The sequence below is a fragment of the Sminthopsis crassicaudata genome, chromosome 4, assembly GCF_048593235.1.
Source record: "Sminthopsis crassicaudata isolate SCR6 chromosome 4, ASM4859323v1, whole genome shotgun sequence".
In the NCBI taxonomy this organism is placed as follows: Eukaryota; Metazoa; Chordata; class Mammalia; order Dasyuromorphia; family Dasyuridae; genus Sminthopsis; species Sminthopsis crassicaudata.
This window is the reverse complement of record NC_133620.1, coordinates 381,792,048-381,854,292: the sequence shown is the minus strand read 5'-3', so window position 1 is coordinate 381,854,292 and position 62,245 is coordinate 381,792,048. Positions and strand designations below refer to the sequence as shown.

General features: G+C 34.3%; 1 protein-coding gene across 3 annotated transcripts; it reads right to left on the bottom strand.

Annotated features, from left to right (window-relative positions):
* Window positions 1–23,024: 23,024 nt before the first annotated feature.
* Window positions 23,025–52,901, bottom strand: TSNAX (translin associated factor X). Of its 3 annotated transcripts, none has more exons than XM_074262393.1 (6): window positions 52,676–52,901; window positions 52,106–52,210; window positions 45,240–45,354; window positions 43,336–43,466; window positions 31,114–31,241; window positions 23,025–25,055 (listed from the first exon to the last, which is right to left on the bottom strand). In XM_074262393.1, exons 1-6 carry the CDS (start codon window positions 52,689–52,691, stop codon window positions 24,672–24,674), a joined length of 879 nt encoding a protein of 292 aa, XP_074118494.1. In that variant the 5' UTR covers window positions 52,692–52,901; the 3' UTR covers window positions 23,025–24,671. The 3 variants fall into 3 exon arrangements, with proteins under 3 accessions (XP_074118494.1, XP_074118497.1, XP_074118496.1); XM_074262396.1 differs by having other exon boundaries at window positions 52,658–52,881; XM_074262395.1 differs by lacking the exon at window positions 52,676–52,901 and adding an exon at window positions 52,300–52,429.
* Window positions 52,902–62,245: the final 9,344 nt, after the last annotated feature.

Sequence of the window (62,245 nt, the reverse complement as noted above, 5' to 3'; positions counted from 1 at the left end):
CTGGGTAGAAGTGGGTACCCAAACTTAGTATATAGCCTCGTGGGTTTTATAGGATTCTTACTTATACCAAGCACAGTGAGACACTGAGGAGAGAATAAGGCGTTTGGACTTGGGGGCTGATGTTGATTCAAGCTTGAGGCATCCAAGGGAGGGCTAAATAGATTAAGAATTGGAAATATTTGTTTAGATTCAGCTTCAACCCAGCTGTGTGATCCTGTTACCTAATCACTGTTTGCCTCAGTTTCCTGAATATAATAATAGCATCCATTTCCCAGGGTTGTTGTGAGGATTAAATGAGATAATATTTGTAAAATACTTTACAATATTAAAGTCCTAAATAAATGTGAGCAATGATGATGATGTGTGATGATGATGATGATGATGGGAGTGAGAATTATCATCTACATGATGTTAACTCACCATTAATAGAAAGAGGCTTTTAACCCCTTCCGATGATCTTATTTTGACCTCCCTCAGATTTCTATTCTTTACCAACTCAAAAAGAGCTACAACTATTTTTGCACATTTTTAGTTAGAATTTATTTTGTTTAGGACTAATCCCTCCTTTAAGCTAATCTCTCTCCCTAAAGTTGCCATTTCTTCCTTCTTCCCCCCTTTCTCTTGTTTTCTGGTTGTGTGAAATGCATTTCTGAACTCAGGTATATCTATAATTTCCCTTCTTTAATCAGTTAAGGTGAGTGAGATTCTAGCATCAGCTGCTTCCCCACACCTTCCTTTATTATATAGGCCTCTTCTTTCACAACTCTTATTATATGAGAATTTTCCCTAAGGTTCCTTTCCCTCACCACCTCCCATGTGTTTCTCTTTCTTCTTCTTACGTTCTTCTTAAAATATCACTCATCAAGACATAAAAAATATTTTAAAGCTATTCCCAGACCTCCCAGGGAATGAACTTTCACTTCCTCTATGAACCCTGAGTCAACAGAGTTCAGAAGGGGACATATATCCTCTCCCAATATTAGAATGTAAGCAGTTTATCATTATTTAGTTCCTTGGGAGTGTTCATTCATGTTTACCTTATTTTCTCTTGACTGCTGTATTTGAATTTTAAAGTTTCTTCGCAGCTTTTTTTTCATTAGGAATGTTTGGAAGTCCTCTATTTCTTTAAAAGTCTGTTCTTCCTTTTCTTCCTCCACTCCCCATATATTTTACTTGAGTCTGATTCAGATTATTTGTAGTTATAAATTAAAATCATTTACCTTTTAAAATATTCTATCCCAAGCTCTTCACTTCTTTAAAATTATGGCTTATATATATAGTATGATACTATGGTTCTTCAGTACTTGACTTCTTCTTTTCTGATTGCTTCTGATTGCTGATTTTTTGACCTGGATGCTCTTGATTTTGGTTAAAATTTTTTCTGGGAATTTTTATTTTGAGATTTCAGGAAGTAACTATTTCCACTTTGCCCATTAATTCTAAAAGATCTAGACAGTTTTATTTGATGGCTTCTTGGTGTTTAGATAATTCAATGATTCTTGATTTTTTTTCTTCAATCTGTTTTTTAGGCCAGTTATTTCTTTTAGTAAATTCCTTACATTTTCTTCTACTTTTTTGATCTTTTTGCTTTATTTTAATAATTATTTGTCTCTTGGAATCATTGACTTCTACTCTCATTTTCAAGGAATTTTTCCTTAGTCAAGATTCTGTATGTCTTGTGCCAATCTGTTAATTCCATTTCAAATTCTTTCTTCCATAATTCTAATGTCTTTTTCAATTTTTCTTCCAGTATCCTCTCTCCATATTATACATATATACACAAAAATATATATGTATGTATATATACATGAATTGTATGTAAATATTTTTTCTGTTTTTGAATTCTTTCCTTATTTCTTTGAATTTGTGCTTAAACTGAGTTTTTCTTTAAGATCTTGCTTATAAATGTTATGAAGTCATTCTCTTCTGAGTTTGAGTCTTAATTATCTTCATTATCATAATAGCTTTTTTTTTTTTTTAGTGTGATTTTTCTTTTGTTTGCTCATTCTTCCTGAATACTTCTTGATATTAGTTAATATTAGGGTTGGCTTCTGCATACTTCTAGAAAAAATGTCTGGGCTGGTTCTGATGCCACTTTCTTGGAATACTGAGTGTTATTGGATTGTAGGGACAGCTCAGGCTAGAGATTGCAAAATGGGATTTGCTTTGTACCTTTTTTTAAAGGTGTGTTTGGAGAAACCGGGTAGAAGGGATGCTCGTCTCTATTTCTTGCTACTCTGCCATCTTGTCTCCACTCTCAATATTTTCTCATTGCCAAAGAAAAGCCTATAGTTATGCCCCTTCTAGCTTTTTTCATCACCCTACATTATCATTTCAGCCTTCAGCATCACTTAGAAAATATGTAACATCAGGACTTTGCATAGTATCCTTTATATCCTACCCTTCCCCTACCTTGCCTTTTCCATACCTATCCCCAATTGATAAAATTTCAGAGAACACTTTATTAACAGGATTTAAATATGGTTATGTTCACCACCTATTTGGGGCTATTAGCAGAAGTTGGATGCATCAAGATACCATCCTGGTAATAAATGTTCCCATGATGACAGCCTGAGATCTTCAGAAGAATCTCAGCACTTTTCTCACTTGAAACTCTAGCACCTATGTAATGTCCGGGCTAGCTTTCTGGAGGTTCTCCGGGCAGGCCTTGGTCTCAGCAGGATAGTCATCATGAGGATTGTCAGGAACAGAGTCTAAAGTCTTTATTGTCTCCTTCATAGTCTGTTCACTCTGACTCCGTTCCCAGTTCTCTCAGCCCTTAAATACCCTATTACAATTACATCATTCCAGCATGCAGAGTATGTGTGAACTAGAGAACCATTACATCACCATGCAAGTACTAAGTATATGTAACCTGGAGAACCATCATCTCATCAGTCACAATGAGTTAACACCTTGTTGTAAGTATCCTTCTTTCAAGTATAATTCTCCAGAGTTCTGGCCCTCTACACACCTAGGGGTGGAAAATAAATATACTTAAGGATAGCCAGAATGAACTCTGCCTGAAAGATACCCTTTATTTTACATAAACCCTTTATTATCTCAACTGCATGTCCTTACCTTTTCTTGTCATTTAGTAGTTTTCAGTTGTGTCTGAGTCTTTGTGACTTCATTTGGGGTTGTCCTGGCAAAGATACAGGTTTGCCATTTCCTTCTGCATCTCATTTTACAGATGAGAAAGTGAGACAAACATAGTTAAGTGACTCACGCAAAATTGCACAGCTAATAAATGTCTGAAGCTGCATTTGAATTCACATCTTCCGGACTCCAGACATAGACTTTATCTACTGTGCCACCTAGCTGTCCATTTTCCTACTTATATTACTGGGTTTTTTTTTTCTTTTATTTATTTTGTATATATTTATATTTATCAGAATGTAAGTTCTTTGTGATTAGAACTTGTTCTATTCTTTGTATTTGTATTCCTATTGCCTAGTACAATGTCTGACACAGGGTAGGTGATTAATAATTGCTTGTCAGTCGATTAGTTAGTTAGCTGTAGTAATTCCTTTTATTTTATATAATATTCTTGAAACTACGACCTCTCTTGAATGTAATAAGAAAAATTGTCTCCCTCTCCCAAAAGCATTTGTATCAAAAATAGTCTCCTCCTTTCAATATTTCCAATAAGGCTGACCCTTCTAAAATCTTTCTCCTAGAAAATCATACCAAAAAAAAAAAAAAAAAAAAAAAAAAGCAATACCGGATATTAGATCCTATAAGATCTTATTTCTTCATTTAAAACCAAAACAGTATCATCTTCTTTGAACCTTCGCTAGGTTTGTCTTTGAAAGTCTTGAATTGTAATCAACTAGTAGACATTTGACAAATAAGAACATGAAGAACTGGGGATGGGAGACTAAAAAGGTAAGAAAAATGTAAGTAAGGACAATTCTAATTGGCTCAGGGTGGAGAGAACAAAGATAAGTGGACAAGAGGAGGAGGAGGTAACCACAGGAGTTTGGGTGACACTGGGACAGAGAGGAAGGGTGGAAACACTGACCCGACCCTGTTTGGGACACAGCATATCAGCTTCATTTCCTTTCCAGCAAACTGACAGGTATGTGTTGGGAAGCAGTGCCCAGCAAAATTCCCGCCTTATCAGCTGCTTTTTTCCTGGGCCTCGGAAACCAGGCAGAGGCATCACTTGGTGGAAGGGAGGATCTCTGACGCACACACTGGCAATTATTTTCCACTACAGACTGAGAGCCAAACCCAGCCTGCTCAGGTTGCTGCCCCTGTCCTGCATAGAAATGATGCTGACTGAAAAAGCCTACGTGATGTGCTGACGTCGCTCAGGGCCCAGGTCAATCCACTGTTTGTAGTGCCTGGCTCTAACCCTGGTTTCATCTAAGGTACTGTGAGGTGAGTGGCTCTGCCCTCAATTACTTGATTTTCCCTATCTTCTAAAAAAAAATTGGATTATGAAACCCTAAAACATACACACACACACACACACACACACACACAAACCAAGAGTGTAGAATATGCTTTTGCACTTAAAAACTAACTTTCAAACATCTCTAATATAGAAAGTCTGTAAATCTAATCAATTAAAATTCAGATTATCCTCAATCTAATTTTAGTTATTAATTTTAATCTCTTCCTCCTCCAAACTTTTAAACAAGCTGCCAGTAGTTATTAAAATAGAACACACCTAGATTTCATTACCCCAACTTCTGCTGGATCACCTCAGATTGAAATATTAAACAAAACATCACCAACCAGAAGATCCAAGCAAGAAGGAAGAGAACACAGCGACTCAGATAATCTATCAACAATACCAGATGGTGAGTAATCAAAATGTATTTAGTAGCTGCCTCCTAAAGTGATCAGATACTCAACAGTAGTATTGAATGGAAATATCTTGTAATAATAATAATTTACTTCAATCCCTAAGGCTTAATTAAGTTCATATAACTAAGAACCTCAGATGGGGATTTCACATAAACCCAGAATATTGGTAGATGCTCCAGATGATTGAGACTCTCCCCCAAACTTCAACCAACTAAGTGCATGAAAACCCTAAAGGGGACACTAAAGAATTGCGAAGGTGGCAATGTTACAGTAGGAAGACCTCAGGAATAATATACTCTAATACAGATCCCCAAAGAATCTAATCTATAACATTACTAATCAGCAATAATCCAACTTCTGCTTGAAAAATCTTCAGTGAGGGAGAACTGACAGTCAAGCAAGCAAGCGCTTATTAAGTGATTGTTATATATCACTATATATTTAGGCACTAAGCATACAAGAACAAAAATAAAATAGCCCTAGCCTTGAATAGCTTCCATTCTATTGGGAGAAAATTATACATACATATATATATATATATGCATTTACAGCATAAGTACAAAATAATGAGGGAAGAAGAGGAGCATTTGAAGTTGAGGAAATCAATAAAGATCTTCCTAAGTCTTTAAAACTTTAAAAAAATATTTTGTAAAAAATATTGTAAAATTTTGTAAAATAATGATGATGTGAAAAATGCAATAGCAGTTACTTTCAAAATTGTCTAACTTTGAAATAAACACCTAATTTGGTTTTATTTTGGAATTTTGCTTAGAGGGCAATAGAGCAGAGTTTTGGAGGAAACAAGGGGTTTAAGAAGGTTAGTTGAGACATATAGGATACCTAATGCAAAGCCAGGGAGAGAGGAAAGGATACATCATGTATGAGGAGTAACAAAGAATACTGTCCAATTGGATTCCAGAGTTCAGGAAATGAGACTGGAAAAATATGTTGGGGCTGTGATGAATGTCTTTAAAAGCCAAATAGGGAGTCACCAGAGTTAACTGAGTAGAAGAATAACTCAATCAGATCTGTGCTGGAGCTATGAAAGACAGTTTGAGGTGAGAAAAGACTTGAAGAAGGGAGACCCCTCTCTTTTTTCAATAAACCAGTCTTAATAGTCTCTTTTTCCAACTAATATTCATTGTTCCAGGTTACACCCTCTGGTGCTGAGCAGAATAGTCTCATTTCTCTTCTACATGATAATAATGCAAATACTGTTTGTGGAGGAAGATTATTGGGGTTAAGTGGCTTTCCTAGGCTCACATAGCTATTAAGTGTCTGAGCCCCATATGACTTTGGTCCTCCTAACCTCAGCTGTTAGCTAGTTGCCCCAGTCCTACAAATACTTAAAAATAACTTTCATGAGTCCCCAAATCTTGTCCTCTAGTTATTCTCTAGCTCAAGGCTTCCTAATTTTTTTTTATTTGCAAATCCTTTTTGTCTGAGAAATTTTTACATGATATAAGTATAAAAGTCAAGCATTTATTGATCATAAATCACAATTTCACAATCCCCACATTCAGTTATGAGACCCCAGTATGGGGTCACAAACCAAAGTTTAAGAAGCAGCAGCTTATTGTTATCCTCTTTAAAACATGCTGGCTAGCACTGAACATAATAATCTAAATATGGGTTGGGCAGGACAGTGTAAAATAGGATTACCACATCTTTAATCCTGGAAATTATGCTAAGCCAGCCAAAAACTATTGATTCATATTGAGTTTGCAGTTCACTAAAGCCGCTATACCTCTTTTAGACCAATTGCTAACTATGCCTCTGCCATATTGGTTCACTATTATAAGTACTCTTTTGAAATTTCTATCCATTAATTAATTAGGGACCTTTTTTTCTGCCAAGAGCCATTTGGATTTTTATATTTCATTCATAGGCCATACAAAATTATCAGCTGATAGAACATGAGCAGTGGGAGGTTGTTGTACCTAGCCTTCGGCACGTTATTTCCTGCAGTTGCTTTAGCAAATTATTTCACAGGCCTTATATGGCCTGCCTCGAACTTTCCCTACCCCTGTCTAGGCTATCAGGTCTTTTTTTGGATTCTGATTCTATCAGTCAGTCAACATTTAAGTGCCAAGCATTGTCCTAAGTGCTTAAGGATATATATACAAAAAAAGGAAGACATGCTTTGCCTTCAAGGAGCTTACAATCTACTGGGGAAAGAAAACACATAAAAGGAAGGAGGAAAAGAGAGAAATTAGGCGGCATGAAGCACCATGAAGTCCAATTCAAAGTAATACAGCTGATAGGAACTGAAGAAATGGTTGGCTTGGAAGACTTCTTTAAATGGGGACTTTAGGGAAAGCCCCTTGCTCTGCCATCCAACCTTCCAGTTAGAGGAGCAGAGGATACCAGGGAACTGATGGAGTCTTGAGTATCAGTGCTGATATAATTTGGCAAAATGACAAGTTTGTAAATGACAAAATCCAGAAAACTTATTGCTATTCTTCCCTCCCAAAATTGTGCTATCTAGGAAGGAGGCTTAAAAAGAAAAGAATTCCATATATATATATGCTTTTATTCAAGTTACTGATAAAAATGTTAAATACTACAGGATCAAACGCAGGCCCTTGGGGCATACCATTGGAGATCTTCTTTTAAGTTAACATTAAATTATTATGACTTTTTAGTATAGCCATTCAACCAATTCTAAATCCCTCTAACTATAAAATTATTTTGCCTACATCTTTCCATATTTTCCATGTGACTAGCATGAACTATTTTATTGAATTCTTTACTAAACTCGAGGTAAACTATTCTCGGATTTATTAATTTAGTTACTAGTATGATCTATTTTTAATGAAGCAATGCTGGCTCTTTGTAATCACAATTTCCTTTTCTCATTGTTCATTAATCATCACTTTATTAATACTTTCTGGAATTTTGCCAGGAATCAAAGTTGAGCTTACTGGCCTATAGTTCACAGGCTCTACTCTCTTCTCTTTTTGAAAAAAAAAAAACTGGAACATTTTCTCTACTCAAGCCCTGTAGCATTATTCCTGTTCTTCACATTCTTTCCAATATTACTGAAGTTAGCTTGGCAATTATTATATCTGACAATTATTTCAATTAAATCAACCATTCAATAAGTCTCTAAAAACCTGTTTAGGCCCGGAGGATGCATAGATAAAAACAAAATAATTCTTGCTCTCGAGGAACTTATATTCTACTGAGGAAAGAACACACACACGTAAGTAAATATGAAATATATAAAACATGCATGCAAGGTGGTTTAGGTTTTTTGTAAGGGAGGGAGAAGTGGCCTCACACCCAGAAAGAACTCACAAAAGAACTCAATAAATAGTTTGAAAAAATATAAAAAAGGTAAAAGAAAATTTGGAAAAAGAAATGAGAATAGTGTAAGAGAATTATGAAAAAAAATCCAGCAGCTTGGAAAACTATTTAAAAAGTAGAATTAGTCAAATGAAAAAGAGATACAAAAATTCACTGAAGAAAACAACAAATAGAAAAGAAAGTACAAAAGCTAATTGAGGAAAACAACACCTTAAAAGTAAGAAATGAGCAGGTGGAAGCCAATGGTTCCATGAGACAACAAGAATCAAAAAAACAAATTCCAAAAAAAAATTTTAAATGGAAGAAAATATAAAATATCCTGGAGTGGGGGGGAACAACTGGCCTGAAAAAAATAGATACAGGAGAGACAATATCAGAATCATTCGTCTACCTGAAAGCCATAATCAAAAGGAGGACCTGGACAGCATCTTCCAAGAAATTATCAAAGAAAACTGCCCAGATATAGTGGAACTAGAAGGCAAAATAGGCACTGAAAAAAATCCACTAAACAAAATAAAAGGGATTCAATAGAGCTAAACTGTGTACATCCCTGTATGGGAAGATAAAACTTATAACTGTATCACTTAATAGAAAATCTAGAAGAAATAAAAATAGACAGAGGTCATGGGTATATGGTGAATTTGAGAGGATGACATTAAAAAGTTAGGGGATGAGAAAGAAGAGTACACTTGGGTGAAGAAGGAAGAGGATACAGGTAGAACAGGTAAACTATTTCACATAAAGAAGCACAAAAAATCTATTAATGTAGAGGGGTAACAAGGAGCATTTTTACTTTACTCTCATTAGCATTAGTTCAAAGAAGAAATAATGTATACAATCAATTGAATATAGAAATCTTTCTTTCCTGACAGGGAAATAGGAGGGGAAGAGACTAAGTAAAAGAGGGAATGGAAGGGCAAATCAGGGGAGGTGATAAACAGAAGCAAAACACTGATGAGGAGGAAAAGGGTAAAAGGAGAGAGGACAGTCAGGAGGAAGAATAGGATGTGGAAAAATACACATGTAGTAATCATAACAGTGAATGTACAAATTAGAAAAGCAAGAAATAGTTTACCTCAGATCTAGGGGGAAGGGGGAAATTCATGATCAAACAAGAGATAGCATTACAAAATGCAAAATAGATAATTTTGATTATATTAAATTTTAAAGGTTTTGCACAAACAAAACTAACGCAGCCAAAATTAGAAGGAAAGAAGAGAGGTGGGAAACAACTTTTACAGCAAATTCTTTAAAGGCTTCATTTCTCAAATAATTAGAAAACTGAGTCAAATTTACAAGAATATAAACTATTGTATGGACAACTGGTCAAATTGACAAATGGTCAAAGGATATGAACAGGCAATTTTCAGATAAAGAAATCAAAGTTACCTATAGGCATATGAAGAAATGCTCTAAATCACTTTTGAACAGAGAAATGCAAATTGAACCACTCACATATTTGGCTAATATGACAAAAAAAAAAAAAAAAGGAAAGTAAACAATGTTGGAGAAGATGTGGGAAAGTTGGGACACTAATGTATTGTTGTTGTTTTTCAATAGTATTTTATTTTTCCATTAGTATGGAAAGATAGCTTTTAACACTACTGTACTATTGATGGAGTTATTAACTGATCCAACCATTCTGGAGAGCAATTTGGAACTAGGTCTAAATCTCAAAGAGATCATAAAAAGGGGAAGGAGGAAGGAAAGGTATCTAATAAATATTTGTAACTTCTTTTCATGGTGGCAAAATACGGGAAATTGAGTAAATGCTCATCAAGTGGTGAATGATTTGAACAAGCTGTGGAATATGATTGTAATGGAATATTATTGTGCAATAAGAAATGATGAACAGGCCCTCAAAGTAGGTTTAGTTTATTATTCCTCAGACAAATAACTGTTTCCTCCATCCTTTCTTCAGGGGAAAAATTTTTCATTTTTCAAGAATGTTCTTGAAACTCTTGTTTGAAAATAATTATGAACCAATAAAATAAACTCTTGATTAATTTGATTTTTAGATAGAAATAAGTAAACCAAATTATTAGTATCAAAAATGAAAAGAGTGAATTCACCACTAATGAAAAAGAAATTTAAGCAATTATTAGGAGCTACTTTGCTCAACTGCATACCAACAATTCTAATACTCTAAGTGTAACAGAGTAATATTACAAAAATATAAATGTTCCAGATTAACAGAAAAGAAAATATTCAAATAACTATATCTTAGAAAAAGAAACTGAATAAGATATGAGTTCCCTAGGGAAAAAATCCCCAGGACCAGATCAATTTACAAGTGAATTCCACCAAACATTTTAAAAAAAGATTTATTCCAAAACTATACAAACTATTTAGAAAAATTTGAAAAGAGGTTTACCAAATTTTTATGACCTAAATATTGTGTTGATATCTAAACCAGGAGGAGCAAAAACAGAGAAAGAAAATAGATCAATTTCCCAAAATAAGATTGACATAAAAATTCTTAATAAAATAGTAGCCAGAAAACTACAGCAAAGATTATACATTATGTCCAGGTGAGATTTATATCAGGAATACCCTGGGCTGACTGATTCAATAGGAAAACTATCATTATAAATGATCATATAATAATAAAACCAAAAGAAATAATATGATTATCTCAATAGATGAAGACAAGTTTTTTTTTTTAAACAAAGTACACATCCCTATTTTTAAAAGATAAAAAGCACAGAAATTAATGGAGCTTTCCTTAAAATGATAAGTAGAATCTATGTAAAACCATCAGCAAGCATTATGTATAACAGGGATAAGATAGAAGCTTTCCAGTAAGATCAAGAGTGAAGCAATGATGCTGTTATTGGGCTTATATCCCAAAGAGATACTAAAGAAGGGAAAGGGACCTGTATGTGCCAAAATGTTTGTGGCAGCCCTTTTCATAGTGGCTAGAAGCTGGAAGATGAATGGATGTCCATCAATTGGAGAATGGTTGAGTAAATTATGGTATATGAAGGTTATGGAATATTATTGCTCTGTAAGAAATGACCAGCAGGTGGAATACAGAGAGGCTTGGAGAGACTTAGATCAACTGATGCTGAGTGAAATGAGCAGAACCAGAAGATCACTGTACACTTCAATGCTGTATGAAGAGGTATTCTGATAGAAGTGGAAATCTTCAACATAAAGAAGATCCAACTCATTTCCAGTTGATCAATGATGGACAGAAATAACTATACCCAGAGAAGGAACACTGGGAAGTGAATGTAGATTGTTGGCACTACTGTCTATCTACCCAGGTTACTTACACCTTCGGAATCTAATACTTAATGTGCAACAAGAAAATGGTATTTACACACATATATTGTATCTAGGTTATACTGTAACACATGTAAAATGTATGGGATTGCCTGTCATCGGGGGGAGGGAGTGGAGGGAGGGAGGGGATAATTTGGAAAAATGAATACAAGGGATAATATCATAAAAATAAATAAATAAATAAAAATAATTTAAAAAAAAAAAGAGAGTGAAGCAATGATGTCCACTATCACCACAATTATTCAACATTGTCCTAAAATGTTAGCTATAGCAATAAGAGAAGGAAAATAAAAGTTAAGGAATTAGAATTGGCAGTGAGGAAACAAACCATCACTCTTTATATATGAAATGATGGTATACCTGGAGAATCCTAGAAAAGCAACTTAAAACTATTTGATAAAAAAATGCTGGGAAAATTGGAAAATAGTATGGCATAAACTAGGCATAGACCAACATCTCATATCCCATACCAAAATAAGATTAAAATGAGGTGTATACAATTGAGGTGTAAAGGGTGATACTATAAGCAAGTTAGGAGAACAGGAGATAGTCTATTTCTCTTTAGAGATCTTTGGGGAAGGGAGGAATTTATGACCAAACAAGAAATAGAGAACATTATAAAATGCAAAATGGATAATTCTGATTACATTGAATCAAAAAGGTTTTACACAAACAAAGCCAATGCAGCCAAAATTAGAAGGGAAGAAGAAAGCTGGAAAATAATTTTTATAGTCAATGCTTCTGATAGAAACCTCATTTCTATTTTTTTTAATTTTATTTATAATTTTTTGACAGTATATATGCATGAGTAATTTTTCTTTATAACATTACCCCTTGTATTCATTTTTCCTAATTATCCCCTCCTTCCTTCTACTCCCTCCCCTTGATGACAGGCAATCCCATACATTTTACATATGTTACCATATAACCTAGATATATGTGTGTAAATACCATTTTCTTGTTGCACGTTAAGTATTAGATTTCAAAGGTATAAGTAACCTGGGTAGATAGACAGTAGTGCTAACAGTTTACATTCACTTCCCAGTGTTCCTTCTCTGGGTGTAGTTGTTTCTGTCCATCATTGATCAGCTGGAAGTGAGTTGGATCTTCTTTATGTTGAAGATTTCCACTTAAATCAGAATACATCTTCATACAGTATTGTTGTGGAAGTGTACAGTGATCTTCTGGTTCTGCTCATTTCACTCATCATCAGTTCATGTAAGTCTCTCCAAGCCTCTCTGTATTCCTCCTGCTGGTCATTTCTTACAGAGCAATAATATTCCATAACCTTCATATACCACAATTTACCCAACCATTCTCCAATTGATGGACATCCATTCATCTTCCAGTTTCTAGCTACAACAAAAAGAGCTGCCACAAACATTTTGGCACATGCTAGGTCCCTTTCCCCTCCTCAGTATTTCTTTGGGATATAAGCCCAGTAGCAGCACTGCTGGGTTAAAGGGTATGCACATTTTGATAACTTTTTGGGCATAATTCCAAATTGCTCTCCAGAATGGTTGGATTCTTTCACAACTCCACCAACAATGCACCAGTTTTCCCACAGCCCCTCCAACATTCATCGTTATTTGTTCCTGTCATCTTAGCCAATCTGACAGGTGTGTAGTGGTATCTCAGAGTTGTCTTAATTTGCATTTCTCTGATCAGTAGTGATTTGGAGCACTCTTTCATATGAGTGGATATAATTTCTATTTCATCATTTGAGAATTGTCTGTTTATATCCTTTGACCATTTATCAATTGGAGAATGGTTTGAAGAAACCTCATTTCTATAATATATATATAGAACTGAGTCAAATTTATAAGAATGCATGTCATTCCCCAATCGATAAATGGTCAAAGGATAAGAACACCCAGTTTTCAGATTAAGAAATTAAAGCTATTTATGACCATATGAAAAAATGCTCTAAATCACTATTGATTGGAAAATTAAAATTAAGACAACTCTGAGATATCACTTCACATCTCTTCACATCTCTCAGATTGGCTAGGATGACAGGAGAAGACAATGATGAATGTTGGAAGAGATGTGGGAATACTGGAAAACTAATGCAGTTAGTAGACCTGTGAACTGATCTAACCATTCTCAAGAACAATTTGGAACTATGCTCAAATGATTATAAAACTGTGAATACCCTTTGATACAGCAATGTCAGGAAGGGACCCACATGTGCAAAAATGTTTGTAGCATTTTTTTTGTGGTGACAAGGAATTGGAAATTGAATAGATGCTCATAAATTGAGGAATGGTTGAATAAGTCATGGTATATGAACATAATGGAACACTATTGTTCTATAAGAAATGATGAGCAGACTGATTTGAGAAAAACATAGAAAGACTTACATGAACTGATACTGAGTGAAGTGAACAGAATTAGAAGAACATTGTACGCAGTAACAGCAAGGTTATATGATGATCAACTCTTCTCAACAATATTGATTCAAGGCAATTCCAATTGACTTTGTATGTAAAGTTCTATCTGCATCCAGAGAGAAAAGTATGGAGACTGAGAGCGGATAAAACAGTATTTCTGCCCCTCCCCCCCTTTCCCCTTTTTCTTGTTTTTTCCCCCCTTTTGGTATTATTTTTCTTACGCAACCTGACAAATACAGAAATATTCTTAAAAGGATTGTACATATATAACCTATATCAGATTGCTTGTTTTGGGGAGAGGGAGAAAAAATTTGGAACAAAAAAATGTCAAAAACTATCTTTGCATGTATTTGGGAAAATCCAATAGTATTGAGAAAAATAAAATAAAATAAAAATAATTGTAGACAATATAAAATACTTGCAAGTCTACCTGCTAAGACAAACCCAGTAATTATATGAAAACAATTACAAAATATTTTTACAAATAAAGTCAGATCTAAACAATTAGAAATATATTAATTGCTCATGTGAAAGTTGAGCCAATTAAATAAAAATGTTACGTAACTCTACTAAAATTAATTGATTTTCAGTATCATACAAACAAAACTACCCAAAAAAAGTCATTTCTAGAGCTAGGAAAAAATAGTAACAAACTTTATCCCCAAGAACAAAAGGTCAAGAATATCAAAACAATCAATTAAAAATGTGAAGGAAAGCAACTTAGTTGTATCAGATATCAGAATGTATTACAAAATAGTAATTATTAAAATACTATAGTACTGGCTAAGGAATAGACTGGGCCGACAGTGAAATAGATTAAATCCCCAAAATTAAGTGGTAAATGACCATAATAATCTAATGTTTGATAAAACCAAATATCTAAGCTTTGGGGGTACAACTCAGCATATGACAAAAATTACTAAGAAAACTAGAAAGCAGTTTGGCAGAAACTTTTCACATTTCACATCATATACAAACAAGTCAAAATGGTACATATTAGACATAATTTCATAGACTAATCCAACATAAAATATTTAAATGTAAAAAAACAAAGCAACTACAAAAAAGTGATTATGATTCCCTCCATTAATACAGTGTTCTTTATCAATCAAATCAACAGGTATTTATCAGGTGCCTACTATGTGTCAGGCACTGGATTACAAAGACAAATAAACAATATAAGAATATAAATATTCTTAACAATTACATCTTTAGCCTACCTAACCTGTCTCTTCCTCTAGTCTTCTACTTTGTCTTGCCTATTTTTTTCTTTGTCTTACCAACTACTTTTCCTCTTTGATCTCAAGGTCTTCTTCCTAGTTTTCTCTCTTTACTTTCTTCATCAACTTTTTTTTCACATTTTTTCCAAATTTCTACTCCCATTCAGTTCTGTGCCTTTTTGTATGTTTATTATTTTTTCTTTGCAATTTTAATGTTTCAAATTTCTTCACGACTATTTTCTCCTCTTAATTGCTCAGCTCAGGTTCTTCTTTCACCACTTTCCTTCTGCTACCAACAGGCTATACCATTGATTTCCACAAAATCTACAAATCAGAGCTAGTCAATCCTTTGCATGTAATAAATCTGAGCCAAATAAATACAAGAGCAAGCAACATTCTGACAAAATCAAGATATTTAAAATTCATAAAGGGTTGTAGAAAAATGCACATTAACTTGTTTGCTTTGTTTTATCCCGTTAAGATATATATGGGGGGAGAGAGAGAGAGAGAGAGAGACAGAGAGAGAGAGAGACAGAGAGAGAGAGAGAGAGAGAGAGAGAGAGAGAGAGAGAGAGAGAGAGAGAGAGACAGAGACAGAGAGAGACAGAGACAGAGAGAAAGAGACAGAGAGAGAGAGACAGAGAGAGAGAGAGACAGAGGAGAGAGAGAGAAGAGAGAGAGAGAGAGAGAGAGAGAGACAGAGAGAGAGAGACAGAGAGAGAGAAAGAGAGACAGACACAGAGACAGAGAGAGAACAGAGAGAGAGAGAGAGAGAGAGACAGAGAGAGACAGAGAGAGAGACAGAGAGAGAGAGAGAGAGAGAGAGAGAGAGAGAGAGACAAAGACAGAGACAGAGAGAGAGACAAAGACAGAGACAGAGAGAGAGAGAGAGAGAGAGAGAGAGAGAGAGAGAGAGAGAAAGAGAGAGAGACAGAGGGAGAGAGTGAGAGACAGAGAGACAGAGAGAGAGACAGAGAGAGAGACAGAGAGAGAGAGAGAGTTTGTTGCAGTCATTACTTTATAAGCAATACTAATCCTGATAGGGTTAAGGTGGCATTTCTATCTCACAGAAACATGTAGAATGAGCCTATAATCAATTATTTAAGTATTTTAAAAGTTCAGATCCTCCAAAGAATTTGTATTTACTTTACCCTCAAGTTTCATTCACTCTTACTAAATAGTAAGTAAAAAGTGAAAATCATTAAAAGTTCAGGCAAGCATTTTAATTACCAGACAAGGTAAGTTAAAAAAATAAAAATTGAAGATTAGTGATAGAAGGGGAAAATGGTAGATATAGCTGATAAGTGCTTAAAAATGTAAAACTCTTTGAGATCTGGAATTATTATTATTATTATTTGTATTCCCATTGCCTAGAATAGTACCTCATAGGAAGAGTTAGCTCCAAAATGTACAATTAGCCTATTTGTAACTGAAAAATATAATAGCTCTACAAAAAGTACATGGGTAGACCACTCTTTTTTTACCACAGGAGAAACAAATGACCCTCTTAAAAATGCATATGGCATAATTGCAAATAGTATAAAAAGGTAATGGGCAGTCAAGTAACAGTATCTGAAATAAGGAAAACTCCTCTTCCTGAGTTCAAATCTAGTCTTCAGACAATTACTAGCTGTATGACTCTGAGCAAGGTCTTTAACCCTGTTTTCCTCAGTTCCTTATCTATAAAATAAACTAGAGAGAGAAATGGCAAACTACTCTGGAATCCATGCAAGAAAACCCCAAATAGGACCACAACTGAAAAACAACTCAACATGAAAAAAGGTAACATGCAACTTCTTTCCATTAAGGAGGTAATAACAGTCTAAACCTGAACATGTTAAATATTCAGTGATCCATTCAGCTGATAGGAGATTCATGACAGGCATTGTGCTAAGTTCTCAGAATCCAAATATAAGCAAAAAGCAAGCTTATAAAGAAGGAAGACAACAGGGGTAGGGGAGTCAGAGACTGAGCTGTAAATAAGGTTGAGTAAGTACTTCTTTAACTGGAAGTTTCAGTGACAAATTCACCAATCAGAGGAGAAGACTGTAGCAAAGTTGGAGTTGCCAGTATAAGAATGTCCCTGGGACTAAATTAGGGGAGAAATCTGGAGTGTCAAAGGCTGAGCCAGGTTGGAAAAAAAAAAAAAAAGAAACTAATGTATGGTTTATATACTCAGAACCCCTTAAAGTGATAAAGATAAAGAAGATGCAACAACAGAAACAACAAACATTTAAATGTTTACTATGTGCAAAGCACTATCCCAAGAAAGCAAATGAAAGTAAGAAAACTGTCCCTTCCCTCAAGAAGCTTACATTCTAATGGGAAAAGACAAAATTTAAAGGAAGTTGAAAAGGGGGAGAGGAAGGAAGGTATCCTGCAAAGACAGGGTGCTTGAGGAAACCCACTCTGCGACAAATGAAGAGATGGATGACCTGTGTGGTGTTTGTGGGAAGTTGTCCAATTAAGGGCCACAATAAAAGTGGTTTCAAATTTAGGCTCTAGCATTTTTGTGACCATGGCCAAGTACTTTGGGTTTGTTTCCTCATTTATAAAATGGGAATAGTATAAACGTTATTACCATTTTAATATTTATTTAATATTTATACTATCTACCTAATAGGGCTATTGTGAGGAAAGCATTTTGTAATCTCAGAATGTTAACTTTTTCACTACCAATGAAAATTATAGAGACATTGAAAATTATCTCTGTATGTTTTTTAAAATGTTTTTTGAAAACTTGTTTCATATCACTAATAAGAGAAATGCAAATTAAAACAATTGAAGTATTACCTCATGCCATGCAATCTGGCAATCTGTCAAAGATAACTAAAACAATAAATTAATATTGGAAGGAGTGTGGGAATACACTAATGCATTACTGATAGATCTGAATTACTTCATGACTTCCAACAACCCGGAATTATACAAGCAAAGTTACAAAAGTTCTCAAAAATTTTGATTCAGTGATATTACTATCGGGCATATTTACCAAAGAGATCAATGACAAAAATAAAAGGCCTATAAATATATATATATACACCAAGATATTTTTAGCTATATATTTTGTAAGCAAAGATTTAGAGACAAAGAGGGTACCCATCTATTGGGAAATGGCTAAACATATTGTGATATTAACATTATTGCATAGTAAAAAGTGTTGAATAAGAACAAAATATCTCAGTCCAATCATCATTTTATAGAAGATGAAGTTGAACTTTACAGGAGTTAGATGATCTTTTCAAGTTTGCATAACTAGTTAGTAGCAATTACAAAAGTAAAACTTAGAATCTCCTGAATGTCTAGTTCTTCTGCCTCCTTTTGTAAACTCCTACAATTTGAAATGAATAGATGCTTTGACCAAGAATTACATTTTTCCTCCATCACAGATTAGATTAGAAATGAAGCAAAAAAAATAATTTTTATGAACAAATAAATATAGATTTAAAATGCAAGAAGCAGATGGTTTTAGCATCCATAGAACACATCTGTGATGACATCATTTATTCTGGATCAGTCCCAGGCACATTAGCAGTTACACAGAAAAATGGGAAAATTGATATTGAAGGAGCAGAGCCAAGATAGCAAAATAGCAGGAAGAAGTACAGCAAGCTCCATCTCATATCCCAAAAAACTCTTCCAAAGCAATCTAGAACAGAATGAATCCTAATGAGGAAATACAAGGAAAAAAAAATCACAGTGAGTAATTTTTCCAGTTTAATGAGATAGGGTCTGGCCAAGAATAGGCTGCTTGGAACAGTTTAATGCAGAGGGGGGCTGTGTACCGGGATCAAAATAAGTTCCAACTCCAGTATAGAAGGTGCTGGTCTTGTGTAGAGTATGGGAACTGGTGTCAGTGTCCTGCTTACTCCCCAATTCCATGTCACAAACTGAGGATGGACCAAAAGCAAATAAGCAGCTCTTTTTGTAGTGACAAACCATGAAATCCTAAAGGATGCCCATCAGATTGTGTAATGGCTGAGAACAAGTTATGGCATCTAAGTTTGATAGAATACTACTGTTTGTGCTACAAAAATTGATGAATGGGATGATTTCAGAGAAATCTGAAAAAACCATAAGAAGTATAAAGTGAAAAAGCAGACCCAAGAGAACAACTTATGGGTCAATACAACATTATTGTTTTATACGATATTGTAAACAGTAACTTTTATTACATAACCAATCACAATTCCAGAGGATTGATAATGTAATGTATTACGCACTTCCTGATAGATGTAATGTAGTCAAAGTGCAACCTGAGACTTTTTTTTTTTAACATGACCAGCAAAAGTTTTGTTTTTCTCTTTCTCAAGTGGAAGGGAAAAAAGATGGATTTTTGCTAAGTGAAAAAAATTTTTGTTTTTGCTGACATTTGTCAATTGAGAAACCAAGTGTGATGTAATTGTTTGGAGAAAAATACTTTGAACAAAAAACTTTTTCAGATTACCTACTTCTTATCTATTGTCATGTTTTAATATAGTCTTCAGAAGCTGTTCGGCTTGTGCCTTCTTTCAATTAAATGTCTTTTATTATTCTTAATCATTGACTGATCTCTTTTGCTAGACGATCACATGATTGATTCTATCAGCTTTCGGAGGGAATTTCTTGTTACCTTTATTTGGAGAATTAATGGCAACAGTATCTTTAGGAGTTTCAGATGATGAATTATTAGTAGGTTCTAGAAAATCAAAAGACACTTCAAATGGTTCCATCTTTTCTAGGTACCTCCTCTTCCGTTTCATCTAAGGTATATTAACGTAATGCCTTAGACATGGACTAATGATACATCTTGTTGCTGAGTTCAGTGTCACATCTGCTACCTTGAATTTTTAGATAGCAGACTCTCCATAGGATTTTGGAACTAAATTATAAATATAGACAGCCTACTTAGATCTCCAAATTGTTATAGCTTGAACAGTTCTAATGGAAGACATTAACAACAGAGGTGTATGAAGTAGTAGTCATAGTAGTAGTAGTCGTCATCCTTTGAATCAAGGATGCTCCAGGTTCAAACTGTTTCTGACACATACTTAGTACATGACTCCAAAACAAATTTCACAGCCTCCAACTGTTCTCTAAAGTTAGAGGAGTTACTCATCGAAGAGTAATGGTAGAGGAAGTCTCCTGATTTAGGAGTTCCTTAAAATAATGAAATAACAGGTCCAAGCAACCCTTCCAAAGAAAAAAGAACAAACACAAAAAATCCTCAAAAACATGCAAGCAACCATTTAGGCTCTGACAACCCTTCAGTCTCCTTTACTGACTCATCAACATCTGTCCTAGGCCCAGTTCTTTTCTTTCTCTAAACTCTTTATCACCTTCCTTGGGTTTTGTCATCATAATACAGATGACTCCCACCCACATATCTCCAGTCTCCCTCTAAAGTTTCATTTCCATTTATCAACTTCCTACTGGATAAGTCAAACTGAATGTTCTAGAGATAGCTCAAAATCAATATATCCAAAACACCTTGTTATTTAAAACCCTCAAACCCAACTCTCTTCTTATATTTAATTCAAAATTTGAAAAAGAAAAAGCATCTCTCTATACACAGAACACAAAGAGAACTGTATAAAACTATCACATGCTCTTATCACTTGTTTATTTTTTTAAAAGTAAATAGCATAATTTTAAAACTTCCTAGTCCTGCTTCTTTCTGATCTTCCCTCTGTATTCCTCTTCCTAAATACTTAATATTTTAATAGCATTTTTTTAAAGGGGAGAGAGGAAAATCATCACTATTATTCCACTAATCCTAGCACTCCACTAATTAAAAATGGAAGAAAAAACTTTTTGATAAATAAGTATAGTCATGCAAAACAAATTCTCACATTGGCAATGTACAAAAAAAAGTATTCTCCCTTTCACATCTTGAGTCAGCTTCAGGATCACAAAATAAGTTTTATCAAAATAGGTCCTCAATTGATTGTTTCTTTCATGAGATCAGACCAAAAATTGATTGTTTCTTTCATGAGAAAGCAGACCAAAGCCTTTAAGAGGTTTTTTGTTTGTTTGTTTTTCCTTTACAATATTGTGTCTTTATATAAATTGCTCTTAGTTCTGCCAACTTAAATATCAGCTTTTACTTCCTTACTTTCCCCATTCCTTACTAACAATATTCTAATGCATCCATATACAATTTGTTCTGCCCTTTTCCAAATGATGGTCAATCTTAATTTCCAATTTTTTTACAATTTCCTGCTCTGAAATCAGAATGTTTATTTGCACTTAAAATCTTTTCTACTTCTTCCCTCCCTACACATTCCAAACTATTTCCCTGTTGATTCTGAAGTGTTTCTTATGCCAAATTCAGTTGGGGAGAGGTATGGCATCTTCAACTATTTTTTTGTCAAACTTAGATGAGAATGAAATTCATTTGAGGTCTGTTCTTCTCACCCTTTATCTCCATATTGTAAACTCTTCTCCCATGCCAGTATTAATAGAAATAGTAAATTATATCTTTTTCCTCTTTTCATACACTAACATATTCCCTTTCCCTTCCCTTTCTTCACCTCTTAAAAATACCCAGAACAGAATCAATCCATCGCCCCGCCTGTTTTTCTCCCAATACAAGATTCTAAAGAGACATGTTTCTTTTTCTCATATGAAAATGTTAGCATCATCATGTAGCCTCTTTCAGTTGATCAAATTATGTTAATCTTTTTATAAATTTTTCTCAAGTCTTGGTATTTCAAAATGCCTGTGCAGCTCTGTTCTTTTCATCAGAAATCATGGAGAAATACTTTAATTATAATAAATGACCTTTTTTCTGGTAAGATTATAATTTTTTTTTTTTTTTTTTTTTTTTTTTAGAATACTGTATTCCAAGATCCCCTTTTAGGTCTTGCATAATACCAACTATATGTTCTTGGTGCCTGAACTCGTTCTGGTTTGGAGTGCTTTTCTTTCATATAAATGTTCTGAATTTTGTCTAAAACATTACTAGGACTTTGGCATTTTAGATTTTTTAGGAAGTGATCTATTGAATATTTACATTTTCACTTTGCCCCTTAGTTCTAATAGATGCTGACAATTTTCATAATTAATTGTTAAAGCACAATTTTTTTTTTAAATCTTTTTGGAGAATCAGCATCAAGTAGTAGTTCTATCATTTCAAGACTCAGTTCAATCACCACATTCTAGCATGTCTGTCCTGATCCCAACTATTAGTGCCTTCCCTTTCAAACTACTTTATATTCATCATCTTTATATTTATTTTGTACTTACCTATATATGAGTTGTTTCCCAGTTAAAAGGTAAGGCATTTGCTAAGAATAGGTTTCATAGGTCTGTATTTGGAATTATTCAGCAGTTCACTCCAACTTTATTTATGATTTATCCATTTAATATGACTTTTTGACTAATATGTTTATGGAAAATATACCAATAGGTCAGTACTGGTCCTATGTAGCTGTATGAAATGCAAGCAGAAACAGAGCCACCAAACTACACACTAAATCTCTGTGGATCACATGAGTTAGAAAACCACATATTAACATTATCTGTGTCTTACTGCATTTTTATTTATTTTGTTGAGTATTTCCCAACTGCCTTTTAGTCTGGTTCGGGCACAATGGAATGATGCAGGCTGGCTATGCTGTAACCCATTATTTCCTATCATCTAGGGATATAAAAAATAAATTAGGGAACTAGATGATCTAGTTTCTATTCTACCAATCAGCCACAAGACCCTAAAAAGATATAATCTCTTCTACACCTTAGATTTGTTCCCCTTATGTAAAATAAAAGTAGTTACACCATCTTTCTCCCCATCAATTTTACATGGATGTAGTGCCAGGGAAAATTAATTTTTAAATGAAGTAACATTACAGAATTCTTTTGAGATATTTAGAATACTCCAATGAAGTAAATATTAATTTCTAATACAAGCAACAAAATACAGCTTGATTCAGTTTCCTCCAATTACTATATTGGTCCAGCACCCAACATAAATTCTGTAAAAAGAGATTAGAATTTTTATTACTGAAAGAAGCAGTTTTTCTATATTTTAAAATGGTTTTATTCAAAATATTTCATTTTAAACATTCACAAAACAATCCTTTATCAATTCAATATTTTTACATGGAAATGATCAAAGTAAAAGGGTAAACAATATTACAAATGTAATGCAAGGTGGTTTAAAGGAAAAGAACAAAACATAGTAATAGGGGAATATGTAGGCAGAATACCTTATAAGCATAGTAACAGGTTTATTTGAAAAAACAAACATATAAAAAAGACCTGACATTAGGCACATATTTCCATATTCCCTTCAAAGGTTCATATAGAGAAAGCAGCTCCTGATTACAGGGGCAGTCTCCCCAAAATTCATTTCTTTACCAAAGTTCTCAAAACTTAAATCCAAATGTAAATTTCTGTATCAACTGTATAATGCCTATGTCAAGATCACAGGGAATTAGCTATTCCTAATTTTAGTTTATAAATTCCAATTCTAAATAGTACTGGCATAAAAGGGACCACCATTCTAGTTCCTACGGGATTAGTTACAGGATTTGGCTCTGTGACTAATACTATTGCTAAAAGCACTTGGAACTGCAATTTCTTATTGCTAAATTATACATGATAATTTTTCTTTGGTAATCTCCTATATCTCAATTAGCATAAGTTGGACAGCTATGAAGTTATGAATGAATTAAATCTTTTAACCTACAATAATATTTCATTGCTATTTTAAAAAATGATTCCTAAGAGAAGCCAAAATGGGCAGGCATCAAGATAAATCAAAGTAAAATGCATGATGGTCAAAATAACAGCCTTGCTGTAATAAAATTTAACAAACAATAATAAGCCAGCTCTCCTACTTTTTTAAATTGTTGGTAAACATATTTCATTTCCATGTGAAAATATTTAATGCTGACCAAGTTCATAATATACTTTATCTTTAGCATTGATTCAATTTCAGCTCCTCTGTAATGAAGAGCAGAAGATTTCAATTTAAAATAGGATAGCTGGCACAAGAGTATTGTTCTGAAAGATGTGTTACTAAAACACATGAATCCATATGTACTTATTAATCAGAACACAATGTCAAATCTCACTGCTACCATTTCACATGAATTTGGTGAATTCTCCTTTCTATTTAATTGTTCTTTATGTAGGTCATGGCTTTTCCAAGCCTTTGGTACCATGCTTAGACACCAAATCCATTCTAGTGGCTTTGGTGCAAGATATTTAAATAAGACATTCAAGACAAAATGTAAGGCTTAAAAAGCCCTTTTTAGATGTAATAGAATCACCAATCAAATTATTAATGACTTAACAAAACATTATACAATCCATAATTCAACAGTTAACTATAATGGGAATGGCAGTGACTGCTCTATGAAATAAGTACCTCAACAGGGATATGTGACAGACAGTAGTTGGTCACTGGGAAGCTCAGACAGTCCAATATGCCAAACATTTTAAAACAGGAGATACATGGAGTAAATAATTTCATCAAATAATTTCATCAATTTTATGTACAGCAATGTACAGAGTTTAAAACAGTGCAAATAACTTTGTCAGGTAAAACTGAAAACATTACTAAATAAAAGCCACAAAAAGTAAAATGAAATACTAAATAACAGTCTTTCAAACTGATCTCCCTTATGGACATTGGCAAGAGTTGAATATTGCTCTTTTATGAAATACCTTCCTCACGATCAATCATTTCTGCTTTGGCTGAAAACACATCTGCTAACATGTGCTTTGGAATTTCTGAACCTCTAACTTTTAAGGCATAGCATGCATTCTCTACCTTGGCTAGGCTCTGTTTCAGTGTGTATAATTTCTTAGACACTTCATAAGGTCCTGTATTACCAATAAACGAAAACCCATCATAAATCTGACGCAAAAACTGGCTCACTTCAAAAGGGGTATCAATGTCCCCATTTCCCACACTGTTGATGCACATCCTCATCAATTCTCCAGTTAAATCTGCCACGCCCAGAAGATAATCAACAGGTGTCACCTTCAGGCTCCAAGTGCAGAGGGGTTTGGGTTTGTCATCTAAATCTGAAGAGACCTAATTTTTAAAAAAGTACACACAGAAAAGTAATTGTGAAAACAGTGAAAAATAATAAATTACTAAATAGCAATTATACATTACTTCCAAACATTTTACATCTGTTATCTCACTTTATCTTCATAACAACCTTGGGAAACAGTTCCTCTTATGAGTCTCATTTTATAGATGAGGAAAATGAGGTTGACTGAATTTAAGTAGCTTCCCCCTAAGCTAGTAAACATATGAAATGGGACATGAACTTAGATCTCTCTAATTCCAAGTCTAGTGCTCTACCCTTTATGTTACTTAGTTCTCTCCAAAATAGTAAGTACACTATATACTAAAATGTATATTCCAACACTGAAGGGCAAATCAATCATGCCATTCACCTTCAAAATATTTAATCTACTTTAATGATTCTAGACTTATGATTTCATAGATACTGTGAACCCCCAATAAAGAAACTATTCCCCTATTAATGACAATCAATATCTGTTCTATAACTTTAAAATCTTAAATGATAATTTGCTTGACATGCTGGAAAGTACCATCCACATCCAGAGATAGAATTATGGAGACTGAAAGTTGTTCAGAGAATAGTATTTTCACTTTTTGTTGTTGTTTGCTTTTTTTCTTTCTTTTTTTCCCCCCTTTTGATCTTTCTTGTGCAATATGATGAATATGGAAATATGTTCAGAGAAACTGCACATATTTAACCTATATCAAATTGCTTGCTGTCTTGGAGAGAGGGAAAAAAATTTGGAACACAAGGTTTTGCAAAAGTGAAGGTTGAAAATTATTTTTGCATGTATTTGAAAAAATAAAATATTATCAAAGAAAGAAAAAATATAACATTCTTTCCAATTAAAAACACTATAAAATACATAAGTTAAAAAAATAATTGCTGGAGTCAATGAGAATTTAAGTGATTTGTGCAGTTATTGGCTAGTAAATGTCAGAAGTGAGCCTTGAATTCCTGCCTCTCAAATTAACTCTTTGTCCATTATACCACACTTTCATTTTTTAATGGCTATTAACCAAATAAAGAATATATTTCAAACTATATTTGCCATGCAAAAGAAAATAATGACAATACTCTTCTTTATACATTTTATATTTAGCCAGATCTATGACAAGTGGCCTGTTACTGGTTCTCCTCTAATACTGATCACAATACTCCTCAACACAAATACATCTTAGAAAAGAGAAGGTAAAAGGTTTTGAGAAATGTTTGTCTACTTTCCAGGCTATCAGTGAGAATAAAGTAATGTTGTTGTTTTTTTCTTTAAACTGAGAAAAGATCCAATGTGAAAACAAAGAAAAAAAAATGACCTGAAGAGTGAGAGAAAAATCATAATTCATGTGAGGAAAACTGGAGCTAGAAGAATGTCACAGGAGAAAAAGAAGAGCCATTGAAAAATTGGGTTTTAAGCAAATATATTTGTTATAATGAGAAAGAAACCACACATAAGCCTAGGATTACAGATCTAGAACTATAAAAGACCTTAGATATTCATCTAGTCCAAACCCTTCATTTACTATATCAGAAGACAAAATCTAAGGAAGAAGTTAATAATGAAAATCCAAGGCTTCAGATGTTTATACTCAAATATATAAAATAAGAGTATAACAAGCAGGACAAAGAAGAGTGAACAGAGATACAAATTTGAATTCACAGGCATAACTAAGATTTGGTACAACATAGCTCAAGAAGAGTATACCTTATTCAAAAGAAGTAGGAAAAATAAATGATTACTAAGGCAGCATTGTCAAGGGGTGAGAAGATATATTAACTGGGGTTAGGAAATCTATCTGACTCAATAAGGAAAAAGAAGGAAAAAGGGATGAGATATTGAGGGTAAGGATGATAAAAGGGAGGTGGATTAAGGAAGGAAATGGTGAGAAGCAAAACATGACTTTTGAGGACAGGCAGGATAAAAAGAGAGAGAGAAGATAAACATGAGAGAATAGGATGGATGGAAATACATAGTACTCAAAACCATTAACATAAATGGGATGAGTTCACCCATAAACCACAAGTAGATCATAGAATGAATTAAAAAATAGAATCCAACAACAGGTTATTTACAGGAATACACTTGAAACAGAAAGAGTTAAAAAATAAAGGGTTACAAAGAGATCATAAAGGAGAGAAAAGGTACCACATGTATGAAAATCTTTGTGGCAACCATTTTTGTAGTGACAAGAAACTGGAAACTGAGAGGATGGCCATCAGTTAGAGAATGGCTGAATAAGTTATGGTCTATGAATATTGTGGAATTATTGTTCTATTAGAAACGATCAGCAGGATGATTTCAGAGAAGCCTGGAGAGATTTACATGAACGATGCTAAATGAAATGAGCAGAATCAGGAGATTACACAGGGCAACAGGATTATATGAATATCAATTCTGATGGTCATGACTTTTCTTTTTTTTTAAATTATAACTTTTTATTGAAAGAACATATGAATGGTAATTTTTTACATTATCCCTTGCACTCACTTCTGTTCAGACTTTTCTTCCCTCCCTCTACCCCTTCCCCTAGACGGCAAGCAGTCTTATACATGTTAAGTATGTTATAGTATATCCTAGATACAATATATGTGTGTAGAACTGTACAGTTCTCTTGTTGCACAGAAAGAATTGAATTCATAAGGTAAAAATAACCTGGGAAGAAAAACAAAAATGCAAACATTTTACATTCACTTCCCAGTGTTCCTTCTCTGGGTGCAGCTGCTTCTGTCCATCATTGATCAATTGGAACTGAAGTAGATCTTCTCTTTGTCAAAGATATCCACTTCCATCAGAATACATCCTCATACAGTATTGTTGCTGAAGTGTATAATGATATCCTGGTTCTGCTCATTTCACTCACCATAAGTTCATGTAAGTCTCTCCAAGCCTCTCTGTATTCATCCTGCTGGTCATTTCTTACAGTAGAACAATAATATTCCATAACATTCATATACCACAATTTACCCAACTATTTTCCAATTGATGGGCATCCATTCATTTTCCAGTTTCTAGCCACTACAAAAAGGACTGCCACAAACATTTTGGCACATACAGGTCATGGATCTTTTCAACAATGAGATAAATGAGACCAATATCAATGTTCAGTAATAAAAAGAGCCATCTACACCCAGAGAGAGGACTGTAGGAACTAAGCATGGATCACAACATAGCATTTTCACTCTTTTTGGTGTTTGCTTGTATTTTGTTTTTGTTCTCATTTTTTTCCTTTTTGACTTGACTTTTCTTGTGCAGCATGATATATAAATATGTTTACATATATTGGATTTAACATATATTTTTAAACATGTTTAACATATCTTGAATTATTTGTCATCTAGGGAAGAAGGTAGGGGAAAAGGGAGGAAAAAATTTGGAACACAAGGTTTTGCAAGGGTCAATGTTTTGAAAATAAAAAGCTGTTTAAAAAAAAGAAAAAGAAAATAATCAGCAAATTTTTTAAAAAAGGGTTAGAGCAGAATCTCTTATTAAGTAAAAAAGGTAGCAAAAATGATCTGACAAAAACAAAAGATAAAATAGACCTAATTATGACAGATAATCAAGGAAATTACATTTTGCTAAAAGGTATCATGGACAATGAAATAATATCAATTTTTTGTAATATTAAAAAAATTTACAGCAAGTGTCCTTGTAAAAGCCTCATGTCTCACATATAGATGAAAATGAGTCAAACTTACAAACTTACAAAAATAAAAGCCATGATAAATGGTCAAAGTATATGAACAGGCAGCTTTCAGAAGAAGAAATCAAAACTACCTGATATTAAAAAATGCTCTAAATTACTACTGATGAGAGAAATGCAAATTAAAATAAATCTGAGGCACTACTTTTACACCAATCAGAAATGACAATTGTTGAAAGGATTGAGGAGAAAACAAACTGTTGGTAGAGTTAACTAGTTCAATCATTTTGGAGAACAATTTGAAACTATGCTCAAAAGGCTAAAAAACCGTGCATGTTCTTTGATTCACAATAATACTACGAGGTCTATACCCCAAAGATATAAAGGAAAAGGACCAAGATGTATAGAAATATTTATAACAACTCTTTTTTGTGATGGTTTAAAAAAAAAAAAGCAAAAAACTGGAAATTGCGGAGATTATCATTGGGGAATAACAACAAATTGTGGTATATGGTTTTGATAAGAATACTATTATGTTATAAGAAATGATGAGGGGTGTAGTTTTAGAAAAAAGCATAGGAAGACCTATATGAATTGATGCAAAGTGAAGTGAGAGAACCAGCAGATCATAGTTCAGAGTAACTGCTATGTTGTAATGACAATCAACTGAGAAAAACTTGGCTACTCTGATCAATAGTGATCCAAGACAATTCCAAAGAACTCATGATGAAAAAATGCTATCTACTTAAGAGAACTGATAAACTCTGAGTGCAAACTGAGGCATAACTTTACTACTTTGTTTTTTATTGTTACTTTTTTGTGTAATATGTCTAATATGGAAACATGTTTTATATTACTTCACATATATAATTGATATAATTTTGCTTGTCTTCTTAATGTATGTGGGGGGAGAGCTGTGGAATTCAAAATTTAAAAAGAAAATATGTTAAAAATAAAAACTTTTTTTTTTTTTTTTAGGAAGACATGCTCAAAGGCAGAAGGGTAGCACAGAAAATAACACATTGGATTTGCAGTCAGGAAGACCTAAGTTTGAATTTAGCCTCAGATACTGTCCTTGTGATCTTAGCCTAGTTATTTAACCCATTTTCTTCAGTTTCCTCCCTCCCATGATTTTTGTGAACATCGAATGAGTTAATAATTGTAAAGCATTTAGCATAGTGTCTGGAACCCAACAGATATAATGTATAGGCTTACTATTGCTATTATTATAACTATAATGAGTAAACCCAAGGACTAAATGTGGGAAGCATGAAGGAGAGCATTTGAGCACAGATTACAAAAGACAGAAAGAAAATCAATACTATAACTTAAGTATACTATAAACTTCATGAAGAGAAGGAAAACAATAGAAGAATTTAGAAAACATATCATAAACCTGAATAAAGGGATAGGTCACTTCAATTACTTGGATAACTGCTGGAGATTTTGCCGAGGAAAAAAATTTTCTCCATTCACCAAAGATATTCTTACTTCAAAATGAGGAATCTTGTGAGAGGTTATTATTTGTAACTAAATTCAATAATGCTATAATAAGGCACTAGGGACATAAATGGTCTCTGCTCTGCAGGAGCTTATATTCTGTTAGGGGAGACAATATGTGTATTTAACAAACAAGTTTAAACAGACTTCACTAACTTTACTTTTTGCCAAGACTCTTTAGATAAGGAGGCCAAATGTAATTGCAAAGCATCAGTAAAAGGGATCACTTAGATATTGTGCATTTAACTTAATTATTTTCCTTTTTAAAAAATCTCCCACACAGAGTTGAAAAATTTTTGCAGAGGGAAAAAAACAGCTAGAAATTGAGTTGCATCTACCATTACAAAACCATAGCTTGTCTTCTTAAAGTATAAATTTCTAACTGATTACTATGAATAAATATAACTTTTCTTTATCCACTAATTTTACATTTCATATGATATTATGGAAAAAATCCTTAATTTTATCATTAAATGCTCAAATATTCCTAGACAGCTCTAATTGTAATAAAATTTTTTCTTTTGCGGAGTCTATTTTAGTCATAAGAAATTTTTTCACATGTTCCACAATCCTTCATAAAGCACAGAATCAGTTTTTCCCACTACAAATTCTATAACAATCCTACACCCAGTATAACTATAACTAGTTATTTTGCCTCTGAGTCTTGTGGTTCTTCAGCTGTAAAATAAATAATACTTTCAGTAGCTAACTCACAGGGTTATGAGACTCATATGAGATACTGCAGGAAAAGTGCTTTGAAACTGTAAAACAATAGAGATTAGTAATTATTATTATCATTATAGATAACAACACTGGATCTCTATCTCCCCTGCTACCACAATTTTTTTTTTTCAGTAAGTAACATAATCTCAAAAAAGATAAACAAAAATAGCATAAATTAAAAATTTTTAAATCTTACAGTGTTATTTTCTTCTCTGGTGTCTTCTGATATAAATACCAATTGTTTGTTGATCTCGTCCACACTAATTAGTGAACGTGTTTTAATGAAGTGTTGAAAAGACACAGCTTCCACATATTCTTGAAGCCCTGAAAAGGAAATAATAAAAATCAATAAATGAAACAAATTTCCAAAAAAAGGATTTCTATTGGCAATGTTCTATAGAAAAAAACTCTAGCATTAGCAAAAGATAGTCTAATCAACAGCTACTATTGAAAGGTATCTATTTTCTTTCTATCATATTAGTAAAGGACTGTTCCTGAAAACCTGACATCCTCACTAGATTCATAGAAATATACACGGGAGAAAGCCATGAGGAACAGCTGATATAAGCCTGCAGTGATACAATTCTGAAATGCAAAGGAGCTACTTCTTAAGTTTTTTTTCTATGAATTTAAAGCATGTTGATTGGTAAGTCACTGAAAAGAATTCAAAAGCAATCAAAACATAATGTATGTGAGTGGGTGCGCACACACAATTCTCAAAATTCCATTAACAGAATTTTTGCAAAATAGATTTCTTAACAATAATCCTTTTCTACATTATTGGTTGCTACTACTATAAGTTAGACTGGTAGTTATTAAGTTCTTTTAATCAATAATAGCAAGTATCAACAACTATTCTAATTTATGGGAAAGGAATAAAATGAAATAAAATTACATGTGGGAAAAGAACATCCAAATTCATCAAAATCATGATGATTTATGTCTACTAAACTACAAAGACTTTTACAAGAACTCTTACAATCATAAATTTTCACAATTTTTAGCTCAAATTATATAATTAGAATTCCCATTTTAATTTTATTTCTTAATACATTTTTGAATTGTTTGTCTCATGATGTGAAGCATCATAAAGTCAGATTAAAAAAATGTCTCAACATTTGTATCATCGTAAAACTAGGAAGACAAAAAAATCTTTTTGTTAGGTAAATTGCTAGACTAATAACCTAAAATCACCATCATCCATGTTGAACATCTAAAACATTTTTATGACCAAATCTGATTTTTCTTTGCTGTCCCTAAAAAGCAATACTGGCAGTAACAATATTGGAGAAGTTGGCAATTGTAATGGTGAATTTACAAACATGATCCAAGAATCAGAGAACAAAAAAAAAAAAAAAAAAAAAATGGAGGACATAGTTCTGATAGTGACAAGAGGCTACTTATTAAAGCTAAAATATCCTGATTCATTTTGATCTGTGAATGACATTAATAGATAATGAAAGAAGGAAAATGGGCACATCTGGTTGATAAAGAAGGAATGATTGCTAGAACAGGACATTTTGTTCAGTAAACTACAGTAACCTACTGAGAACAGAAACATTTGCAAGATAATTTGCTGACAAAATACATTAAAAGATCATTCTATGTACATGAAAAAATTAATTTTTAAAACTGCAAATAAATCTTGATTCAGTCACATAATTATAAAAGGTAAAATTATTTTAAAAATGTTTCTTACAGTCTATAATCCACTTTATAGTAGTAACTCAATTAATAAAGAATGCGCCAATAATTCCTTCAGACACTTCATTAATAAGAGGAAGAAATTATGTGGTGGGCATAAGAATATTCCAGAAATAGATTCATTCTATATTATGGTACATAAAAAAAAATGCTAAATTTGGAGTCAAGCCTGAGTTTTGAGTCTTAGCTCAGAATGAATTTGGGCAAATGAAAATTACTTAACACTTCAGAGTCTGTTTCCTTTTGTAAAATAGGGGTCATACTTCTTGTATGGAGGACCTCCTGAAGTGCTCTGTGGAGGATCAAATAAGACTACAAATTCTAAAGCACTACATATATAGGGGCAATGGTATACCCTTACCATTCTTTCTACTAAAAAGGTCAGATCAGATGGGTTATTTGAGCTCAGATGTTCTGAGCTGCAGTATACCAAAAGGTGAGCCCCCCCAGGGAGCAAGGAGCCCTAGGAGGAGAGAGCTTGACGGGTCAGAAACAAAACAGGCCAAAACTCCTATGACGATAGTGTTAGAGTTAGGCAAGATAGGAAGATCCAGTCTTCTCTGATTAGAATATAAGCTCCTTGAAGACTGTCTCATTTTTATATCTGTATTCCCAGCACTGAGGACAGTGCCTGGCATAGAGTAGCAGTATTAAATACTTCTTTATGAATTCATTTGTTTTTCCACTAGAAGTTTCAAGGACTTACTAGTCTTTTCTACAAGAAATTATACAGCAAGAATAAATTTCTTGAACTGTTTTATATTTCATTCTCAAGTCCTCTTCGACTTTTCCTTTCCTACCCAGTTTCTATTCTTTTCTTATGTTCACCACAGGCTACACTATACTTTTTCCTTAGAATTGCTATTTTCTGTTTTCTGGTGGTTCTTTTCCATTTTTCTTGCCTTCTTTCAACTGTTTCTTTTCTTTTTTTTTTTTTTTTTACTAACTTTTATCAAACCGTCAGTCCTCTGTACAGCAGAACATTGATAGGAAAATGCTTAGAATGCTGTGGCAAAACAGCAAATTATTTAATAATCAACCCACATGCTGTCTTCTAATTTAAGTCATCTATTTAAATAATTATCTGGAGGACATATGATGTCACTGCTTAGGACATTCCCAATGTGGAGAGGAAACTCCCTCAATCAATAAATTTCTTCAACTATTCTACAAGTTATAATAATTAAAATAATTGATCCAGGACAGTTCAAGATCTTGAACCCAGGTCATACTGATTCAAAGATCAGTCCTCCAATTACTATATCCCCATTACCTTTCAAGTAGTAAAAGGCTAATATTTTAGCAAAAATTATTTGTAATAAAGCCTTGTGATTAATTGACTTATGAAACAATTCTATTTTATCCAGATATAAAATGACACTTAAGTAAATTAAAACTTTCAATATACATCTGTGATAGAGCACAATCTTTAAATTAAATATCACTGGTGTACATCATTATCTTCCTCCAGAAAATACGGAATCTACATTTTTCCTCCTAGCTCTTTTATAAACATAAGGTCAGGCCCGGCAACTGACCATTTGGCCTAGTTTTGTTAGCTTTTGTTTTTTTGAATTACCATTTCATTTCTGACACAGAAGCAATCCTCTATAATATAGAAAGTTCAAGGACAGCATGTGACTGAAAACCCTAAAAAGCATGTTATGTTACAAGTTGATGAAAAGGACATCCGTTATTTTCAAGTGAATAATTCCCAAGGTGAAAAATTCCAATCTACTGCCATATTCCATCAAACAATACCTTTTCCCTTCTGCTTTTACTTTGGATTTAATCCAAATAGGATTATTTGCAATATAAACTGCCAGTAAGAGAGTAGTTTACATGAAACTTATGTAATTTGTTGTTTCTCCCCATCACTCTCCCACATTGTACGAGTGTACAGGAAGAACCAATTAAAAATTTCTCATTTTTTCCTTATTTTTCTTTAAGAAACGTGGCTAGTCTAACTATAGACTACAAAGCTAGCAAAGATCCTAATGTAAAATGAATTGCTAATAGTTTTAAAGTTTACATAATTTAAATTTAAGTAATAGATCAGGACATTTTGATATTTTTTTATTTTGCTTTTGTCTACTTAAATATCTCAATTACATTATGTTTTCTCCTATAATGCTCAAATGTTAAAAAACAAAATAACTATCAACCAAATGAATGTTAAAATGTCATTCTCAGGATAAATGAGAAAGATTTTATTTAATTTCTATATTCACAAGTTTTTACTTTTCAATTTTCTGCCTATAAGAATAGTCCTACTGGCATGTCCTCTTTATCCCAGTTTTCTTTCTTCTGACATCCAAGCCCAGCGTCCTCCATTATCACTTTTGAAGGAGGGAACCTAAAGTAACTAATCTAAAAACTAAACCCACTCCCTACCTTCCCAGGAGTCATGAACCTGTTCCCTCCAAATCGCTAGTTGTAAGGCACACATGACAGCTCACATTGCTTCAATGAACAAGAAAATACCAACTACAGTCTTCCTAGTAAGATTGGAAGATAATCAAGCTTTGTCATCTACACTAGAACTGCCCTCCTGGACATTACCAGCTATCTGCCCTGCAGCTGAATACTCCTATGTGAATTGTTTCCCCCAATTCAGTATAAGCAGGGATTATCTCATTTTTCTATTTGTATTCCTTTGCACACAGCATTTAATAAGAGTTTTTTTCCAGCATTCATCTGGATATCATTAATTCACATGTTGTCAACCTGAGCTGGATTGAAATGACATTTTCTTTTGTAGTTGTGAGAATCATTTCCACAGCAAAAGGTGGTATAAAACAATTACTCAAACCAAGGGAACACTGTACACAATAACAAGATTATATAATGATCAATTCTGATAGATGTGGCTCTTTTCAACAATGAGATGATTCAGGCCAATTCCAGTAGACTTGTGATGGAAAGAGCTATTTGCATCCAGAGAGAGACTGTGGAGACTGAATATGGATCACAACATAGTATTTTCCTTTTTGTTGTTGTTTGCTTGCTTTTTGTTTTCGTTCTCATTTTTTTCCTTTTTCATCTGATTTTTCTTACACAGCATGACAATTGTGGAAATATGTTTAGGAGAATCACAAATATTTAACATGTACTAGATTACTTGCTGTCTAAGAGAGGGGCTTGGGGAAAGGAGGGAGAAAAAATTTGGAACACAAGATTTTGTAAGGGTGAATGTTGAAAACTATGCTTATATTTTGAAAATAAAAAGCTAAAAAATTTTATTTATAAATTAAGGCCATTAAAACCCTGTTTCACTTGATCTAGATCTGTAATTTCTTAAGTACTAGTAACTAAATGTTAACAATTACAATAAATCACACAAAAAAAGCAGGCTCTTATAGAATCAAAAGACTATAATTATTGCAATTACAAGTAGAATAGTTCTACTTTTCAGTTATCTTTCTATACTTCAAAATATGCTTTATTGATGCCTTTTTGTGAAAGGCATCATGATATAATCAATGGAGAGAAAAACAGCAAAGACTGAGTTTAAGTTCAGTTCTGATATACAGAGCCAATTACTTTACTTCACTTCTCTATTCAGATACAAATAGAGGTTGCAAAGAAAGTATCAACTTTAAATGGTAGAAAGTTATTATTTTTTTTATCTGAGAGTTCACTAGATCAGTAAAATCACAGATCCAGTCCCTAACCCCTCTTCCAAATTTTTTTTAACATCAAAAACATTTTTGGAAATATAGAATCTCTCCCTTCTATAAGTGAACACTCCCTTATAATTTTATTTTTCCAAATATATGCAAAAAATGTTTTCAATATTCACCTTTGCAAAATCTTGTGTTCCAAATTTTTCTCCCTTTTCCCTTCCCCCATCTCCTGGAGGACAGCAAGCAATCCAAAACAGGTTAAATATGTGCAATTCTTCTAAATATATTTCCATATTCATTATGCTGCACAAGAAAAATCAGTTCAAATGGGAAAAAACACAAAAAAGAAAAAAAAAAAAAAACCAACAACAACAAAAGGTGAAAATACTATGCTTTGCTTTGATCCACGTTCAGTATCACTTTCTGTCACAAGTCTATTCTTCCCATACTTTTAAAAGTAAAACTGTTTGATGTCAAATATTAAAATTAAAACCTAGTCACATAAGCCAGCATAAATCCATATTCTTGGGCCTAAAAGAGATGGGGGGAAAGCCAAAACAAACTCAACAAATTTTCTTTCTCTTTTATGTAATCTTTTTATCAGACTTCTATATAAGTTTATGGGCAAATTAGAATAATTTTCTTGGCCTACCAAAACAGGAAATTACATGAAAAAGTAGGAATAAAGCAGAGAATCAGCTCAAGAATAATTTTTTGTCAAACTATATTTATATTGCAACTAATTACCCTGTTTATTAACACAACAGTCTCTTAAAGGGCCAAATCATTCTACAACACAAATCTTCCAATAGTTGGAAAAAGCTCAGACACATATATAACACTTTGCAAGCAGGCAAATACAATCTTTTAATCTGAAGCTAGAAACAGGTATATAGGTTAGGGATAGAAAACTGGGTTTGCAATCAGAAAGATTCATCTTCAAGAGTTCAAATCAAGCCTTAAAAACTTAATAGCTGTGTGACCCTGAACAAGTCACTTAACTGTTTGTCTCAGTTTTCTCATCTGTAAAAGGAAAAAAAAAAAAAAGAAAAAAAAAAAAGAAAAAAAAAGAGCTGGAAGAGGAAATAGCAAACCATTCCAGTAACTTTGTCAAGAAAACCTCAAATGATGTCACAAAGTCAGAAAGAACTGAAAAAATAACAACAATAACAACAACAAAGGGAAGGAATGACCACAAAACACAGGCATGGCTTCATAAAAAATGGATCATGTAAGATTAATCTCATTTGCATTTTTGACAGATTAGATTGAGATTGTTAGATTAGGAAAACTATGCAGACATGCAACATACCTAAAAGCAAGCAAAGCATCTGACAAAAAACTTTTGAAAAAGATGAAGCGATATGGAGATTAATGACTAGAGTAAGCATTAAAATACTAATATCAATACGAGAAGGAGAGGTCTAATACAATGAATGACTCAAGGAAGTTTATCCTTGGCTCATTTTATCAATAAATTTGATGAAATCTGCTTTTCAAATTTAAAGGTTAAAAACAAAACTCAGGGATTGCTAACATGTTGGATGACAAATAAGGAATTAAAAAAAAAACATATGCTGTAATGACAAACTGAATCTGGAAAGATGAAGTTTAAGTAAGATGTTAAACTCAAAGTAGTTTTTAAAAAATAACTTTTAATAGGTAAAGTAAGGAAGACAGAACTAGTCAGTTTGTGTCAAAATAATTCCCGAGGTCTTTGGATTACAAACTCAGTTTAATCAACAACATGATTAAGAAACCTTATAGTCCCACTGCCTTCAGAAACAATACAGAATAACCCCAGATAGTTCTGATTGTTAGGAAGTGTTTCCTTTTATTGCACCTAAAGCTCCCACTCTACAACTTTACACAAAGATTTTGGTTCAGTCCTGGGGAGTCAAGAAAAACAATTCACTCTTCTACATCACAACCTTTCCAGTGCTTAAAGACAATTATCTTATCTCTTCTGAGTACTCTTTCACAAACTGAATATTCAAATGTATTCAACAAACATAAGCACCTATGTGCAAAGCTTTGTGCTAGGCCAAGAAAAAAAAAATGAAAGTATTAACCCTTGAGAGGCTGACATTCTGAACAAGGGGGAAATACAACATGAAAATGGATAAATTAATAAAAGATTATTTGAAGGAAAAATTAAAAACTGAAGTTTTTTTTAAACTTAAAAACTATAAATTCATGGAAGAAATGGTTGATCTTATTAAAGGAATGCATTCCTAATATAGAAGGTGGTATGTGTATATACCATGTGAAATAAAATTCTAAATACTAAAAACAGCAAATAAACCAGGTAGTTAGAATACAGGGGGAGTAAGATTGCAAAAGTAGATGGGATCTTGATTATGAAGGGCTTTAAATACCAAGGTGAGTATTTTTGTCATTTCTGCTAGAAGTAAAAGCAGCCATTAAAGATTCTTAAGCAGTGAAATGGCATGTTCTGTGTGCTTTAAGAAGATTATGGCAACTGTTTGGAAAATAAACAGGATGTTGTTTCTACTCAATTCTCTCATCCTATATTTCCTCTCTCTTCACAGCTAAATTCCTTGAGAAAGTAGTCTATGCCCAATGTCTCCACTTCTCATTCTTTTATTACCCCTTACAATTCTAAATTCATCATTTCACCAAAAACTGCTTTTTCCAAAGTTTCCAATAAACCCTTTTAATTGCAAAATCCAATGGCTTCTTTTAAATCTTGATCCTCCCTGATGTTGTCAAAGGCTGCAGAGATGTTAGTCAATCAATAAACATTTATTGAAGATCTACTATATGCCAGGCACTGTGCTAAACTCTGGGGATGTGAAAGGAAAAAAAAAAAAAAATAGTACCTGCTCAAGGAACTCAATCTAATGGAGGAGATAATAGGTAAATAACTATGTATAAAAAAGCTATATACAAGATAACTAGGATTTAATTAAGAGGAAAGGCACCACAGTTAGGAGGGTGAAAGAAAGGCTTCCTATAAAAGGTGGGATTTTTAGCTAAGACTTTCAGGAAGGTAGGGAAGCCAATAGGTGGAGAAGAGAGTAAAGAGTATTAGACATGAAGGACAGAATGAAAATGCTATTAGAATCAGGAGATAGAGTTTTTGTTTGTTCAAGAAACTGAAAGGAACCATCAATTGGAGAATGGTTGGGTAAATTGTGGTATATGAATGTTATGGAATATTATTATTCTACTGTAAGAAATGACCAGCAGGGATGAATACAGAGAGGCTTGAGAGACACATCAACTGATGCTGAGTGAAATGAGCAGAAACAGGAGATCACTGTACACTTCAACAACAATACTGTATGAGGATGTATTCTGATGGAAGTGGATATCTTCAACAAAGAGATCTACTTCAGTTCCAATTGATCAATGATGGACAGAAGCAGCTACACCCAGAGAAGGAACACTGGGAAATGAATGTAAAATGTTTGCATTTTTGTTTTTCTTCCCAGGTTATTTTTACCTTCTGAATACAATTCTCCCTGTGCGGTTCTGTACATATATATTGTATCTAGGATATACTATAACATATTTAACATATAAAAGACTGCTTGCCATCTGGTAGAGGGAAGGAAGAGAAAAATCAGAACAGAAGTGAGTACAAGGGATAATGTTGCAAAAAATTGCCCATGCATAAGTACTGTCAAAAAAAAGTTATAATTATAAAATAAAATAAAAATTTCCATTAAAAAAAAAAAAGAAACTGCAAGGAAGTCAGTATTATTGGATTAAAAGGATGAGATGTAAGAAAACTGGAAAAGGAGGTGGAGGCTAAGTGGTGAAGGGTTTTGTGTGCCAAGTGGAGGACTTTATATTTGATCCTTGAGTTAACATGAAGGGAGACTCAGACCTGTACTTCAGAAAGATTTCTTTATACATTTTTCCCTTAAGGCTTAGTTCTTGGCCTTCTTTCTTTATATATTCTCTTGATCATTGTATCTTCTTTCAAAGGTTCAATCTATATTTACACATCTGCATATCCAGCTCTAATTTCTGGGGAAAATCACAATTAACAAATATAAAATGAATGATCTCCAGCAAAAAAGGAACCTCTCAGGTGAACCAATAACATTAATCTTTATATGGCATGGTCTGCAGTTCTCTTTTGGATGTCATCCAGTTTGTCAAATATCTTCCTAAATGTGAAATCTAGAACTAAATACAATCCTATATACACATCCTTCAAATAAAACTGTCACCAATACCCTGACTCAATGGTTTATATTCTGCTTCCATGACACTATTAGCCTCTATTTCTGCCCCTTTTATACTCTCTCTAAGGCCTTCCATCATGCTTCACTGACCTGGAGTCCTTCAATATTCTGACATGAGTATATTTTCTTATGTATAAGTATATATTTCTTTGTTATGCAAAAGTAGAAGCTCATAAATTAAGAAATTGACTAAACCATGGTACAAGAAGGCAATATTATTACCATGAAATATGAAGAAATTTGGAGAAATATGGGAAGATTAGTATGAACTGTCAAAGAGAACAATAAATGGAATCAAAGAATAACATAAACAATTATTAAAACAATGTAAATTAAAAGATTACTAAAAGAAAACCAAATATTAAACAACTGAAAAAAAATTAACAGTCCTAGATAATGAAACATTATTTTCTTTTCTCAGAAGAAAGGCAAGAGACTAAAAAGACAAAATGTGGTAAACATCATCACACATGATCAGTATAGCAAGTATTTTTGCTTAATTCTTTTTCTTTTTTATAAATAAGGCTCCATTTTGAGAAAGGAGGTTTTCCCCCCTCCCCCAATTACCACATGCAAAAACAACAACAACAAAAAATCATCAAAATTTTTCTTTTTGAATAAGGAAAATAAGAATAATCTTGCTGAGCTATATTTTTGTTAGGGATCCATTCTACCAACCCAGAGTGATAAGTATGAAGTCAAATTAATAATAAATATGAAGTCAAGAAGTCAAACTATATATATATATATAGGATGTGCTATTAGGATTACTACTTCATCTTGTTTATTACCTAAACATTGGGCATGTAAACGTATCCAAAGCCATTAGTTTTATGGTTGGTTCTTTTCTTGGATTTTGACTTTAGAGAATAGCTGGGTGTTTCTACAACTTTTCCTAAAATAATGCTGATATTCTCTATATTATCTACAATAACAAATCTTTAGCTAAATAGTTTTTTTTCTTCTCCTTATTTTCTCTTATGTACTCTTCTTGTGCTTTACATCAAAAAATAAATAGAAAAATAGTAGTTAATTGGATTTGGAACTGTGTAGCTGAAAGGTAGAAAGACTATTGGTTAATGGATTGAAGACCAAGATTTAAGCACCAGGTCCAACACCCATCACTCTTGTAACTTCAGAGACAACATTAGTATCTATTTCATAAAACTGTTATGAAGAAAACAAAGTAATACATACATAAACTGTGTCAATTATTCAACCTGAAGGGAGTTCTCTCATGGAGAATGTTAAGGGGCTCTGTCCTTGGCCTTTTCTGTCTTTACTAATCTGCTTAATCTTTAGATAATTCTTTATACACTTATGATACCATCTATCTATACTATCTATTAATCTTATTCCTCTTTTTTGTTTTATTATTTCTAAGTAATGCCCACTTCCTGAAATTGGAACATGTTTTCTTTTAAGAAAAATATGTGAAAGAAAAATATGTAGATGTGACCTTCAGGAGAAGCAAACTACTCTACTAAAGGATGTGATTATGTAAAAGGTAAGAAAAAGATACTATAAAAGTTCATTAAATGCATTACAATGCTTTAAAGTGTTTAGAAGTATTGAATTTCTTTGAGGTACAAAATACAACACTTGGTCTCCTGGCCCTCACAGTCTTTATAGAAGCAATTTTGCTACAAACCTCCAGCATTCTCTCCCTTTTTATCCCCACTACAAAACTGTCTGAGTCACATAATAGTAAGAATTTTAATCTTATTTAGAATTTGAGCCTGAATTTATGGGCTAACATGTCTGACTACTGATTGCATAACAACTTTTGGTATGATTCTTGTTGTATATCTTAAAAGTCCTACATAAATGTGGACTATTATCCTTATGAAGACGGAAAAGAAAACACATTTTCTCTTCCTGAGGTGGGTAGATGTTAAGAGAGTGCTAAGACAAAACGTTACTTCCTTCGAATTCTTGGCCTTTAGGGAGAGGAAAAACCATGACAAAGCACAAAAAAGTGTTGGAAAAAAAAAAGACTTATTTCAAGTATCTAATTATTGGTTTGTTTATTTAACAATCCCCTGGGACAATCTGTAATCTGCACAGATAAGAAATGTGTATTGTAGAAAACAGGCCTAACTTTTTGTTGTTGTTCAATTATTAGTGCTATACTCAATGTTTGAGCTCAAACAAGCATCCCTTGGGGAAATGCTCTGCGTGCCATTAGCACTATTCTTAATGAGGAAAAGCACAGAAGTCCTTTAGTTCAATGCCAGAATTGTTTTATCTTCAAGTCAAAAGAACAACTATTTGGAGTAACACCAAAACAAGCACTCAACAATTACAAGCAGCAAACTATTCATAAGCATCATACTGTCAGTATTGTTCTAATTATAGATTTAATATTATAGCATGTAAAAACCTGTCAGTAAAAATATTAACAAAAAAATTTAATTGGTCTATCATAAACTCTCATTCATATTAGGAGTAAATGTAAAATAACAAAAACTCTCTTAAAGTCAACCTTTAGGAAAGAACTAGAGATTCCCAATTCCTTTCATCTGAGAAGAGGATGAAAATTAAGAAAAATGCTAAAAGCATATTTTAATTCTAAGTAAAATTGAGAAGTACATAATATTTTTAAAAATAAAAATTAAAAAATGGCATCTCAGTTTTACTAACATCTTATTTTTAAACATTCCAATGGGACAACACTTCCTTCCTGGTTCAAAGCAACATCCCTTCATATCATGAAATGTCCTTTCATCTCTTTTCCTCTCTTTACATTTGGTGTATTAGCTCACACACTTGTTTCTAGTTTCCTCTGATTTTATCATATATCTGTTCTTATTCCTATACATGAAAAATCTGTAGTTAGTTGATGGATTAGTGCCTATTTAGACTTACCTGGAGTAATAGCTCTGTGATACTGATACATATCTTCTCCCCATAGCTCTTGGGCTACCTGCTTAATCTTCTGCCTGACAGCTTCCAGTTTACTTTCTGATTCATTCATTATTTCTTCCACATCAGGAGCACTGCAATCAAGAAAATGGAGTTTTTAGATTATTAAAGGACTAAACCAGTTTTTATCATGTGTCCCTTATTCCTAGTGTATGTTAGTATGTCTAATAATAATGATGATAATAGCAATTCACATTTATATAGCTATTTACAAAAGCATGAATATTAAATTTACAGTTATAAAGCGTTTTCCTCAAAACCCAGTAAAATAGTTAATTCAAGTATGCTGCTATTTTATAGATGGTAAATTGTGCTCCAGGTAAGAAAAGAAAAATGACTACATCACAGTCAAATAACTTGCAAATGTCAGAGCCAAAGTACATCCCTAGGTCTTATAATCCCAGGTACAAAGTTCAATATTATAAAATTATTTGTATAAAGGATGAATATTTGGAATAATATAGCTATTATAGAATGCAAGAGAGTTGGATCTGAATGAAAACTTGGCTGTCCTGATCCCATCCTTTTATCACTGTTTGATATTGCAAGGCCTGCTGTTGGAAGCAATGCTTTTGGAAATGCAAGTCATGCCATGAGACACAATGAATGAGGGTATCACAGGGCATTTTGGGGGCAAACATTTTCATTGGCAACTGAGAATAAAATAATTAAATCAAACCAACCTATTCATAAAAAACAACATCAATTTCTATCTCCCAAGTCAAGTCAAAAATAAGAAAAAGGAACATGAAAAAAGCTGATGTATTTTCCTTGCTTGTTCTAAAAGCACCTATACTATAATCAAAAGCATATGGGAGGGGTAGCTAGGTAGCCTAGTGGATAGAGTAACATCCCTGAATTCAGGAAGACCTGAGTTCAAATCTCACCTCAGAATCATAATACTTCCTAGCTGTGTGATCCTAGGCAAGTCAATTAATTTAAATGCTTCAGCAAAAATTTAAAATTAAAAAATTATGGGAAATATTAGCACAAATCCTTGAAAAAGGATGACATACACATTAAGTTTTCCATTTTTGAAGTATCTCCTTAATATATGAGATAAACAGGCAGACATTTCTATTTTTTTCATAGATTAAGAAATTCATGGATAGGAAAATGAACTTAATCATTCAGCAAATATAATCAATATCAAACCCTAAATGAAGTCTATGGAATCATAACAATCCTGGCTATACAAAACCAGAGAACAAATTTTCCAGAGGCAAACATCCCTCAATATAAGCAACAATATATTTCAGAATGAAGGACAAATCAATAAAATACCATTTAAATGCATCCAAAAGATAAAAGCTTTAAATGTTTAGATGTCTATAAGGTAACTAAGTTAATAACAAAAAATCTTTGTGAAAGAATCTTAAGTTTTAAGACTTCAAAAATACGCAGTGTGATACAATGCAAATTGTAGAGTCTGGTCCCAGTTTTTAAACCCCGTCCAGTCCAATCCAATCCAGAAATATCAGGAAAGTTCCTTGTAAACCTCAAAGTGTTATTATTATTATTATTTGGTCTTTAAAAGATAAACACTTATTCAACTCAGCGAATCTATACAATAGGCTCTAAAAACTTCCTTATAACTACATTGTGCTTCTTGTAAAGATCATTTTCTAAGAAAAGAGCTCATTTTAGAGCATACCAAAAAATCTTATCCCTCTTGAAAATAATAAATTTTTTGTGAAATGTAGCAAGATTTCTTACAAAAATTTGTTTCATGAAGATTTCTTAAAGTCTTCATCATGTATCATAACCTAATTCTAATCCATTAATATATAAAACACTAAAGAAAATTTTAAAATTCACTTCAGCAGAGAAATCAAAGATTGACTCACCTAGTAATCCTATGGAGAAGAAAAATTGTCCTTTTACTTTCAACAGTTATATCACGACTGAGTTTCACAAGTCTTTCATACTTGTCATGTCTAGTATCAAGCTCCTGTTGAAACACTGATAATACATATTATTATGGGCCACAAGGAGGCATATTCTGAACATCACCTACTAAATCATAAAGATGTTTTAGAAATACAAATTAGTAAACAGTGCTTTTAAGAACTGCAATTCCGGGGCAGCCAGGCGACACTTCCTAGTTGTGTGACCCTAGACAAGTCACTTTACCCCAATTGCCTCAGCAAAAAAAAAAAAAAAAAAAAAAAAAAAAAAACCTGCAATTACCAGTCTTATTAATAAGACCACCAGAAAATAGTAGTTAAAGTAATTATAAATATCTAAACCATAAATACTGTAAGAATTTGATACCACTAAGTATACATGATATCAATAAATACAAAATCTTTGTGTAGTAGTAGCAAGAGACAAAATAATGGGAAATATGATTGTCTAACAACCCTATAAGAAAAATAATTACAAGTATTATCTTCATAAGAGGATGATAGTGAATTTCAGAGAGTCTTTGGAAATCCATGTCTTCTGAGGACAAATCTAGCACTATTTCTACTTAGTTTGGGACAAAAGTAGCAATCATTGACAAGGGGTAGCACTAGCTAGCATACCTTCCTTCAAAATCAATTATTATATACTGAATGCCTATTATATACAAAATATCTGGCTGCAGGAACATTTAAAGTCAGTGACACTAAAACCTTGATCTGAGACTAAAGGGACCTAGTGGATCACAATAAAAGTGTATAAGAATGATTCAATTTTCCAGAGTTTTACATTGAAAAGCAAAGTTTAATGTCTTGTGAACCTATTAACTTGCTGCAAAAACTTCTACAAATGACTAGATCTATCTTCTTTTTCCCACATGAAAAGAATACAGTAATGTTCATTAAATAGCATTTTACTTTTTAAGAAAGTATTTTATATATAATACCACATTTAATCCTCAAAATGAAATAAGCAGGGCAGGCAAAACATCATTTTACAGATGAGCAAACTGAGATCTGGAGAATTTACTTCATTCAGTGACTACATCTTTATAAAAATAATTTTCAGGGGCAGCTAGGTGGCGCAGTGGATAGAGCACCAGCCTTGAATTCAGGAGGACGGGAGTTCAAATCTGGTCTCAGACACTTAACACTGCCTAGCTGTGTGACCCTGGGCAAGTCACTTAACCCCAGCCTCAAAAAAAAAAAATAATTCAAATTTAACTATCCTAGCCCAACTTCTTTGCTGATCTCCAATCTGAAATCTTCAACTGCCTTTCAAATATATAAATGTTCAGTAAGCACCTTAAATTCAACATATCCAAAACAGAACTCATTATCTTTTCCCCTAAACAACCTCTTTTCGCAAACTTTTCTATTAAGAGAAATACCATTTCTCATTTCCTGAGGCTCAAAATTTAGGTGCCATCCTCATCCTTAATGCCTCTTATGTCCCTATATCCAATCTGTTGCCAAGGTCTGTTGATTTCATCTTTGCAACATCTCTTGCATAAGCTCTTCTCTGCTCTGATATTGTCCCAAATCTAGTACAGGTTTTTTCATTTTGACTACTGCAAGATAGTAGTCTGCTGATAGATATGCCTGCCTGAAGTCTCTCTCCCTACGCCATTTAGCTACCAAAATCACTTTCGTAAAGCACAAGCCTGACTATATCAACCTCCTACTTAATAAAACTCCACTGGTTCCCTATTACTTCCAATCCTTTGTTTTACATTCAAAGACTTGTGAAATCTAGCCCTCCTTAATTTCCAGGCTTCCTACATCTTACTCCTTACCATGTACTCTTCAAGAAATCAGTGACACTGGCCTCCTTGTTGTTTCATGAACAAGACATCTATTTCTTGACTCCAGGAGTTTTTTCTTGGCTGTCCCCCACATCTAAAATGCAATCACTCCTCATCTCCCCTACTAGCTTTCCCTGACTTCTTTTAAACTAAAATTCTACCTTCTATAAGAAGCCTTTCCCAACCTCTCCAATCTAATGCTATCCCTCCCTCTCTTAATGATTTTCTAATTTGTCCTGAATATAGCTTGGTTTTATAAATTTGCTCATTGACTCCCCCTTAGATTGTGAGCTCCTTAAGGGCAGGAACTGTTTTTGGCTCTTTTTGAATCCACAGTGCTTAGCATAGGACTTGGCACATAATAAACTTTTAAAATGTGTATTAACTGACTGACTTGATAAAGATCATCTAGCTTATAAGTAAAGCTTTGATAATCACTTCAACACAAATAATTCTTATCTCTTTTCCTATCTTATCCCAAAGCTATTTTGTATTTTCAAATGTCTTTGAGACATTTCCAATGTAATAAATACCTCAAACTCAACCTATCAGAAACCCAGTCATCTTTCCTTAATTTACCATTATTCTCTGTTTCTATTACTGGGTTCTATCTTCCTACTGACTTAAAGCTTCAAAAATTCAGTCATCATCTATTCTCCATTTTTTTTCCTTTCACATCCACATCTAATCCCAGTCAGTTAACAATCATTATCATAACTCTTCACATCTCTTTCATCTGTCTGCTCTTCTCCATTCCTTAATATTTGGACAAATTTAATTGGCATTCTTGTCTCCCAGCTATACTTTCTTCAATGCTTCTTATAAAAACTGCCAGTCATCTTTCTAAAATACATCATCTGACAATATCACCTGTTTAATTGCCTTCAGTGATCCCTACTGCCTACCAAATAAAATGCTTTCTATTCTGGCTTTCAAAGCTTTTTATAATTTGGCAACAATCAAACTTCTCAGTCTACTATCCTTTGTACAGATTTGTTTCAACCAAACTGAATTACTTGCTTTCCTCTGTTATCTTCCTGACTTCTCCTATCTCCTTGACTTTGTCCACTTTTCACTACTCTCAAATAGACTTATCTTACATCTCATGTATAACACCTATACATATATAAGTAATTTACAGCTTCTATGTACTCACTGATCTCAGTCTCCCAAGATGATAACTTGGGGAGACTATGTTTGAGTATATGAAGTACTTAAGATATGGAAAAGGGAATTGGATTTGTTCTGTTGAAGTGCAGAGGCAGAAACAGGCACATTGGGTAAAAATTGAAACTTAGGTAAGGAAAAACTTACTAACAATTATAACTGTACAAAAGTGGACTAGGCTACTTCAAGAAGTGATGGAGTCCCCCTCCTTGGGGAGCTCTTCAACAGAATCACCATTTATCCAGTATGCTTGAGTACATGAATGAAGAAGTATTTATTAGGCATCTATTATGTGGAAAATTCTTTTGTCTGGATTGAACTAAATGGTCACTACAATCTTAGCCCAAGTCTGAAATTCTTGTGATTCCCTCTATCCATATTTCTCACAGCACTTTGGGTAGACCAATTCTTTGTATTTGTAGTATGACTTCTTTTGCTTCCTGCTCACCAGAACTTAACCTCCCTGAGGGCAAGGTCTAAATTTTACTTCATGTTTATATCCCTGGCACCTAGTGCAGCAACATGCATATAGTAAAATCTTAGTAAATAAATTGAGGAGTCTAAGACTGGATCTGAGATAAAAAGCTAGAAGAGACTGAAGAGATTGGTCTCCCTTCATTTCACCAGAAAACTGAGAGCAACAGAGGTTAATGGCTTCCCCAAGGACAGTACAGCTTAGAATGAATAGTTAAATACACACTTTTAACTGCAGGATTTCATTTTCAAGTCACAATAAGAAGGACTAAAAATCTATCATATTTGAAAAGTGAACGTCGACATCAAACACACAATGACATCCATCTGAGTTCAATGTCATGCCACAGAGTTATAGCTCTTCAGAACTTACAAAGAAGTGTGCTGACAAGGCGATCTATATCATGCTCCTTCAGCAGAGAGCTTCAGGAGATACTCTTCTACTCTCCAACAGCTTTGACTATATTCCAATAATGACCTTGGGTTATCTATTTTGTGGAACTATCCAATACCCAGGAATTTCCTTGGCACCTGACTTTTTTCTCTTTGCTTTATGAGAGGGTTTGGGAGGAAAAGGGGAGGGAATAGACAAAGATTAAACACATCTACAATTGAGAAACTGGGACTGCTGCCAATAAATCTTTGGAAATTGGCAGGATGAGTGATTAATGCTATAGCAAAGCACTCTCTAAGGATTATGAAAACTGCGTCTCAGCTCAAGGAGTCAGTGGACCTGTGCCCTGAGGAAGAAGCAAAGTCACTTGAGAATGGGAATGATACTATCCAGTGTTTGGGCGTGTTTACTAATACTTTAAGGAAGTTCCTTAAAAACTGTTTCTTGAAGTAGCTGTGTCACCTCATCACCTCACCCATGATAATGATATGTGTTATCTTACAGAGCAGTGGTATCAAACTCAAACAGAAATGGGCCCCACTAATGTACACACAAGAGGCAGCTGGGTGACTCAGTGTTGTTCTATCTACTCTGCTGAATGTCAGAAAGACCAAAACCAGCCTCAATCACTTACTAGCTTTGTGTACCTGGACAAGTCACTTAATGTCTGTTTGCTTTAATCCATTAGAGAAGGAAATAGCAAACGACTCTAGTATCTTTGCCTAGAAAAGCCCATGGATTCAGAGTATTAGCATGTGTATGGTACACGAGATTATGACTGAATAACAACAAATGTGTACATAAAGATGCCACTGACCCACATACTGATTTAATTTTAAAATGTATTATTAACTAGGCTTTATTATATCTTTGTTAAATATTTGCCAATTACATTTCAATCTGCTATAGAGGCAGAATTGACAGAACATTCATGAGTGCAGTCCTTGAGGGACTCAGCATTAAGGAACTATCAAAGAGAGACCAGGGACTGTCAAAGAGCAACCATAATACAGCCATAAAAATTTAAGTATAGAGACATTTTTTCTGACCTGCCTGAATGCTATCTATATGTGACCTAGGTCTTGACATGAAGGTTTGATGAGGAAAAGTCAGAGACTGTCAGCCTTGTTACACAATATTTTCTTAACTTAGCAAAATGTATTGATCAAAATACAGATTACATTCTTTCCTTCAGATTTCTCTAATACTTGATTGTGACCTATAATAGCACTCTTCCAGATGCATGGCTAAGCCTTGCAATTCTTTATAACAGTAGCAGAAACAGCAGCAAATTTTCCCACCAGACTATAAACACTGCTGAGGAATCTGTGCTGGACGTTTTGCAGGTAGTGCTCTAGGAGGCAGATTCTTCTACTTGAAGAATCAGAATTCCTACCAGCATCTCTGCCCAGAGTTCCTTAGAGAGTTTTACTCAAAGTTCAATTGATCATCCCTTTCATGAATCCCTAATGATAAACCTTGAATATGGAAAGCTCTGAATGATTAGATGCATAAAAAGTATCACAAATGTAAACACCTATTATTTATTTTAATGACATATTTTAATGAGGTTAAAGTCTACAACCATTAAAATTAGAGGAATTATAGTGGAATTTTCATATTAAAGGAGATTTGAAAACTTGACTTATCCAGTTCAAACTCCTTCACATTGGTTCATCAGTGGCAGCATAGTACAAAAACTTAGAACTTAGGGATGGGATATAGTCTCTTACTATCTACCTGCTGAATTACCTTGATTGAGTCTTGCATTCTGAATTTATTTCATCTTTAAGTGACATGGAAATCTTAATATCTTTCTTTTGAATTTTTTTATCTATATAACCAAAAGAAAGTCAATTAAGCCTCAATGACCTCATTTGTAAAATGGGGGTGCTATCTGTAGTACTTGCTTCCCAGAGAGGTTGTAAGGCTCAAGTGAGATTGTATGTAAGTCATTCTATAAACTTTAAAGCATTATATAATGAAATTATCATCTGAAAAAGAGAAATGTGTGATACTTATAAAATATCAGCTATCATTTTTACCAATATTGATATTTATAGGCAGAGCTCCCAATATATTCATATAGCCACAAAAAAATGAAGATCAACCACATGAGAGAATTACTTTCTTTTCTAAGTAAGCTTTTGACATTTAATCATTGTTGCAACTGCTACAAATCTCAATGAAAAAACTGAGTGATTTAAGCAAAGTTAATGACACTCCAACTTTCTAGTCCTGATTTCTGAAATTCACAAACATCTCACCTTGATAGTGGATATTTAATTTCAACAGTATTTTCAAGATGAAAGGTAGAGCAGTTTGATTAAATTCTCAATAGAATTAATAGTAAGGGAAGAGCAAATTATCTTTACTGAGAAAAATTCCACTGATTTTATACTCATATGGCAATTCACACACATTTTATTGACCATCAATGCAAGAGACATACTAGTTGAGAGTATTGTAATTCCCAAAAGGCAATAACATTTTAACAAGAGTCAGTCAAGAATTATTAAGCCATTCCTATGTTTTAAGCTATTTCCTGGCAACTTCTCTTTCCCCCATTCAAGAGGCAGGGATACAAAGACAGAGTTGAGCCAGTTCGGGTGCTCAAGGAGCCCGGGTTAAAATGGGGAAGAAAAAAATTCAAACAACTAAAAAGATAATAAAAGCAATATTAACAATTCATGACCAGCATTTATTTTAAGTAGCACTGTAAATCTACTACACAAAAATCCAATTAGTTATTTTGGGTTTAAATATCAAATAAACATAGCAATTTCTCTCCAAGATTAGAAATTCAATGCAGCACAAAGTTAACCAAAGTTAGCCAAAAAGTCACCACTTCTCTTAGTCCTCTACGACCTCATGATTTTCCTGCAACCTGACAACTTAACATTGATTGCGGTTTCACGGGTGGCCACCTGGTTAATTTCTTTGACCACTTTGTACTGAACAATACTTACATTTGAAAGCCACCATCACAGCAGAAGACGAGTTCACATCTTTCCCTTCTCTTCTCTGACCATGTGGGAAATTGTCATGCTTTCTTTTCCTGAACCCTCCTGACCCTAAGCAGAGAAGTAAAAATTAGGAGATAGTGACGTCATCCCATCCCCAAGAGTGGACAGAAGCGCCTCAGAAAGAAAACATTTCTCACCATCCCTAAGTGTCACTCAAACACCAGGGCGGGTGCCTCGGCCTCCAGCAGAGGACCCCAGGACCCCGCCTCTGCCCCCGCGGCCCAAAGGGCGCTTTCTGCACCCAGAAAAGGCCCTCGGAGAGGGCGAACATGCAGGGACGTGGGGAGGGCTTAGTCCAGCCTTGACCTCCTTCCCGGCCCCCACGCCAAGGCCCCTGGACCGGAAGAGCCTGGGATAAGGAACAGAGCATCTCAGGGATCAGGGGGATGGAGTGATCGTCACGCGCTAGCGTGGGCAGAGGGGAAAAAATCAAACCGGGGGTTGGTCAAGGCCTCCGCCCTCCCTCAGACCCAAACACAAATACAAACAACACGCCTCGGCCGTGGCCTCCACCTTCTTTGTTGTTCATGTCGCCTCCCGCCGCGGGCCTGGATGGAGGGGGGAGGGGACCTGCTTCCGCGTGGGAGGCGGAGGAGTGGAGGGCGCGGAAGAAGCACGTGCACACTACTGGCTCGCGCCACACGGTAGGTCGCGAGTTCAGCGCGTTCCCGGGTGGAGTGGGACGTGAGCCGGAGAGGCGTGGTGGAGGAGGGGCCCGAAATCAGGCCTCCTTCCCCAAATGACCCACAGAGCGCAGGCGCAAGGAGAGCGCAGGCGCCAGGAGAGGCCATTCCGGTTTCCCCCGTCCCGTTTCCGGTTTCCCAGAATTGCCCTTTGCTTCCGCACGAACTTAACCCTTGATTTGCAGAGTTCATGCGCAGTCGCTATCTGTTCTGAGTTCTATCCGCAAAGCTAGGGCTACCTTCTGTCCCTTCCGATTTTTCAGTCTGTTAAAAAATGTACGCACAGGGAAGAAAAGGAAGAACTATGAGAAAGAGGAGGAGCAAATTAAGTCAATTTTCCCGCAGACATTCTTGAAGTCAGACTACGGATCTTCTCCGCTGGGACCAACCCCTGCTTGCATTGAATTTTGGGGCTTGTAGTTCGACCATAGGAACGCTCTGCTTTTTCTGGTGATGTTCATTGAATTGCAAGTGACTATTGTGAACGTAGCCCCGAGGTGCAAACTGGTTCAGAGTGGCCCTGTTTCCCAACCCAGTCCTGGGACTTTTTAATCACTCATTTAAAGAGTATCGTTTTGGGGTTTTTTGTTTTTTTGTTTTTTTAGAATTTTATACATTTTATTTATTAGCTATTTTTGTAGTTAAAATGTGATGTTTTGCATTAAAAGACTCAGGTATAAGCTTGATTATATATTTTTCAAATTTCAATTCTAAAATATTTCTATATGTTTGTAACCATTTTTCTTCTATTTTAACTTTTTTTTATAGTTTTTATTTACCAGATATATCCATGGGTAATTTTACAGCACTGACAATTGCCAAAAGAGTATCTTTTAAATATTCTCAGCATGGTGCTAAACGGTAAAATTACAAAAGAAAGAATTTATTTTTAAAAAACCTCCTGTACTCAAAGAACTCATATTCTAATAAGATAGACAACGTGTAAATAACTAGATGCTTTTACACCATTTTGTAAAATTGAAAATGGATTTTAATTCTACTTTTAAGACTTAGTAAAGTTGATTTAAGTTTTAAAACTCTTCCACACAGTCCAAACTCCTTACATTTGTAAAGTCACCCCCTCCGTACATTCTGGAGAAACTTGCTTAAAAGGTCAATTTTTGGTAAATATTTCTATCTTTTATTAGATGGAGGCAAGAAAGTCCTTCAGTTGATAATGGGTCTGAAGTCAACAAGACCAGGGTTCAAATATGACTTCACACCCTTCATATTTGAACTCAGATGTTGTTGACTTCAGACCTTTACTAGAAGTATGACTCTGGGTGAGTCACTTAACCAAAGGAAATGTCAAACCACTCTAGTATCTTTGCCAAGAAAAACACAAGAGATCATAAAGAGTTCTATATATGACTGAAGGAAAAGTCATTCATTCAAAGACTTGTTATTCCTTGCTTTTGATTTTTGCTTTTGTGTGTTTTTGTTTGTTTTTGTTTTTGTTTTATTTTTTTTTTTGGGGGGGGGGTGGATAGGAGGTTCCAATAGGACCAGTGACTCCCAGGGTGATATTCTGACTTACCTGAGAATTGGATTTAAGTGAGATAGAGCTGCACAGAGTCATCAGCTTCTCTCTTCCTAAGTCATCAAAGTCCAATCTCAGGACAAAAGTCAAGATGACTAGAGATGGCCTGATCATCTTTAATGTTTGACTAAGCTTTAATTACTCCATGGTCACTTTCATGACCATGGCATAATTGTTCTCTTCCACCATTCCATCTTGTGGTGTGTCAGTTACCCTCAACTTGGCTTAGTCAGTCTGCTGAGGCTTTATAGAATATGTCCATTACACATATCACAGCTTGTTGGAGCCATAAGTGAGAGCTGGGTGACCGGGGGACACCAAAAGTGGATGAGGAGTCCTGAAATGGACTTCATCACACCAGAAGTGCTAGTCCTCCCTGAATCCCCATACACTTCCGTTGCAGACTATACCCAAATCTGCAGACTATCCTAAGGATTCTTCCCAAAAATAGAGATGAGCTGAGGTGATTCTTTACCCATCTCTTTAAAATATCTATCAGTCAGGGTTGCCTTACCCTCACAAAGGAAGGTAGGACAGTCAGAAGGAAACTTTATACCAACTCTTTGGTTTGTTTTTATTTTATTTGTACAAGGTCAAGTTCAGAGTCAGTGTATTGTAGTGGATAGAAAATAGATGTCACAGTCAAGGAGACCTGAATTCAAGCCCAATCTCATCCATAAATGCATGTCACCATGAATAAGGCACTTAACCTGTCATTGCCCCTCAAATCTTTCAGTTCCACTAAGTTCTGGAAGTACTGTATTGCATATATTTATTGGTAAAGTGTTTCCTATGTTAATGAATTCACAGGAATAAATGTGCCTTTAAGTAGGCTTAAAAGACCCTGTCAGCCTAATTTATTGCTTACTGCTAGCCTAACTAATAAATTGGTCTTGCTAGGATGATTGTCTCTCATTTTAACCTAAATTTTCACTTAATGATGGACAATAGAGGACATTAATTAGCACCTGGGGGACTAGGAAAGTCTCAAAGAAGGTGATATTTAAACTGCCCTGAAGGAAATTAAGAAGCATAAGAGGCATCATTCTAGGCATGGAGGGAAGCCAGTGCAAAGGTATGAAAGAGATAAAATGCCATGATAGTGTTTTGAATTATGTAGGACAACTATAGGAAAAGCACAAGAAGTGTCCTGTATTAGAATCAAATTTGAACTAATCAAGAAGTCAATGGAACATTTTTCTTGTCATGACTTGTGTGGCACTCCTGAACGCAGTCTCTTAGCCTGCACTAGATTAATTCCTTGGTTCCTGGAGAGTGACTGCTAGCTCTCCCCTCTGAATTCTGAGTAATCCTAAGGGATTGTGGCTCACAGGTCAGTGTGTTTCTTCTTACCCATACCAAATGTCAGAATAACAACAATTCATTTTTACAAAAGGATATTACTGATAAGCTATAAAAAGGACCAAAATACAATACCTTGTCCCCTTTCTGCATCCCCCCCCCCCAAAGCCCTGTAGAGTGCCTTCTGTCTTCTACATACCTATTCAGCTTCTGAGGTGATTAGATTTAACTTTTGAGTTTTGAATTATTGAATTATTTACAAAATAAAATGTGGACAAAGATAAAAGTTTTCTTTCCTTTAATTTTTAGAGCTAGGAGGAATGAATGTCATGCTACCTTATATTTATATAGTTTCTTACTTTTATAAAGCTTCTACATCTATTATTTCACTTATTGCATCTTACTGCCTCCAGACAAAATGATACCAAACCTAGTCTTTTAAAGAAGAACCTATTTTTTAAAAAATTAAGAATAATACTTTGAGCCAAATGTTTTCATGTAGGTGTATTTTTCATTGATTTCAGAGAAACTTGGGTATACCAACTTCATTAGTTTGTTTTTATTTTATTTGTACAAGATAATAAAATATAGTTCAGAGTCACTGTTTATAGTAGATAGAAAATGGTCAAAGGAGACTTGTCCCCTTGTGTTTCATAATCATGATCCTCCTAAAAACAAGTTCATCCTTCACCTGGAGAGAATACATCAGCCAAATAAACTTTGGGAATCTCTGCTTCACATCATTTCTAATGGCTGGAGAAATGTATCCTCAGAGTTTCATGTATTAGATAAGGGTAAGCAGATAATATTGCACTTTCTCTAAGTATATAGCTCTTATTGACCAATCCTCCATTGCACTAGTTTGGACTTTTGCTTTGTTTTGCAGTTTCCCTTTAAGTAGACAATTAAATTCTGTCCTGGAAAACCTAGCTGAGTGGTGGCATTAATTATTGATTCCATCCAATTTCTTCCATGGCATTCTTAATATTTAGACATTCTAAAAATTAGAGAATTTTCAAGCTGAAAGAGATTACCTACTTACCTTCTAAAAGCAATTTCACAGGGTGTAAACTTCCCCAAAAGAACAGATTAGGAAAAAAAAAAAAAAAAGAATCTATCATCTAACTTTGATGGATCACTATCAGACAGAGGTAATGTGTTACAACATGTCCTATTCTATACAGAACTATGTTCATTAGATAACATTTGGTCCTAGGGAGCTTGACATCTAATGAGAGAAGATGAAGCTCCCTAGTCTCATACTCTTAGGCTCTTACCATCTAGTCCCCTACCTACTCACCCATTCTGGAGATGATTTTACTTATTGGCTGACAACCAGGTTTTCTTCTAAAAGAAGAGAGTAAAAAGAGGCACTCATTTTACAGTATCATATAGAATAAAAGACAGATAACTTATTCCTACACAGTGCAAAAGGAATAGTGACGCAGGTAGGTGGTACAATGGATACAGCCCTAGTCCTAGAGCCAGAATTCAAATCCTACCTTAGATATTTCCAGCTGTGTGACCCTGCATTATTCATTTAACATCTGTCTGCCTTCGTTTCTTCATCTGTAAAATGAGGATAATAATAGCACCTTTCTCATAGGGGTATTATAAGGATCAAATGACAATATTTATAAAGTGCTTTGCAAACCTCAAAATACCATATAAATGCTAACTATTATCATTATTATTATCAGTAAACACAAGTTCAAAAAAATCCAACATGTAATTCAATATTTTATAATTACTATTCTAATCTATTGTTAGTCTAATATCTAGACTTCATCATAACATAAAGCAGTTTGCAGAACTTTCTAACTATTCATTTTACTTCACTTTTAACCTGTCCAACCAATTTCCTATAAGTGTCTAGTAAAATGGCTAATTTTAACCTGGTACTTTTATTGATGGTCATCTTCTCCAAGGTTCAGGAAAAACTACCAGGGACCCTTCCCCTGGCTGCTAGTACACTCTATCTCAGTTTGTACTTCTCAAACTTAAAAAGTTGCCTCCAAACCTGAGTTGGCCACTTAGATAATCATGTTCAGAGACCTACTCAGTAAAGCAAACAAGGCAGAAATGGGAATGGGAGACCAGACACAATCTCACTAGTGTTGATTCCATACTCTTCATGGGAATAGCAACAGAGATTAGAAAAGAGCATGGCCCTTCTTCTCCCATTCTCTCTTAGAATGTCTAGAGAGAAGACATACTGATTGCCATATGGGAACAAGGAAGAAAGGAAGCCCAAGTTGGAAGCTGGAAACCAAGGGCCTTCTTGAGGTTTACCATGTTATATACCCTTCAGCACTAGATGGAAGTGATGATGGATGAAAGCAAGTGGAAAAGATTCCAGGAAGTTGATTAGATTAGAATTCATTAATAAGGAAAGAAAAATTAAGTGACTTGCCTAAAGTTACCCAGATAACTTCAGAGGTACAATTTAAGCCTAGGTTCCCTCTTTCCAGAGCCTGAGTTCTTATCACCAAGTTGTCCCCCAATCATATTAGAATGTGACAATGAGCAAATTCCAACCCCTCTTTCAATTTCCTCATCTATAAAGAGGTAATCATACAGTCAATCCTTCCATATATTGACTTTCCCTATTGAAATTTTCACATATCAAAAGTTAACATAAGAAATTAAATGAGAATTTTAGGGCAAGTTTTATAGAAACCACTCACAACACAGAGGCCAGCAGAGAGCACAAAAAAAAATTTAGAAACTCAGAAGTACATAAAAAAAAAAATATATATATATATATATATATACATATACATATATATACATACACATATGTATGTATATATAAAATATTAAACAATATTAACATGTTTTATCTTTTAATGCCATCATAATTCAGATTTCTTCTCTGGTATGAAGGGAGGGCCAAAAAATTTTATGCAGTTTTTCCAGATCACGGAGGCTCAGTACTCTTAACCCCTCCTCCCCCCCAGTGTGGAAGGAATAAATAACTATGCCAGTAGCACTAGTAAGGTGGTGGTTTGTTGCTATTGTTGTTGTTTTAAATTTAAAGTTCAAATAAGACGATATACATAAAGTGCTTTAAAACTTAAAGTGTTAAATAAATGTCAATTTTTTTTTTTTTTTTTTTTTTTTTTTAAGCAGACCTATGATTTCATTTGTGTAGGGTAGTGCCTCAAATTACCAGTAACTCACCAGCACCCTACCCCACCCTATTATCCTCAGGCTATTCTTCCAGTTTGCATTCATACTTGAAGGCTGGGTCCCTATGGGAGCAGAGACTACTCTTAGTTCTACATCTGGTTACTGGACCTAGATGGCTGCAGAGGAGAGACTAAGACTAGTGATTTTGCACTGTCCAGCCTCACTTAAATCCAATTTACTTGCAAGTTATGATATCACCTTCCTGATGTCATTGGTCAATGAAGAACAGACCACAACAACAACAATGTTTACCTACACTCCCATTTATGTGTTTTCCATTAACAGTCAGTAGACACAGACCAAAGCAAAGTATGGTTAAAAAAAAAAAAAAAAAAAAAATATTGTAGCAACAGTGTTATGCATTCAATGAGAAACTATGAATAACTTAGCTCTTTTCAACTATACAATGAACCAAGACAATTCCGAAAATGCTATCCACATTCAGAGGAAGAACTGAGGGAGCCTGAATATAGAGCAAAGCATTCTATTTTCACTTTCTTTATCTTTTTTGTGGATTTTTCCCCCTTTTGCTCAGTTTCTTCTTTCACAACATGATTTATATAGAAATAAGTTTTACATGAATGTACTTATATAACTCGTTTAAAATTCCTACCTTTTTTTTTTTTTAGGAAGGAATGGAACAAGGGAGAAATTTAGAACTCATTTTTTTTTTATTTACTGAATGTTAAAAATTGTCTTTATACTTAATTGGAAAAAATACTATTTAAGAAAAAAACTAGCTATAAAACATTCTATCTACATTGATGGAGTGAACTTTCTGCCCAATACTGCACACACACTGAGCATCCCTGGGCAGAGTAGATACAAACTTGGGAGATGATAGGAATATAGCACATATCTAAGGAATATATAGCTACTTATTATTCTAGTGTTACTGGGCCTGGAATATCTTTCTCTCTTTGTAGATTCTTCATCCAGCTCCTTCCTGGGAGCAGCAGTTCTGACAGATTCTCCATTGCTGGATAAAGTATCTTCTCCACAATAAATCTGCTGCTAGGCACTATGGCTGATAGAAAGGAAGAAGTAATCCTTTCCTTCTCCCTTCTTATTCTACCAACTGCTCCCATGCTTTGATTATTATTCTTGCTCTCCAGGGCTTACTTATTTATAGCCCACAGGGTTGTGACTAATTTGTTTGCTCCATCAATAGCCTCCCTTAAAAAAGAATTCACACTTCAGAAAGGGTCTATTTAGTTCATTATTTTAACACTACCTTGTGATCACATTCTGGGCTTTCTCATGAGTCAGAGAGCTCTACTATAGTCTTAGAGAGCTATTCGGGGCTTTGAGTAGTTATGACTTGCTGAAGGTCATATGTCCCCCCCCAAATCCTTTCCTAATCTGAATTTCTCTTTGTCTCTTTAGTTCACATCATTTTCCTACTTGGTCTACAGCTTTCAGCTTTGGAGTCAACTGTGATTCCTCCTTATTCTCTCTCACTTCCACATATCCAATCAGTTGTCAACATATCTCAAAAATCAGTCTACTCCCAGCCATCATCCTGAAAAGGCAGGCCCTCATCACTTCTTACCTTGTCTGCAGTAATAGCCTCCTATTGGTCACTGCTCTCCAATTCATCTTCCACATATCTGCCAAAGTGATTTTTCCAAAGCATAGTTCTAACTATGTTACCCCAATACACAATAAAGCTAGGGGTCCCCTATTTCCTCTGAGATAATATTTGGCATTTCAAGTTTGGCATTTCAAGACCTTTATAACCTGTTTTCAGCCTACCTTTCAAACATCATTGTACAACTCTCTTTTTCATGTTCTCTGTGCCCCAGCCAAATTGGCTTTTTTGTTATTTAAATGTGACATTTTCACTTTCCTTTTACCTCCATCTCTTAGAATCCCAGGTTTTCTTAGAAGCTAAGTTAAGGTGCTAATTTCTCCATAAAGCCCTTCTCAAATTCCTTATTACTATTGCCATTGCCCAAAATAGTATATTATATTTATTTTATAAATCTTTCTGCCCATGTCTCAACCAAAAAAATGTTGGCTCCCTGAGGTCACAGAATATTGCATTTTTATTTCTATATGTTCAGTGACTATCACAGTTCCTGGAACATAGAAGACTCTTAAATATGTTTGCTGATTGCCTATAGCCATATATTACTAGTATATAATGGAAGCAGAAGCTAAACTCACATTTTCTGGACTCCAAGAGTCGCTCTTTCTACTATCCCACATTTTCTCTCTATTTGTCAGTCAACCAATATGAAATATTCATCACCTATTGTGCTGTGGATACAAAAAAAAAAAAAAAAAAAATGGGACTTCCGGACAAGATGGCGGCGTGGAGGCAGACGGCTGCTTGAGCTCCGTGTTTTCTCCCAGGACTTACTACATGACAAGCCTCGGAATTAATGCTTGACCTAGAAAGAAACCCACAAATAATCACCAAGAGAAGACATCCTTGAAATTCACCAGACAAGGTCTGTGTTTGCTTCAAGAGGGTCAGACAGACTGAGCGCAGACTGAGGGCAGGCAGCCAGAGCCAGACAGGCAGCTCACACTGCAGACCGGAGCGGGGAGGGATACAATCTCTTCTGTTTCTGGGAAAAGACTTTTACCCCAGTGTGGATACTCCATCTTGGCAGCAAGCCAGGAGCAGCAGAGAAGGTGTAATTACTGGAGGTAAAGAATAAAACCCCCGGAAAGCTAGCGTCTCTCCGGACCCGGCCACCCCCACCTCTACCCAGAGTGACTCAGCGATTCTCAGAGCCTCAGAGTATAGACACAGCACATCCATTGCTGTCCTGTTAGTGCCTCGCTGCTGTCTCCCTCAGTCTGTAGAGGAAGCTCCCTAACACCATCCAGCCCCATCCCCCCAGAAACAGACCAATTGTGTCTCTTGTCAATTTGTTTTCTTCTATTCCCGCTCTGACAAAATGAACAAAAAATTCAAAAGGGCTCTAACCATTGACAACTTCTGTATGGAGAGAGAGCAGACGTCAAATACTGAGGAGACTAATAGCAGATTGTCTCCAGAGGAATCCCCTAAGGGAGATATGAACTAATCCTCAATACACAAGACTCTCATAGAGGAAATCAAAAAGGCTCTCACAAGAAAGCTAGAAGAGAAATGGGAAAAGGAAAGGGAAGCTTGGCAAGAGAGTCTGGAGAAGTTATTCAGAGTGGATAAAGAGATCAAATCATTGAGAAATAAAATTAGTGAGTTGGCAAAAGAAAAATGCTCTCTAAAAAATAAAATGGATGAAATGGAAAAAAATTCCATAGGAAAAAAAAACTCACTTAAAAACTCAATTAGACAGTTACAAAAAGATATAAAAAAAGTGAGTGAAGAAAATACGTCATTGAAAATTAGACTCAAACAAGTAGAAA

Coding starts and splice junctions, on each gene's coding strand:
- TSNAX (XM_074262396.1), bottom strand. CDS start 52,691: ATGAACAACAAAGAAGGTGGAGGCCACGGCCGAG. Junction 43,467..45,239: donor CTTCTCCATAGGATTACTAG/GTGAGTCAATCT, acceptor TCTTGATTGCAG/TGCTCCTGATGTGGAAGAAA. Junction 25,056..31,113: donor CCAGAGAAGAAAATAACACT/GTAAGATTTAAA, acceptor TTTAAAAATTAG/GTCTCTTCAGATTTAGATGA.